The sequence below is a fragment of the Toxotes jaculatrix genome, chromosome 15 (assembly GCF_017976425.1).
Source record: "Toxotes jaculatrix isolate fToxJac2 chromosome 15, fToxJac2.pri, whole genome shotgun sequence".
Lineage (NCBI taxonomy): Eukaryota > Metazoa > Chordata > Actinopteri > Toxotidae > Toxotes > Toxotes jaculatrix.
The window spans coordinates 25,124,113-25,196,201 of NC_054408.1; the positions used below are offsets into that span (position 1 = coordinate 25,124,113).

General features: G+C 41.4%; 2 protein-coding genes across 2 annotated transcripts; one reads left to right on the plus strand and one right to left on the minus strand.

Annotated features, from left to right (window-relative positions):
- Positions 1 to 6,651: 6,651 nt before the first annotated feature.
- marco (macrophage receptor with collagenous structure) lies at positions 6,652 to 20,107 on the minus strand. Its single transcript, XM_041056393.1, has 14 exons — positions 19,957 to 20,107; positions 16,061 to 16,159; positions 15,673 to 15,839; positions 14,654 to 14,771; positions 14,301 to 14,372; positions 11,980 to 12,069; positions 11,519 to 11,563; positions 10,453 to 10,539; positions 10,077 to 10,121; positions 9,862 to 9,942; positions 9,584 to 9,619; positions 9,263 to 9,313; positions 8,825 to 8,989; positions 6,652 to 8,144 (listed from the first exon to the last, which is right to left on the minus strand). The coding sequence occupies exons 1-14, from the start codon at positions 20,063 to 20,065 to the stop codon at positions 8,014 to 8,016; spliced, it is 1,296 nt and encodes a 431-aa protein (XP_040912327.1). The 5' UTR covers positions 20,066 to 20,107; the 3' UTR covers positions 6,652 to 8,013.
- Positions 20,108 to 27,288: 7,181 nt separating this feature from the next.
- en1a (engrailed homeobox 1a) lies at positions 27,289 to 30,773 on the plus strand. The gene is made up of 3 exons (XM_041057570.1): positions 27,289 to 27,850; positions 28,809 to 28,811; positions 30,454 to 30,773. The coding sequence occupies exons 1-3, from the start codon at positions 27,289 to 27,291 to the stop codon at positions 30,771 to 30,773; spliced, it is 885 nt and encodes a 294-aa protein (XP_040913504.1).
- The last annotated feature ends 41,316 nt before the right edge of the window (positions 30,774 to 72,089 follow it).

Here is a 72,089-nt window from a genome sequence, read left to right on the forward strand (position 1 = left end):
CTCTACCTGTTGGCAGGTAGGTTATTCCAGTATCTTGAAGAACTTTCTTCCTCAAGATTCTTTCTTCTTTCACAGTTCTTCTGTGGAATTAGTTTGTCTCAGTGTTTCTGTCTCTTCATGTGATCCCAGACTGAGTCCATGATGCGGAGATCAGGGCTTTGTAGGGGGTTAGACCATTTGTTGCAGGACCCCTTGTTCCTCTGGTCTCTGAGCATGGTTCTTTGTGACTCTTACACTTAAATCAGTCTAGCACTTAAGAAATAATGATGAAATAGGTTATTTAATGCTGTAATGGTAATGCGGTAACCCTGGTTAGAATTATGTCCAGTTACCTTGATAGAGATAATTTAGTATTATATTCTCTATAAGGAGGAGCACCTCTCACACCAGCTTGTTAAGCTTATTTTGCTCTGAAGCACAATAACAACTGAAGGTGACTCATATGAAAATATAGACATTTTTATTTGCTCCTCTCATCTTCACTATCGTGGCTGGACAGTGAGAGGGCAATGTTCATAGAGAGATTTTATTTTAAGAAAAATAAGCCCGGAATAATAAAAGGAAAGCAGAAACAGGATTTTGAAATGTGAGACGGGGGGGGGGGGGGGCATGCACCCCCCATTCTCTGTAGAATGCCACTTAAAAATCTATTAGTACAGAGGGTTCATACATCACAGTGGATGCTTCTAAATTTTATATTCAATTCAATTCAATTCATTTTATATAGCTCCTTCCACAAAAATGTCTCAGGGTGCTTTACAGAGACCCAGAGCCTGACCCCAGATCAGCACTTAAGGCGACAGTGGCAAGAAAAAACTCCTTTTAATCTGCACATATAGAGATTATTTTGATTGAGGAATGTTGTCTTTCCAACTCCACACATCCACCTGCGGTGTTCCTAACCTACGACAGGGCACCTTCAGAATCAGCTGAAGCAGACAGGAAGGATAAGCTTTTTATTATCTGTTACCACCTCGTGGTTGACAGCAAAATGCAAGGCCACACAGAGTTAAAGTCCCAGTAAACCAGCAACCAACTAAAACGGAATTATGGGGTGTGTGGGAATGGCACAAGTCTGTGTTGTTTGTAATATATGGATGAGTGATAGTGTGATGCAGTGAGTGCTGTAGAGTATGGCAAACAAGCCAAACAAAGGCACTGGGTTGATGAGCATGCAGGGAGGACAGAGAGAGACAGACGGTTCTTTTTTATTCATCACAGCCTCAGCATGGATGTCATTGTGTGACAAACAAACACACACACACACACACACACACACTTCTGAAACTAAATTTATGTCTGTGACTTGTAACCTTGGCGAGAAGTTTTGATATTGAATCAATAATTATTTTTTTATTTATTTCCATAGAAAAAGACAGACAGTTGTATGAAACACCTGTTAAGTGCCAAAAAAAATCAAGGTGAACATGAGTCAGTAACCTCTTCTTAAAGGGAGCAATCCAATCAGTGAAGAAGGTAACCAACAAAGGTGTATACCCTTGGTACTACACCCAGCACACATGGCATGCCTACGGACTGCCCGTGGGTGCTGTCAGCTTTTGATGGGTCTTTGTACGTGGGTCTGACCCTGTCTTCCACTAGCAGGCCCTCAGCTGGAGATGGAGGATGATAGATGATTTGTCATTGGGACGACGCTGAGGCACGGCAGGACCATCCAGCTGGCCTCACTCCCATGGACACCGCTTTGTCATGGACGCACTGCTAAAGCTGATACCTCGACTCCCAGCTCAGGGCTGTTTCAAAGCATATTGTACTGAAAGATGAGAAAAATGTTCTTCTTTTGCCAAACAGCTAGAATTGTACAGTGATGAATACAGTGATATGCCTTTCAAGAGAAATGAAAATAAAAGTCACAGTTAATGCTGCCCTTCAGCCTCAAGAAAATCTATGAATGGAGCGCTGCCTGAGTTTAATTAGAAAAGTTAGAAGGAAGCTCAGCAGTGAAAAAGAGACTGAACACTGCTCAGTGAAACAAATTATGTACAACAAATTGTCCAATGAGCATGAATCAATCAGACAGAAAAAAAAACCAGCACTTCTAGGAACAAGAGAAGGAATAAGGGGGAACACGCTGTGAGGAAAAAAAAATGTACCAATCTGAATGGTGATGATGTTGCTTCAGGCAGCAGCAAGGGACAAAGTGCAGTGCTAGCAAGAAAAAAAAAATACACAATATGGAATAAACAAAGCCAAGAGCTGTCACCAAAGGTTACTTAGAGCTACATCAGTGAAAACGTTCCCTCAGCTGTTTCACACACTGAATCAGAAAGACCAGAAGACCAGCGTGTCAAAAACAAGCAGAAATAAAATCAGTCAAAAAAGTGAAGTGTGATGACAAAAGGTTGTGACTCACTTCAAAACGTATGAAACTCCTTAATGTCTCTCACTTGCCATGGATTGATGAACTGTTAAAGTAAGACTGCAGAGTCATTTTGTGTCTAATTGAACTATTTTCTGTTTCTTTGTAAACTGGAACCTGGAAAAGGAAAGTTGGGAGCTATTTGTAATTTGGAACTCAAATCCATCTTTACTCACTACCAAGGGCCAAATGTGGTGAAGACTAATGCTGTGAGGCCCTCAGGCACTGCCATCCCTTTCCATTAAATTGTGGTGGGATCACGTTTGCTGACAATCCAAAATGCAGCTGACGTCTTGCTTCCGCTGTTGTTGCAGTTTAAGTTAACAAATGATACAGATCAGCACAGGAGCTGGGTTTTATTTGAGCATTAACAAATACTTGTTTACCGTGGATGTGATGTGTGATTTTGCCATGTAATGATTTTCTTTGCTGTGGTGTGGAGATAAAGATTCTGCCGAGGTTTGGGCAAGAGGTTCAGTCAGACACCTGGCCAATCAGATTGGCCTGCACCCCCTCGAGTCTGCCTCCCCTCATGTCCAATAGAAGCCAGGTGTCTTACTTTGAGGACAGGATCCTAAATAATGGTACTTTGTTGTAACAAACATACAGCTTGCAGAATTTAGCTTTCCTGTAGTTTTATTGTGATAGTAAATCATGTTATAACAGTAGTAAAGGTGATACAGTCATGACACTGTAACACTTGTGTGTTCTTGTAACGGACAACATGCTGGGATGAGGAGAGGCGGTCACAGGGAGTTTTGGACTGTCTTGGGGTGAGTCTCACTGTGCGGGACGTGTAGTTGTGAAGAGGTTGTGGGTTCAGACAGTGGCCGTTTCCTCCCCAGTTCTGCCTGTCCATTCTGCTGTATACAGTTCAGTTTGGCTTTAAAAACCGAGGTTAAAGCAGGTCAGCACTGCTGGGTGACTCCGTGCCACGGCTCTGTAATGCTGTGTGCAGTTGCTTGTTCATTTGGTCTTATCTTCGGTTTCTTCCCAGAGGTCTTTGAATGTGCTCAGGGGGTCCAGGTTTGGTATGTGGTCCAGGCTGGCTGCTGGTCTCACAGTTCATTTACAGCTGTGAGAAATGACACCTCAAGCACAGGTGTCTCCTGTGTTCTGCTCAGAGATTTCCTCCACCTATTCCTGTATATATATTTATACATAATAATAAAATATATTTATTTTATTATTTATAAATAAATAATATTATATTATAAATAAATAAAGGTAAAAACATAGAAATAGCCTTTTTCATTACCCAAATGTATTTATTTTTCATTTATTTACGTATTTAATTATTTCTTTCTGCAGTTATTTATTTAATTACTTATTAATGCTTATGTCATTTTTTTTTTGTCCTTCATACATGTCCTTACACTTTATGCTCAGAAATCACAATGACTGTTGTGAGGATATTCATGATATTTACTGTTAGAAACCACAGGAAAAAGACACTCCATTAACTGCAGGCCGTGCCTGAGAATAATCATGCTCATAAGTTTTCTTTGGACCAAAATAATCCAGTGATAGTTCACGTCTGTACATCGATGTGATATGTGCTCAAATGCAAACAAATACAAACAAAAAAAATACACCTGCTTTTCATACAGAGCAGGTTTAGACTTTACTCTTTCTAATATTACTGAGCAGTACATACTGTATACTCTGCTTCTGTTCAGGTACCTAACTTCATGTCGTACTTACTGTGTGTGTTACGCCCTTTATGTTGTTTAAATTTGCCAGTTCATGTGACATGTACAAGAGAAAACTGTAAACATCAAGACAAAAGCAGAAGGAAGCCTCCCATCCATCATTCCTTTACACAATCCAACACAATACAGAGCCAAGAATGAGCCACTTACCCAGAGAGAGAGAGAGAGAGAGAGAGAGAGAGTCTTTATGGTGACTCACAGGACCCAGTAATGTGCAGTAATGCCTCATGAATATCTTCAGCTGCTCAGAGAGTCTGTAGCAGTACTGAGGTGGTTCACACAGGTGAGGAGGACAAAGAGGGCATCCTCATTACCCATTACCCATTCTGTCACCCACCCCTCCTCTTCCTGACCCCCCTCCCTCGCTCCTATCATTTATTTATCCACGTCAGGCCTCAATTACAGGCAGTGGTCTGGGGGCCAGGGAGCAGGTCTGGGTGACCTGGGGTTGGTCTAGCTAATGAACAACGGAGTGAGACCCCCCCCCCCCCCCCCCCCCCCCACCTCATGTTTATTTCCAGCTTTCACCCAGAGCAGGGGCCCCCGGGAGGAACAGAGGGACAAGGCTGCTGAATTATAATCAGCACTTTGTAGTTTTAATTTGCCTCGCCTGCAGCCATTTTACGGCTGCCCCTCTGCATAAGGAGAGGAGGATGCAGGAAAGAAAGGGAGGCGTGCCACTTACAGGGCAACACGATGGCAGTGTGACTCAGGCTGCTGTCCCCTGAGGGGGAAAGCAGGCGGACATATAGGCTGTGAATCAAGTCCTTCCTTTCAGCCTGAAAGTGAGTGTTCCAGTTGTGCTGTAATGACACTTCACTCTCTCATGGTGACCAATCCATTTACTGGACTTACTGGGTCCAGTTGCCTGGTCAAGTTGGTCGAGGAGATGTAGTTTTCTTTTATGTAGAGTACTACAGAATGATTCCTGCAGACAGCTGCTGACACAGGTGCCACAGCAGTTACTCAGGTTTGATTTATCCCCACTCTTACAAATGGGTGAAATAAGCCTCATATCTTGCGATGAGACAAAAGTGTGTGTAGCCCACTGTTGCTAGTATCATAATTAAAACGGAGATGTAAACACAGTGCTGTGCTTAAGTTAATTAAAGCCTGAACATGCAAAATACAGTATTCTGCAGATGGTGACATCAACAGGTGAAAACTTTGCTGAACGATAAATCAGAACCTACATTGGAGGCGGGAACGGCACATGTGTGTCCGACCTGGATTTACAATCAGAGACAGTTTACACACAACTCTGACCTGGAACTGCTTTACATCACTGTGCAACCACATTACCTACCAAGGGGAATTTACCAATATATTTGTGTGTATTGCGTGTGTGCCACCAAAGCAGCTAGCCAAATTGTAGACTGTGTCCATCAGCTTCTGCAAAATAAGCCTGATGTACATACGATGATCTGAAGTCATCACAATATTCAGGATTAACAATATTCTTAACAAGTGCAATGGCAATGCTAAGGATGCCTACACAGCCAGAGTTAGGCCTCCTCTTGGTAACTCTGATCATAGTCTAATTCCCAGCCACTAATCACTCCTCGAGTCCTGTAAACCACTAATTCAGCCTGTAAATATTTGTTCTAGTGACCATTTTGTTCCAGGATTCATATGTTGACATGGTCACAGAATCATTACTGCCTGTATTTCTTTTTGTTTGGACTTAATCACATCTCAGCAAATGGTTAAGAAATATCCAAATAATAAATCCTACATCCCAGAAGGAATCAAAGTGTCCTATCAAAGGAAGAAATCATGTCCTACAGATCAGGAGACACCACAGGATTGAAGGCTGAGCAGAAGGACCTTGGTCAGCTGTTGAGGGCAGCATGGAAACAGCACAAGGAACCGGCCAAGCAAAATGTGTTTAATCTGATACAAAGAAACTGTGGGATTCAGTTAGAGAAATAACCATTGTGGCTCCCTAAGAGGAAGTCCATGTTTGCTTACAGTGAAACTGCAAAAGCAAATGACAGAAAATGAACTTCACCTGTGGTTTAAAATGGACAGCTTTAAGGACTGTTGTGAAGTCTTAGTGAAAGTAATTTGTAATGCGTGTGATGTCAGAATTTTTATAGTAGCATGAACTGCTATCAGGGTTCATAAAACTCTGCTTACTAACAGAGCAATGGAGCTGAGCGGCATGTCTCCTTTTTATTTAAGAACATTTACTGAGGAACTTACAATTGGATTTCAGTTTGAAGTGAAATTCTGAGATGGTGCTCTTATTCTCCATTTACTCACAAGCAACTCCAACATTAGTAACTACAAAGCTGGAGGGATTAAGTTCATGGGCTGTTTCATTTTCTCTGAGGCTAGTGTTTGAACCCATGCTCTTATTTTGTTCTTATTTATTTATTGTGATTTTTACACTGCAGTTCCCTTTATTCAACACAGTTTTCTCCTGGGGGAGACAATAAACGTACTGCTGACTGATTGACTGCTACTGACTCTTTGCACCAAGAAAACCATAAAACTTCACAAATCAGCTTTTAGTATAAACTTTCTTTTTCATTGTGCTTTCTCTTTTTTTCTCTTCTTCTGATGCATGCTGTTGAAAAAAAGAGAAGTTGAATTTGGAGGGAAACTTTATTTCACTGCAAACTGTAAAACATGATTGGGGTTTTTTGGCCACCTGGGGGCAGCATATTAAGCATCACTATACACAACATTGACATAGCCTTATTATATTGCCAAGGTAAACTTATTAGCAAACAGTTTGCTATATTATGTACACATCCAGCAGACACAGTGAAACATCAGTTTTTATTTGGAATTATCTGTGTTTCTGGACTTCTGATGAATGTCAAACATTCACTCACTTTTTAGCTCTGGTTTTGGTCCAGTGGGACCAGTGGGACCAGTGAGACAGAAAAATATTTAGCTCTTTAGTTGTTAAATGCTCCACTATATTGTCCAGCTAGTCAGTGTCTGTCTGGTGTTTGGAGCTGGAGAGGAAGTGAACGGTGGGATTTAAGAACCTTTTCACAAAAACAGCTGCCGGATGGAGATGACCCTGATATCGTTCAGATTCATTTCCAAACCTGCAGATCCATGTTGCAGTCACATCCGTTTAACTGTGCAGTTCCATGTGCAGCTATGGTACAAGGTTGAGAGCATTGAGACTGAACCTAAACAGTAAAGTTGTGAGCCATAAAACCAAAACATTTAGCTGGAAGACACTAACGCTCCATTAAGCTGATGGTCAGGTGATTATTCTCTGTGGGCTTGTCACTACAAAGCAACACTTCTCCCATTACACGACTATTTGGCCCATCGCTAATATAAAAGATATTGATCAGTGCAGCTTCAGTAACATTAAAGAGAACCAGCCTTTCCTTGACTTGTCTGCATGGCGCTGATGATTTCAGTCAGTGTGAACACTCTCATCTACAGTGTGCTCCCTGAGGCATCTGTGAAAACGTGACTGAGCCAGCTGTGTCAGAATCCATTCCTCAGCACAACTCGTGTCCTTGAACGTGACCTCATCTCCGCTGACCTCTGCAAAGTCAGTGGCCATGTGTGACACAGACAGGAAACGATTGGGGCAGACGGACCATGAGAGTACAGAGTGGAGAAATGAGAAAATTTTTTCCAGGAAAGTTTTATTGACATGATCTTTTTTAAGCTAATGTGTTTCGTAATAGAGTCAAACTTAGCTAAATGCAATTTTATGTGCTGTGCTTTGTGTCATAAGATCCATCTGTGAACATCAGTACAGGAAGTGTTGTTCTGCAAATATCCCCGCTGAACTGTGTGCATGTGTGTGTGTGTGTGTCTGTTTCTGTGACAGTGTGTATGTGTCTGTGTCAGTCAACTTGTCATTGCATGTTAATCAAAGCTGTGTAGAAAAGTCGAGGCATAATTTTTTCTCTTGTTCATCTTCAGTGTGGTGTCAGTCTAGGAACAGGACACCCCAGCATCCTCACTGTGTTGGCAGTTGTTCACACCAATTCCACTGTTAGGGCAGTGAAAGATATTGTACTCTAATCCTGTGCATCCCAGGTCATCCAGCCAGATATTGCCTGATCCTACAGAAGGACAAAAAAAAAAAAAAAAACTGTTATAATGCTGAACTATTTGCGTGTAATAAAAGCTAGTGATAGTGAGGGAATTGTGTTCTAGTACAAAGCACATTTTCCTATAAAATGCACCAATAAAAGGGGGATATACTTACAACCCCCCTCCTTCCTATGAAAGGAATACATAAACATTTTAGGAAATAAGCTTATTAAAGTTTAAAGTTTAAGTTTAAGTTAAGTTTATTACTTTATTGATCCTTCCTTTATTGATTAGTTATTCTGTGCATTTTACCCACACCAAGTGAACCAAACACACACACAAGCATGCACATGCACTAGAGACACTGCCAACTAAGGTGCCTGGGGAGCTGGGGTGGATCGGTGCCTTGCTCCGGGGCACCACAGCCATGGTCTCAGAGGGAGGAGGGGCGCATCTCCTTCACCACCACCCATATCTGTCGGCTGCCCCCTGCTGTGCCATAGCTGCCCCAGCTTCCTTTTGAAGAGTTATGTCACACAAGCCTGACTGAAGTTTAAAAATACATATCCCACCCCCTATGAAGGTTATTAATGAACTATTTGTTTTTTTTTTTTTGTAATTATCTTGTTGATTGGTGGAAAGATTTTGTACAAGAAAGGGCTTTGGGAAAATACATATGCTGCAGAGATGGTGGCAGTGGACTTCTTACCTGCGTTGGCAGTGAAGGTAGAAGAGGCAGACTGGAAGCCCAGCATCCTACAGATCACTTTGCCGTCCACGATGTCGAAGCTGTCGTCACACACGGTGCCCCAGGCTCCATTGTACCTGACCTCCACTCGCCCCCGGGATGGCCCCGGAACAAGACGCACGTTCACTGTGACGACACAAAGTTCCAGATGCTAGGAATTTGAAAGTGGTTGAAGCTTCTTCCATTTTGAACATATTTGGCTTTTCTGGATTAACTCATTTATAAAATGCAGGTGAACATCAAACTCAACCTTCTGACATTTTAAACATCTCTTCGGGTGATGTTATCAAGCCACTGAAAGTGGCATTTAGTTTCAGTTAGCAGAAGTTTTTGAAAATCTCTATTGTTCACTATTTTTGTTGTAAGTGCTGCTCCCAGGTCAGCATTGTGCAGACTTACTGTCTCCCTGGTCTCCCTTGTTTCCTTTGGCACCTTGTGGTCCTGGGGGACCTGTATGGGAAAAAGGACAGTTTACATGCACTGGTATGAGTTTAAACAATCAACTGACTGTGTCATGCAGATTGCATTACTGTCCTAGGTCAATTTAACCAGAACTGGGTACAAACAAACTGAAAAACATTCAGTATAGGAGATAACGGCTCAGCAACACTTCAGGTGAACTCTGCTGAGTTTTTAGTTGTTATCTGATGTTTTCAGGACATGGCATATGGAAGAAACGTGATTCTCAATCAGATGTTTGTCACTTCAGTACACACTCACCTGGACGTCCATCCTGACCACTGAGTCCTCTCTCACCTGATGATAAGACAACAAAATAAAATCTTAATCTTGACAGAGATGACTGCACTGATGTGGGTTGCTAATCTTGTCAGTAAATAGTAATTTGTATTTGTGTTGTTTTGGATTTTGGATCATCACCTTTTAGTGGCAAACAGCCCTTTAAAAATAAAGGTCTCAAATCATTACTGAACAACTGAATGAAATTGGGATATGTGTATCAGTCCAACCACACTGATGTTACACAGTATGCAGCTGACCTCGAGGACCCGGTGGACCATTACTTCCAGAGTTTCCTTTAGATCCTTTGAGTCCAGGAACACCAGAAACTCCAGAAGATCCTGAAAATTCACAACAAATCCACATAAAATCCTACACACACAAGTATCCTACACACAAGCACACTTCTGCTGCTACAGATGAACACACATACAGGTAGACACATTGATATGTGCGGCATACAACATTTAAGTACCTTTCTGGCCGGGGTTCCCCGTGTCACCTTTGTCCCCACGAAGGCCTGCAGTCAGAGCACAGAGAACAGCAGTCAATAAAACATTAACAGTCCGGAGAACATTACAGCCTGGCTGCTTCTCTGTCACAGATAAATGGAATTTACTTCTTCACAAAGTAAATGAGACAAGAAAAGTCTAGGTTCAGTTTTATTTCAGTGTTAGCAGCTCTTTATGGAAGGAGGGACCCACCATGCCTATTCCAACACATTCATATGAGAAATTAAAACAGTTTTTCACAATGTTCTTGTTTCGACGTTGTGTGTTGTTGTCAGGTCCGGTTGAATAGAACCTTTAAAGTGGTGCCATGACCTTTAAAACTAATATCCAAACCCTTACCTGGGACTCCACGTTCTCCTTTCTCTCCCTTTGCAGCTGATCCTTTACTCCCTGGAACCCCTGGTGACCCAGGCGAACCCGTGGGACCTTTATTCACATGCACACACACACACACACACACACACACACACACACACACACACACACACACACACACAGAAATGTGATGGTTATGAACAGCTGTTTGTGTTTTTTTTTTGTTTTTTTTGGTGCACATTTATATTTCATCAATGCAAGCTGTGCAAATTCGTCACACTAAACAGCAGTGTGTCGACAATCTGTCGATGACCGAGCATTACATGAGGAAGAGAAACCAAACTATTTCAGCTGCAGATTGCTGATACATTTTCCATGCAGGAACTGAGTTCAGTCACTGTATGTTCCAGTTCCAGTAAACCTGCAACTTCACATGAAACCAGGGAAGGTCATGGGTCTGTTACAGCAAAGATCATTTGGGATTATTGTGAGTCAGTATGTGAGTCATAAGGTTAACTCCACACACAGTATGAGGAACATATTTTCAGGATTTTTTTTTTTCTTTAACACATATCGTCCCCTTCAACATTACCTAACTTTTAGTAAATGTCGTGGTGTAATTTCCCCATTGCGGGACTATTAAAGGTTTATCTTATCTTATCTTCAAACCCTATTTTGAAATAGAACTTTTCAAAAACAGTTTTCGATCATGTTCATCCTTCAAATATATGGTATCTGGCCTCTGGCTGCGTCAGGTTCTGGCTCTGTTGCAGCTGCTGCCGTGCAGCAGCTCAGTTGTGCAGTCGCAGCTCGAATCTCTGAGGCGTGAGAGTCGCTTGTTAATGAATAGAAATGCCCATATTTATTGGCAACTAGATTTAAAATGAATTTTAACTGTGTAATTTTGCTACAGATTTTCTCTGAGTTTATCCATCTATTCATCATTTAGCCATACAACTTAAACGTTTGAGTGTTGCGGGCAGGCTGGAGCCATGCTCATGAATAAAACAAAAAGCTAGCATAGCTAATAATGAGCCTCCTGGTTTCAGCCATTTAGGCTCATGACATTTTGACAAAACTGGAAGCTTACCAGTACGTCCAATAGGTCCAATAGGTCCAGGAGGTCCAGGTGGGCCTGAAACAGTGAAACAGTTTTGAGTTTGAGCTGAGAGGTGAGTGTTTGACTTAATGTCGAAATTTACACTGCTGTTTTCCAATCTGGCAGGTCACTGATGCCTCATAATGAAATAAATAAAGCCACCATGCTTTGCCTAAAGCTAAGACAGAGATTTAAAAGCTTCTTACATCAGTGAGTCCAGCTTTGTCTGCATGTCACAGTTTGTTTTTCATTCACTTTGTCAGCTCTGCTGAGTACTGAAGTCCCCAACAGCATTTCAGTTAGTCTGGATGGGATGTTTTTTTTTTTTTTTTATGTTGCAGCCTCATTTTGTGATTTAACCTCCAAGCAAGAGTATTTTTAATCATATCTAGTATAGCTTCAAGAATAGCAACAAGTATATTATTACATTAATAATTCTAATAAAAACCCACCGATTTGCCCAGCAACTCCTGGATCTCCGCGTTGTCCAGGAAGTCCCCTGTCACCTTTTGGTCCTTGAGGGCCGGCAACACCATTGTCACCTGGAAAGAGTCATTCAGGTATGTAATAATGTCCATTTTCTTCTACGTCACTGAAGGATGCTGAATTTAGTATTCAGATCACATACAGGAGGCACGTGACTAATTCATATATTTCAATCACAACTACTTGTAAGTCCAGCTGAATAAACGCAATGCCCATTACATCTCACTATACTAAAGCGCTCAGGTGTATCCCGAGATCAGGATCAAGGAAAGGTCAATAAAGTCAAGGGGAGTTATCCCTCTGGAAGCATGTTCAGCAAATCTAATGCATAAAGGTGTTCAGTAAATCTCACGGCAATCTGCCATGTTTTGTACGAATGCTTTGGCCTTTTGAAGGCACTGTGAGAAAGGTCAGGAGGATCATGAATATCCACTGCAAACTGCATGGCAATCTGACCACTGGCTGTCAAGATATGGGCAACACATTAAGTCCCCCTATTATCATCATATCATTTACAAGCAGTATATAAACACTGATTAAATGGAAAATGCCTTGAGATGATCCTACAGATCATATTTTTAAAAAATATAAGTATCAGTTCATAATCCAGCCTGTGATTTACAGTGTATATGTGGCATACTTTGGTTTCCTGCTGATACTTAAATGATGGCACAGAGGAGGAAAAGAAGACCATGGGAGGAAAAAGGAGCAACAACTTTTAGACCATTTTAGAGGAAAGGATGAAAAAATGTAATTCTTAAGTATTTTTGGAAACACTGTACCCACGAGGTTCAGTACTGGGAAACAAGGTTTGAGAAATACGATGAATATGATGACGCTGGACTCCATCAGCAGGAGGGTCCCCCATATGAACCAAGTTCTGCTCAAGGTTTCTTCCTGTTAAAAGGGAGCTTTTCCTTGTCTTGTCGCCTTAAGTGCTTGCTCTGGGGTCAGGCAATTCAAAGCAAATTAAATGCTATTATTATTATTGTGATTGGCCCCAAGCACCTCAGAGCACATCATCTAGTTGCTTTAGATGGCATTGCTCATGAATCGTCTTCAAGAACCTGTGTGTTTTTGGATTTTGCCTCATGCCTGGTTTATCAGTCTGCATGTTACTGACCATTGCCCACGCCCAAACTTTGCCTACTGTTTGCCTTTGCCTGATTCTGTCTGCTGAGCCTAATAAAAGTGAACTGTTTTGAACTTTTACCAGTGTCACTGAGACTAGTGCTACTGAGTCCTCCTAAACCTGAGTCATGACACTTACTGTTTTGTCCACTGTAGCTGTTAGTGTTGCACCGTGGACTTTACAACAGTGGGTCTCCATGTTGATGTGTGAGTAAAGATCAGAGAGTGAGAATGTTAAAAATGAATTGGGTGCATCAGTAACTGACTGGGTTCAGATGGAGAGGTCAGCAGAATGAATGGGTTCACTAAGCTACAATGCAAATTTTAGCAAAGAGAAGTGTATAAAACATTCAAGTGGTTAAATTTAAATAAACTGACCCAAAATAATGGAATCAGTCCACTGAAAAAAAAAAAAACCTAAACACTATGGTGTAAATAAGTGTTCAATAGAGAGAACATGACTTAAGTGGCCTCTGTGTTTGCAAGGGCCATGTCTGGAGCAAAGTGTTGGGTAGTTGTTTGTTTTTAGTCATTTGCTCCTGTGCACCGACAAAGTTTGTTTGTTTGTTTGCTTGCTTGCTTGCTTGCTTGTTTGTTTGTTTGTTTGTTCTGTGGGGGTGTGTGGGGCATTGGCCTACTGGGAAAAAACTTGCCTCAGAGTAATTTGTTGCCTTGAGTATGATTCCAGCCCTGATAGAGATTTCATAAAGGAAATGTCAGTGCACTGACGAAGTTGCAAGGGTATGTGAAATAATGGCTGCAGTCCATCCATCAGCCAGGTTTCATCAGCCGTCTGACAAGACGTGACAGGTCATCAGCATCGGCATCATCACCAGACCAACAGCTGAAAGCTAATACCTCCTGCTGCACGCACACGCACTTTCACAAAATCAATTGTAACTTTTTACACTGAGAAATTCTCTAACGCTGATAGCAAGTTACTTCATTTAGTAAATATTAAGGTGCTTTTGAGAGAAATGTAGCGACTTCTATTCCTTTACTCACTCAGGTTGTTTGTGTAATTCATCAGTGTCATCCCACTCACCCAGTGATAACAGCAGCAGGAAAGCTGTGGTTGCACTCCTCATGTTTAACTAATTCAAACCCCAGCTTGTATCTTATACCTTCATTTTGTAACTACTTAGGGTTGACTCACCTTTGAGGCCTCTGTCTCCAGGTGTCCCTGGACGTCCTGGCTGCCCATCTGTACCCGGAGGACCAGGAGGTCCTGAGCAAACACACACACACAAAAAAAAAAAAAAATTCAGAGGTTAAGGGTTGATAAAGTCTGCACTTTCTGATCACGTTGTTACAGTTTTTACAATTTGCAACAGTCACTGAGCTCAAACCCTGAACTTATTTCTAACTAAACCTTGAACCTAAAATCCTCAGAGGAACCAAAGAGGAAATTCTCTCTCTGTGCATCATTTGTGAGAAATGTTCATTTTGCTCACATGACACCTTCAAATATACAAATATACCTGAAATACATACACAGGTGCATCCTACCTGGTTTGCGGCTAATGGTTGTCAGTTTGTCCTCCAGGTTGTGGGTGCTGGTGTTGAGCAGGTTCAGGTCAGTCCTCAGCCTGTCCAGCTGACCATCCTCTCCACACAGACCACTCACCTGTTGTCAAGGCAACAACAGCAATTTGACTGTAATGTTAAGGCACTTCTGTAAGTCATGACCTTATTAAATGAATGAAAATTAGTTTTCAAGTGAGACTTTGCAATTTATGAATAAAAACTTTTTCCTCTGACAAATCACAAGGTGAATTCATAAGCAACACAACACAGGCCTGGCCTATTCAACAACTCTGGGATTTTGCTGCTACAGCCTCACTTGATTCGGTGTGACCAGTCACGTATTGTTGCTTATATAAAATGATGCTTGTAGTCTTGATTTCTATTAACAAACAATACCATTATGGACAGACTGTCACTCTCAAATTAATCTCAGTCACAGGACTGCTTGGTGTGGAGCACTAGTCTGGATGCGGTTAGCGTAGCTTAGCATAAAACCTGAAAACAGGGAGAAAGCTAGCCTGGCTCTGTCCAAATTTTAACAATAACACAGTGGCTCTGTGAGGCTCTGCATCGAGTGCTCAGTGACGATGCTAAAATGCTGATGCTTAGCCTATATTATAGCTACCATTTTTGCTATTTCAGATAGCGGGCTAACATTTGCTAATTAGCAAAAGAAAAGTGCTAATTAAATTTAATCTTGCGTCATTGGCCTACAGACTGAGCAAAAGAAATACAACATGTTCAACAGGGAGTTATTATAGTTAAACTTTGAACAGAGCCACACTTGCTGTTTCCCTCTTCTTCCAGTCTTTATGCTAAGCTAAGCTAACCACATCCTCGCTCACGCTGGGTTCTCAGACATAAGACTGACATGGATCTAAGTAGGTATTGGTAATGATCATGACCATATACTGGATAAGCACAGCTTCAGTAAATTAAAGACTAAGCTGAACTGAAGCTATACACAAAGTATTCAGGAAAACACTACATATAAACAGGACCTGGCTCTGCAGGGTCTGTAGGTGGCTGCTCAGGGTCTTGGTTTCTTGACTGTTGTTGTAGATGAGAGTTTGGAGCCTGTCCTCACCCAGTTCTCCACCCAGAGGAATGTGATTGGACATCAGCTTTTCTGTCCTGGAGTTATGCAGTGAAGACTCAAGCGTGAAAACTGGGACAGAAAGGGAAAGAATACTAAGTATGTTTAATCAGTAACTGTACTCATTTTGATTTTTCAGTACACAATCACATCAATATGATGTGTAATTTGTCCACAGTCCACTATACCAAGTAACATAAAAATATTCTTAATATTCTTCATTAGGCCATTTTTATCACTTGTATTATGATCATAAACATGTCATAATAAATACTGTCTGTATGCAGCTGTACCTTTGTAAAGGAGAAAGGCATTGAGAGCGGTCTGTAGGATAAGGTAAACTACAACCACATGCATACACCTCTGTCTTCTGGGCCTTGCTGGCTTCAGATCTGAAACACAAACAGGAAAATGCATTTAAAAGAGTGGGATCGGTGTCCTGGAGCACAATGTTGGTAAAGTGATTTCAGGAGACAGAAAGTATCCTGCTTAACCCAGCTGATACAAATGCTTTTATGAATTTGCAAAGCTCTGAGCGTGAAGCATTTGGACAACCAGCGGAAAATGTCAGCTGTCAGTCACAGTGAAAAGCTGGGGGGATGTGGAGATAGATTTCTTTTTGTTGGCAGAAAAGTCAAGAAAATGACACTAGACCAAACTGGCTATGACTGAATGGAATAAGTACTGTCCCCTCTGAAGGTTTCAGAGGTGCTTTTGTGAGTTGGCAGTTTTTTTTTTATCTCAGAATGCATTTCATCTTAGATCAGCACTTACAGCGGATAAGATGCATCCATGTTTTAAGCAGTTGCTAGAACTCTGTCTCGTGGAAATTATGTTTAAATTAATTAAGTTGTAACACCAAAAATGTTTTGTAAAAATGACATCACCTGTGGTGAGTCAAGCATCATGAAACTATATTCTGGTTCTGTTCAGACTCTCACAGCACCTGGTTCAGGTCAGGGAAAGATCCTGGTCTGGTTTAAATACAGAAAAAGTTCACAGTGATTTCTCAACCAAAGAGCTTTAATTGTCTAAACCTAACCACAGACAGGACTCTGGGTGTGAACCTGGTCTCTGGTGTGACAGCCACCTCCTAGTGACTCCACTGTTTCAGTTTCTGTTCCTCCCTGCAACATTTCAGAACTAATCTGCTGACCACACAGAGCAGAATATGTCTCTATCGGTTTGATTTGACCTTTCTTAAAAATCTCACTGCTAATAAAGCTTCATTAACTTGGTGACAAATACATTGCGTTTCCTATAACTTATTCACATTAAAGTGGTTTGCCAGTTGAAAGCTTTGAATGCAACAACAGCAGGAAAGGTTCGGTTTGCATCGGCAGGAACCTGACACAGGTGAAAGCGATCAACAAATCTGAAAGTGCCTGAAGAGGCAAACTGAACTCCCTCTCAAACTAAACTCTCTCTGTTCTCACAATAGCAGTGCAGACGTGGCGGGGACTGCTACGAGTTAGCTGTGATAGACCCTGATACCTAGCAGGATCACAGCAGCGTGGCTTGGTGTGACTTTCACAGCTGTCAGACAGTAATGGAAACCATGGCACATGGAAAAATTCTTGATGAGGACATTACTGAACTGGACTGTGGCACTGCCCCTCAGTAAATCATTCATGTAGTAAAATGTGTAATGTATCAATATTTTATCACACCCTATGTGGCAACATAGTGTGTATTTATTTTGCATCACCCCACCCTTCTTAAACAAGACTGTCCTCCCTAAAAACGACCTTATAGGTCGTCTGTGCAGCAGCTAATCATGACCCATCACAGGGACAAAGCAGGAAGTCAGGTGACCTTGAACAAAGAGAGAAAATCCACACATGGAGAAGTTCAAGGTGGATAGAAGGAACTGAACACAGGACACTGAAGTTCACTGTTTATTTCCTGTTTGAAACCAGTGTTGTTTCTTATGACCACGACTCTTCCTCAGCCTTAACTGCAACTACAACAGAGGTCATCAAACCTTAATGAAATACTTATTTTAACCCAAACCACAATTTTTACCTAAACCTAACAAAGTAGTCTTTGTGTCTAAACCAAACCACAACATGATCAATCCATGAGCTTAACCATGTGTTTATACTGTAACCATAACAACTAAGGTCTGATACACCTGCCGCAAATGGGGCTCTGTTTCATGAGACGCTCTTACCGGTCACCTCAGAGGGTAGGAACCTGCAATCTCTATGGTCGTTCTGGATGGAGGTCTTTCATTTTTCTCATGCATTTGTATTGTGCATTATGATTTTATATGATCTCACGTATGCAGAGCCATGTTTTCTGTTCACCTACCTGTTTCAAACTCAACTAAAATGGTCTCTGATTTTTTTTTTCATCGTGCTGTAGTCACTTTCATTCCAGAGAGAGACATTTACAGCAGAAGCCTCCTGTTGTTCTCACAGAGCCTGCTGTATTTGACAGGTAAGATGAAACACTGCTGCCTCCTGCTGGTCATGGCTGCCATTTCATTCAGTCTCATTCAGGTTGAACGGCAGCAGCTGATGGGCTTGAAAAGAAAAGGGGACTAAGCAGACGATGCTGGCTTAATTAACCGACCTGAGAACTGGCACACGCAGCCTTACTCCTACAGCCTCTTTTATTATCTAGTTTTAGGTATCAGAACTTGCTTGTTTGCTCACAGTGCAAATACTTTCCATGAAATAATTGTTTTGTCGGGTGTTATGTGAAAGCATTTCTACATGCACCCACTCTTTTCCACATAAGCCTGATAGACAAGCTTTTCCTTTTTGGTTATTAAACATAAAAAATAACTCAATTTAAATGTGTAAATTTTGATGTTGTTGATGGGCTCCAATCCAGACATGAAATGGGGTGAATGAGCGTGAATACTGAACATCAGTTAGAAGCTGTGCAGAAGTTTAAAGCTTTGGGTTAATGTATTGGATTAATACATATTGTGTTTAAAAAGTCAAAGCTTCAGACTGAAGGATAGACCTGAGAGAGGAAAGAAAAGAGTCATAACGGTCAGAAATTCTGTCGTTTTCCATTCCTTTTCAGTTTTTCATTTATTGTCTGGTTCTTAGATAAAAGGCACTGAGATCATTTGCTATATCTTTACTTCCTCTGTATGGCTGGAAAAACTTTCAATAGACAATTTATTGACTCTCAGAAGAAGCTCTGATTGGCCAACTGCCCAGCTGGAGCTCCAGCTGTTCTGTAGTTTGGACTTTAATTAAAAAAAAAAAAAAAAAAAAAAAAGTGGCATCAGTGAGAGCTAAAACATGAAAACAGAAAACAGAAACTCTAAATTTTAAAGGAGGAAGCAAATGACTTGTGAAACAGAGTAAGAAATAGTGAAATTTTTCACATTCATTTAGCAAATCCATCTGAATATTCAGTGATTTATTGGCAGGATAATGAAATACAATTACATTAATTACAATTATTAATCTGCACATTTAAGTCTATTTATTTATTTTTTATTCTATTTTTATTTATTTATTTTTTCCTGATTTATTCTCCTGTTTGTTTTGATACATCTTTCGACTTTCGTGGAAACTGTACATTTCAAACATGGCTGAGGCTGAGTGTCTGGCAGTCTGTCCTTCAGTGCTCAAGCAGCCAAGCAGTTAAGGTGCAAATTATATTCAATTCAATTCAATTCAATTTTATTTATATAGCTCCTTCCACAATCAAAATTGTCTCAAAGCACTTTACAGAGACCCAGAGCCTGACCCCAGAGCAAGCACTTAAGGCGACAGTGGCAAGAAAAAACTCCCTTTTAACAGGAAGAAACCTTGAGCAGAACCTGGCTCAGATGGGGGACCCTCCTGCTGATGGCCGGGCTGTATAACCACAACATCCTCGGTTTGATACCAGCCAGTGGCCTTTGTTGCATATTATATCCCTCTGATTCCTCATGTTTCTTTTCTATATCTACACTAAATATCTGGATCACTGGCTGGAGCTCATCTGCAAACAACTCATAAGTTGCAGCCTATCAAGTACCACACAGTGAGGAAGGATGAGAACACCTGGATTGTTATGACCATATGCTAACTTCTCTAATTCAGTTAATACTAAGATCTCCAGTGTTAACTGAATGTTCTCTGTAATAAAACACAAAACTGAATGTGTTTGTTCTGTTTTCTTTCACAAGTAGAAACTCAGTCTCTTCTCTCTGATTTCTTTCTGCAGTAGCACTCACCAACTGGCTGGAAACTGGAGGGGATGCTTCTGCTGAGTGACATGTCGAACAGCGGGTTACTCTGGGTGTACGAGACTCGGTCCATTGTCCTGTCTGCTGATGTCTCCATGCTTTCAGGAATCCAGAATTACCTTCACTTCCCAATTCAGGAACCCTTATAAGCCAGCGCACAGGAAAACACGATTCTCCCCAGATTGCATAAGAGCATCTCCAAAACTCACATGGACATGGACTGCACAAGAGGAAGGAAGTGTATCTGGTTTGTGGCTGAGGTGGCCAAACTTCAACAGCAAAATACCCAGACAGTGGATCTGGTTAGAATGAAGAAGCTGGCACTCTAACCACAAATCCAAGAAGAATTTGCAAAACAACAGAAATAAATGTATACAAGATTCAGGGTCCTGGTGTTACACAAGACTCACTGTAAGAATGCCTGGTAAATTTATTATGGACAGTTATAGTATAATATTGCAGTTACAGTTATAATATTGCTTGAACATTATGTCCACTGGTTTAACCTGGGCCGAGGCCAGTAGTCAGCAGCACATAAACTGCAGTCAGGGAGAAAGGGATGAGTCCAGACCTTGTCTGTCACATTAAAAAATGAGTAGTTAAATTTAGCATCATTACCGCATCCTCATCCAAAATGCTGTAGTGCTCAGTACACAAGGTTTTCGACAAGTCCTCTAACATACATGACAGAGCAGACTGTAAATTGCTGTGACTACTACAAAACCTGTTTATGTGAGTGTTCTACATTTAGGGAACAAAGGTTTGTTGTCATGGTGAAAAGCTGCTGAGACAAGATGAAAACTGTACTCTCCAGTATCAAAGTTACACACTTCATACATCCAGTCATTCACCCCAACTTCAGATGATAAGTACCAAAGAAAGACCACAGACCGCACACACAAGCTCCACCTCAAGGGTCCTCAGGCTAGATTTCATGCCACATACTGTACTTGCGTCCAGTTCTACTCCAGCCAGAGTGTGTAGTGATGCACCGTGACATTGTTTTGTAACTCTCAAAAACCCCAACATGAATAACTTCTTGACCTCCTCTTCCAGATGTTTTTGCCCTGATAAGAATGTCATGCCACTTCTGCTTTTGTCCCTGCAGGTCAAGTTACAATTATCACTGCCACAGTGGGTCCCCAGAGAAATGTGGCATAATGACACAGAAAACTAATTTAACAAGTTTCCTCTTATGTGACTCAGTGTTACACGTCTTTGCATTTACCTCACAGAGGTGTCTGATCGTGACTGTACATGTCAGACAACCCTGAACTTTCTACACGTTTCCTAAAAAAGCACAAGCAAGTGCACATGCAGCTCCAGATGATGTAATAGATAGACAGATAACTGTGAGTGAGCCATGCTGCATGTTAGAAATACATACATCACAAATTAGAAGTACACAGAGAAATGTTTTATAGTTGAAATCATTCAGTATGAAAATGACAAGTTGTGATGGCTAGATTTCATGTTAGAGCAATTCTGCAAAACAAATGTGCACTAATTTTGTGTGTGTGTGTGTAGGTGTGTGTATCAGTGGTACTGATGAGTGTACAGCCTTAACGGTGACCAATAAAATCTGAACAGGATCATTTCGAAGACACTGAGACTCTGAAGATTTTGGGAAACGCCTCTCAAGTTTAAAGCTCTCTTTCATTCCCACACTGCTCTCGAATGTTCTGTTCTTGCACTGTGTAACTTGGGCTGAGTCCTACATCACACACTGCTAACTATGGGTCTTCAGCTAGCTATAAGAAGAAGGCAGCTTGGTATTCTCAGTACAGACATCATGGCAGAGGTGAGGAGATTAGCTCCTAGCATCGACACTTTAGCAACACAACAACTGCTGTGGGTTCAGATGTTTCCAGTCAATCAGATGAGCTGAAAGCTGACTTGACAGGAGTGGACAGTGCGACTGCTAGTTTGTATTGAGATGATGATTTTGTGTTTGTTGCCTGAGTGATTGACAGGCTGCGTTTTCTGTACATGAGCTGTCAGCCTCCGGGGGCACTTTGCTTCCTGTACCCTTAACCGCTCAGATCATTAAGTACCAGTTGTGGCTGCAGAGGCCCCCTGTTGGACCTGCTCAGCAAAAGTTACACAGTCCTGCTTTAAGCTCTCCATGTACATCGCTTTAATGAAAGTTCATACAATATATTTTACAATCATCTGCTCTTTAGATGCTTTTGGGAAATAAATTTGATTCAAGGTGCAATTAGAAAACAACAACCAGTGATTTCACATTCTACACTCGTCTGATCACAGAAGCTCACACACTGCTTATTCAGACAAATCAGCCTGAGTTCCTGTAAATCTTTCTTGAGAAAGAAAATGTACCTCACCTCCAGCAGCCACCAGTTTGGGGAAACTAATGAGCCAGAAGTCAGAAAGTGCAATGTAAATAAAATTTATTGTTAGATTGTTAAGAATAATAATTATTATTATTAGTACCAGTAGTAGTAGTAGTTCAGCTTTGGATTCTTAGAGTTTTAAATCCCTTGCAAAACTGATAACTGACAGTGTGGACATCAAGGAAATGCACATGTTGAGAGAAACTGTAAATTGTGAAATGAACTGAATGACTAAGATGAAATCAAAGCATAAATAGATGAACTCAAATATCTTAGATGATGCAGACAAACTAGGAAACAGAACATGAAGCTAGAAAAAAGTAAATAAGCAGATGGAAAAAAAATGCAGATGAAAGCAAAAAAGAAGCAAAGTCAGATGATTTCTTCCTTCTTTTTCCTCTTCTAAATTATTACGCCTCTAAATTTCCACTTGTCTTAGCTTTCATTTCTGATTTTATGTTTCTGTTTTCTTGTCCTGCTCTCACCTTTGACCTTTCTGTTTTCAACCCTCCTGTCGTTTCTTTGTTAAAGGACAATTTAAACTTAGACATGAGGAACAAAATGAATGGGGGGAAGTTGAAGTTGAGGAGGTTGAAGATAAAATCCAGTGAACTATAGGAAAGGGAGGGGACAGCTCTGTGCCACTGCAGCGATGAAGCTGTAAACTTCACTGTTCCCAAAGTGCAGATGTTCTTCTGCAGTGGTTTCAGGGTCTGCAGTAAAGGTGAAATAAACAAACAGGTTGCAATGTCTCTTGCATGTCTAACAGGGAGAACCTTCACCAATCACGCACCCAGCATCTGTCACAGTCTAACTACGTTCACTGGTGATGTCTGATGTGTAACAGTAGTTTTACAGTATGTTCAACAAAGAGAGGAAAAACTGCATGCTGGGAGGGTTCCCAACACACCTGCCTCATGTAACTGTTGTAATATTGCAAATGCTGATCATGGTTTCAAAACACTACACACATAAAGGCAAAATGTGTAGAGTTGGAAGCACAATCAGCATTCACATGATTGGTTGTGCTGATCATGTGATGACTGCAGGTGAACGGGTAGGTGTGCTGGGAAGCCTCCCAGCATGAACTGAGGTAAGAGACTCATGAACATCAGCCTCATGGTGTGATTCTGCACTGTCATTACTGCTGCAAATACTGATAATGTCAAACACTGACATTATAATGTCAAACACTGACATTATCAGTGAGTGTAACTGGACTACAAGTGATGGTATGCTGGTGTGTGATTGGTTATGATTGCTTTGCATTTGAGTTGATGTACATGTAAACTACAGTTGGACTGTTTCTGTTTCAGTGTACAAAATGGTATTTCCTTGTTCATTCATTCATGTCATTCTTTCAAACTTTATTTCATAATATAAGTCCATGTCAGTATGAACGTAAAATACCATAATGACTCAGAAATAAAAACAATCAGTCCTGAGTAATCTGCATGTTCTCATCTGTAAAAATAATTACGGTTCACCCTTTGACTTCTTGGTCTCAGTCTGGCTAGCTACCTTTAAGCTGGACCTTTGCTGGTTAGTAGCTCCAGTCCAGATACAGTCCTGATGGGGTCAGAGTCCCTCTGTGTGTCAACAGACTCTCTTCCTAATCCTTTTTCTTCCAGGTGCTGCTCTTGTTGACCATTAGATGTCGCTCTAATATCATTTTCTCTCAGTGTGTGCTCACTGGGGTTTTGGGCTGTTTCACTGTATGTGGGCTGTGGAAGTGCATTTTGTTGTCACGTGAGTGTGTGGTAATAAAAGTTGAAGCTAATTCCAGCAGTGACATCACCACCAGCTCCTCAGGAGGAGCCCTGATGATCACTGGTATTTTCCTGCTGCAGACAGACTTCTGTTTGTTTCTTCTTCCACCCAGGTTAACACCTTAAATCCACTTCAGACACAGAGGCATCCTCTATTGTGAGGTCAACAATAAATATCATAGATAGATAGATAGATAGATAGATAGAAAACAGACTCCACCAATAAGGACAAGAACTTAGCAACATCTGTTGTCTTATTAAACAGATACCTGTCTCTGTCTCTCTGCTGTGTCCCCATGTTAGACACAGAAGAGTCTTACAGCCTCAAAGCTTCTGCAAAGTGTCAGTTATCACATTTCATATAAGAAATAAATAACGCTTCATTACGTTAAATGATCATTTCGCGTTGTGAAAAGGAGCAGTCAGTATCACCGTTATTAAGGAAATAACATTAATTTAATCCAGAGATTTTTATTATGCATTATTTAAATGCGTTTATCTTTAACATTTATAATAATGAAGCGTTTTTTTTTAAATGTGTAAAATGTTGATTTGCAGTTGGATCCCATGCAAACGGGACAGTCTGCGCCTGAGTCTGTGGGTTTTTATTTTTAAGAACTAATTCATGTTATTAAAATATTTAAAAAATATTATCCATCGATTTGTCTGTTACGTTTTCTACATCTTCGTATCCTTTAGGTGCATCTTCCCTGCAGCGACACCAGAGATGATCTGAAGAAGATTGAGACTAAGGCTGAATCCTAATCTTCTGTAGAAACAGTGAACTAAATCTCAATGCTTCCAGGAGAAGAGCTGACTGACTGGCAGAGATGAACAAATCAAAACAGGCTCTTATCAGCGTCAGTTTACACTGTGTGTGTGTGTGTGTGTGTGTGTGTGTGTGTGTGTGTGTGTGGCCTGTTGTAAGGTGGATAATTTCAGGACCGGTCTGACTGCCTTTATGTAGAAAATTGTTTTTTTTAAAGTGAAGCCAGCAGAAGGAAAAATCCGTTTCCGGTTTATTAATAACTAACAGTTTGCTGTTAGGTTGTGTGGAATCTTGGCGGCTTATAGTCCTACAGACTTCACTTTTAACTGATGATGATGATTATGTTGACAAATAACAGAGTGGAGGGGCAGAGTCCGGTCCTCATCTTGGCCTATTTGTCCGGTGGCAGCACAACAGAAAAAAAATCCCATAATTCCACAGTAAACACAAATAAATAGCATTAAGTGGTTTCACCTATTCTACTACTGCACATCCCCAAAGCATTCACACAACAGAGTCTGATGAACACGCTGTGAGATCGGAATGACACAGGTGCAAAAAAAAACAAACAAATAAATAAACAAAACAAAATGGCCTTCTAAGACTTCTGCACTGTAAAATAATAATAATAGTACATTTTTAAAAATCACAGACATGTTGAGTCCGCGGATGAATATTTTAGATTTATTTCAGGAATATTACAGTGACATTAAAGGCCATGGCAGCATCTTGGTATTTACAGAGAAATCGTTAATCACAGATGTGAATTGATCATTACACAACGCGCTGGTGAATGTCTCTGTACAGGCTGTACACAGCTCAGGTATTTGTCCGGTCTTGGTGCAGGAGGCGCGCTCAGGCCTTTGGCTTTACATCCAATTCCATATCAAACAAAGGCCTTGATATGGATTACACCAATTAAGTTGTCCCTTAATGCGGTCTCTCTGTATTCCAGGCTGCACAGCAGCATTTCTATTAACAGCATGAAAACGCTCCTCTGCGGCGTGCCTGTCTATTATGCTGCATTATATTATTCTATCGCCCCACTTTGCGCGCACTTTGATGAAGTGTTGGCGCTGTGACGGTGACAGAGGCTTTGAGACGCTTTTCTCTCTCAGCCAGGTGATGAACGTCCGGTTGATCAGGCGGAATAAGGAGTAATTAAAACCCATAAATTATCCGCCGGCAGTCCTCTCTCTCTCACGGAGAGATAAGAGCGCGCTTTTCCAGAGCTCGGCCTGGAAAACAATACCGACTGACAATGGGGGCTATACCTCAGAAGGGAGGGCAAAACGCTGGAGGTGGGGTGTGTATCAAATGGACACATATGAAGATGCAGGAGGGGTGCAGCTGAGTTTGGGTAAAACATCAGAATAAGGAGCTGGTTTAAGGTGCAGACTTGTGCGCTGCTGTAGGCCTCTCCATAATTATTCTGTGTGTGTGTGTGTGTGTGTGTGTGTGTGTGTGTGTGTTGTGTGAGCGTGATTATGTCTGAGAGAAAAAGATTTTAAAAATGCTCTGTACACAAAGCTTGGACTGAGGGCTACATACAAACGCCACTCTGAGGACTTCTGGATGCAGAGCGCTGAGGCTGGTGAGATGTTTGACCAGAAAATTGTCAAATTAGGGAATCAGCGTGTAAATCTGTCAAACGGCGTCTGTCCAGTTAAACTAAACTATTTGGAGATAAGCAGTTGAATTTTATCCAAACCCACCATCAGACATCCACGGCGGTGTGTGTGTGTGTGTGTGTGTGTGTGTGTGTGTTTGTTTGTGCAGTTCTTCTCTCCCTCAGCTGTGTAAGATGTAACAGATACGCCGTAACAAGGCTGAAGGCGCGGAGCAGTGATAATCTCTTGTTTGGTTTCTCTGTGAAGCCTGCTCGCTGCTCCACAGCTCCCCTCTTGGCTCAGAGACGCCTGACATTATTGGACGTCGTCACCCCATGTCCAAAAGTGTCCCGGCCGATGATTGGCCCTGTGCGCTTTGGATGTTACTCATGCGCCTCCGGTTGGATGTGTGTGTGTGTGTGTGTGTGTGTGTGTGTGTGTGTGTGTGTGTGTGTGTGTGTGTGTGTATATGTGTGTGTGTGAGTGTGAATGTGTGTATGTCCGCATGGTGATGTGATGTGAGGACTTTGTGAAGATCCGACTGTCATACAGCGGTGAAAAGCTCTGGGTGTGTGAGAGCAGTGCGCAATAGCAACTATAGCCAGTCTCATAGTAAGTCGCCGAACATGACGCGCAGGAGCGCCTTTACGCAAGCAGGATGTCCTCAGTTTGCGAATAATTACACCAACCAGCAATATTCCGGAGAGAAAATAACTATGTTTTAGTGCTTCCCGTGGTCATATTTTGGATACAAGCGCAGGCCCACAAAGTGGAAGTGGATTGAGAGAACAGAAGCCACGTTCTTCAGAGAAGCAGCGATGGAGGAGCAGCGGGATCTGAACAGCACGGATAGCAGCGAGGGAGAGAGCGTCTCCCCGTCTCCCAGCCTGCCCTCGCCTCCCATTCTCCCTCTGCAGGTCGCGCAGCAGGCCCACAGAACCACCAACTTTTTCATCGACAACATTCTGCGACCGGACTTCGGCTGCAAGAAGGACCACGTTCTGGGATCGCGGGAGAGGGCGCAGACCTCCGGCCGGGAGCGCGTTCACTCGTTGGTCAGCAGGCCAAGTCTTCCCGGGACGCCGTCCCAGGATTCCAACTGCAGCAGTGACAGCACTTCGTCCTCCACGTCCTCAACCTCTTTGGCGAGTCCCAAAAAGAGCAACGGCAGCGGCGGAGGAGCCGCAGCCGCCGCCGCTCCCGGTGGAGACGGCGGCGGCGGCGTGAAAGCCGAGGAAAGGACTGGCGGCGGAGCCGGGGAGAACACCTCCTCGTCGCTTGTGGTGCTGAACGGCACCGGGGCGCCCACACCCGAGAGCCAGCCGCTGCTCTGGCCTGCCTGGGTCTACTGCACCCGGTACTCGGACAGGCCTTCATCTGGTAAGGCAATAGTTTCATGAAGAAAAAAAAAATCAGATCTTCCGATTCCTTTTACAGTGGAGGGAGAATTCCGCCTCATGTTTGAGACATTAGTTTAATGTTATATTTTCTCACACACAAGAAAAAATGATCCTACATGAAGCAATTTCATTCAGCACATCCTGAGACATTTCTAAGAAAGTAAGGAGAAAATAATGTTTTAAGAAAATCTGAAGACCACAAACTGAAGGTCAGACAAAACTAATGTTTTAATTTTCTCTCTTTTATATGATAAGTTAACTTAAAGCCATCATTAGTTCATAATAACCCTTCTATCATGCATGTAGGCCTGAGTAAGATGTTTTTAAAGAGTGTCAAATGTATTTAACATTTATTTCTTTATGTTGTCCGGTCAGAGTTAACCTTTCTTTTGGTTGAAATTCCAAATTTAGAACGTCATTTAGCAAATATTAGACTTCAAGCCATTAAATAAATCGCACGCTCTGTTATCAACGACGAAACTGCAAACTAAAAAAAAAAAAAAAAAAAAAATTTATAGTTTAGAATCAACAAAACATATGTAACAAGTGTCTCTTAATAATAAGCTGAGCTGTCTGGAGTAAAAACAGCTACAGTGTTTTCTCTGTAAATTCCTTTGTGAATGTCTTTTTAACTGCATTTGCAAAAATACTACTGCTACTACTACTACTCCAAATAATAATAATAATAATAATAATAATAATAATAATAATAATATAAAATACATAATAATAAAAAAACTGCTGTTATATTGATCATGTTTGCAGTTGCAGATAGAAAAGACCCAGCTGAGATTCTGAATGATAAAAAGCTGAACTCCAGTGTGAGTGACCTGAAGCTGAAAGAGGAGTGTGTTCTTCAGCCCCTGCTTTTCTCAGTAACTTCACTCTCTCTCTGAGACACAGCAGTGGTCTCGGTCGTGTTAAACCTACATTAGCAGCTGGTCTGCACTGATCCCGGGATTATGGTTGTACAGATGACAGCGTTAGCAGCCTCGGAGCTTTTGGTGGTGTATGTGTGTGTGTGTGTTTGACCGCAGCAGACATTTCCCATCGATCTGAGATCGTTTTGTGCCTGTGATCGCTCTGTGATACCGCGTGCCCGTCCAGCCTCCGACCTGTCGTCCTCCACGAGCCCTCTGAGGTGGAATATAGCCGCTGTCATGTTAAAGCATGGCCGAATAAAACACAATGGAATTAAAGGTAAATAATGGCCATCGGCCCTCCCTGTCTCACTACAGGAGACATTTTGAATTCATTAGCCGCCTGTTTGACTTGGCTCTGACTTCAGCCGACATCACTTTAAATTTCACCAAAACACAAACATTCCTTTGTGTGAAACACACACAGGACGTGAAGCTTCAGTCCTGGAAAAACTTCATTTATCCACCTATTTTATATCTATATTATACCTGTATTATACCTAAATTAACTGATTTTCTTTTATTAGATGATCCTGCATGTTTGTATTTTGTTCAAAGACACGTGCCTACAGATAAGCATACTGTATTTTATTGTTTTATATTTTAATTTGACATATTTCATTTGTCATTCAAATTTCAAAATTCATTTTTGATAGTCTACAAATAAATCTGTGCAGAATTGTAAACAACAGACTCGGATATAAATTCTAACCGAATAACCGACGCATTTTATTCTGAAATCCAGACACAAACTTATCTCTGGGAAATTTTCAGGAATCATTAGACTACACCGTGGAGAGCTGTGTGGTGGCGTGTTTACTCCTCAAAACCTCGTTCGGTCTGGCTGATCCACAAATTTGAGTTTTATTATTATTCTCATTATTTATCCAGAATAGGACGGAAGTTTGTTTTCTTTTTTTAAATTAGAAAATGTAAGTCTTTATGAAAAGGCAGTGAATGTGCGCCTTTCAGTCTTTATCAGTGTCTTCTCCATTCTTGGCCCCTCTGTGTGTTCCGTCCCACATGCAGAATAATCTGATTTACGTGACTACACCACCGCTTCTTTAATATAAACTCATTGTGTATCGGGAACTATTGTGTGACAAACACCTGTGCGCTGTGTGTGTGTGTGTCTGTGTATCAAGCCGCTGTATTCATCCACGCAGTCACAACAAAGTTCAGTGTGTTAATGGGCTGATGCTCAGCTGGAGCTCGCAGCCTGTAGCATCTCTGTGCTCAGGAGCTCATCTCTGCTGCTGCACTGACACACACGGAGCACGGTGTATGTAGGAGTTCACATACTCCTTGGAGGTCATTATAATTATTATTAATATCATTATTATTTACATTTTTTATAATGATTTAATATATATTAGAAGTATATTAATAATTGCAGTACACTGTTATATATAAATAGGTATATAAAAATATGTATTCATTAATGTATATCAGTAAATTGTTATTATTCATACACAAATGATATAGATAAATATAAATATCGTATAACGACATGAAGGTGTAGTATCCAGACAGGCTGATGTTGACTGATAATCACTTCCGATTTTTTTTCTTTCTTTCTTTTTCTTTTTTTTTTGTTATTCCTTGTTGGATATGCGCTGGATATTTATATTTCCGCTCTCCTGTCCTTTCGCCCTTACTGCAGGCCCAAGGACACGGAAACTGAAAAAGTCGAAAAGCGGCAAAGAGGACAAGCGGCCGCGCACGGCCTTCACAGCCGAGCAGCTGCAGAGACTGAAGACGGAGTTTCAGGTGAACCGCTACATCACGGAACAGCGGCGGCAGTCTCTGGCCCAGGAGCTCAACCTCAACGAGTCCCAGATCAAAATCTGGTTTCAGAACAAGCGGGCCAAAATCAAAAAGGCCAGCGGCTTCAAGAACGGGCTTGCGCTGCAGCTGATGGCGCAGGGACTGTACAACCATTCCACCACTACCATCCAGGAAGACAAGGAGGACAGCGACTGAGGATCCAGTCGCGAATCCGGCGCCAGGGGGACTGGACGGTGCGCTTTTCACCGCTGTCCTCCGCACACGCTCTGTACATTGTAAATATATAGTATCTAATTTAATGATGGAGATGGGGAGGGGGAGCTGAGCGGTCCCTCAAAGGTTTTTTTTTCCGCAGCTCTCCTCTTCGGATGAGACTAAACAGAAGAACAGACTTCAGACTCTCGGACTGACCCGCCACTGCAAAACCAAAGATTTTATTGGAAAACAGAGCCTGGACTGTTTCACAAACAATAAAGAAAAAAAACACACACACATACATACACATACACACACACACACATACACACACACCATCCTCCTTTCAGTGTTTGCTCCTGAGCAGAGATGGAAATGGGCCACCACCCCCCCACGCTCCACCCTCCCCCCACACATAGCCATAATAAGCCCACACCGGCTGATGTTTCTGGGCAGTTTCACTTCGCTTCCCCGCAGCTCATGTTGCTTTGGTTCTGGACGGCGCTGCTGCTGCTGCACACACACACCGGCCACCGCCCCCCCCCAACAGCCCCCCACCCCCTCAATAGCCCCCCCAACACAAACACCACCAAACACCGCGAGAACAAACTTCATTAGACTTTTTGTTTCCTAGCTTTTCTGGACCAACTGAGCTCTAAGAACTGTAATAATCCTATGGTCAGTTAAACAGAGATGCTGCAAAAAAAAAAAAAAAAAGAAAAAAGAAAGAAAGAAAGAAAAAGGTTGTAATAATGATGCAAGGGGATCACAGAATATTTCTGTCACCTTAAATGACTTCAGCGTGAATCCCTTCAGGAATATTATAGGAATATTTTAGAAATAATGTAAGGTCAAGGCTTTAGATACCACGAACACAAGACTTTTTTCTTATTATTTTAATTTTTAAATTTTAAATTTTAATAACCTGGGAATTTAAGAGAGAATCGTTTTTTTTGTTTGTTTTTTTTTTTTTTGCTTGTCCTCTGTCAGTTCGGGCTCCGACGCTTCTCTGCTGACTAACCTCTAAGCCCCCCGCCCCCTGACTGAACCGGCCTGGAAGGACGCGCGAAAAGCGTAAAAGAGTGGCGTGGAATTTCCACACAGTCTCCCCCGATATCACGGAGAACATATGCATTAAATCAGAATTGTACAGTATAGACCGATTCTACTATTTTTAAATACAAAATGTTTCAATTTGATCGTTTTGAGACCAAGAAATAAATGAAAAAACAAATCTGTATTCTCCCACCTGAATCTTATATATATTATTCTATAATGTTCAATATTATTTGAATAATTAAAAATAAATAAATAAATTATGACAGACATAAATATTTAGAGAGATAATTGGAGAACTTGGGGGACTCAGTATTTCTAAAATCCTCCACCACAAACTCACTTTATGTCCCCATAATTAGTCTAAAGGGAATTTGTTAGTGTTACTGCAGCACACTGATTTACTGAGACTGGATCTATAGACTGTTTTACTACTGTAAGACATTACAGCATTATTATGGTCTGTATTACAGCATTAATGTAGTGAGGCTGGAGTGTTCCAATTCCCCTCACTAACAGACATATCTATCATATTCCTATAATTTCCTGTTTGTATCACACTAAACTTAGATGGTGATTTTATAGTGATTGTTTATCTCGTGACATCTTTAGAATGTTGCTGTGATGCTTCCTGTTGGAGCCAGAGTGTGTGTGTGTACAGTTACTCTGAACCTTGGATGACTATAGAATTACTGCAGTTCTTACAGAGGGGATACATGTACACACACACACACACACACACACACACACTACTCATACTGTGCACACCGATTCACACACGGAGCATTTGGCCCCTCTGAGCGTCATTTCCTCTAACGTTGCCTTTATGTTGGCAGGTAAAGCTGCAGAGGCCTGCAGGCCTGCAGACACACGTCAAACAGCATCAGACTGATATACAGTATGTGAGCTACTCCTCGGAATGAGAGCGGATGGAACATATTATGTACATTTAAACCATGTTTCCAAATAAACACTTTTATATTGGAAAAAGAAAAAAAAAACTCAGGAAACACACTGACCCTTTTTTTTTCTGGTGGATGAGACCGATTATTCAATTAAAAAAAAAATACAGATATGTGTCTGAGTTTGTGCGCGCGGACGTGTGTGTGTGTGTGTGTGTGTGTGTGTGTGTGTGTGTGTGGTGGTTGTGGGGTTTGCAGTTCATTGATTCAAGTGAGTGGGACAACTGAATCCATATTCATAGCTCTTTGGAAAGTAGGTGAATTTACACTGCGAGACGCGCCGCTATCAGCGCTGTTCAAAGCGTTGCAGAGCATGAAATTGCCTCTCTCGTCTCTCTGTGTTCACTCATTTCATCAGCCAGCCCTCTGTAGGCCTCAAACAAAAAAAAAAAAATATATATATATATAGAAGTGTTGGAGCTACAGGAGCGGGAATCTCCCCTTTGTGTGCGTGTGTTTGTGAGACAGACGCAAGGAAGCGACAAACAGCGGCTCAGCTGGGTCAAGGCCACGTCCACGGCCTGAAACCTCATCCTCAACTGGAGGAGAAAAGTCAGCAGCCTAAAAGAAGGCCTGAGTTTTACAGAGTGATGTGTATTTAAAAGGTAATATTACAAATATTAAGACAAAAATTGTGCGATTATTTCGATCCTATTTCTATTGCCTATTTATAATTAAAGCTGCCTCATTTATGATAATGCTGAGTAAAACTGATCAATACAATATCTGTTACGCAGTCACTATTATTAATCAGTAATTCAACAATTCAAACTGTTTTAAACACGTACTTTTATTTTTAAATCTTACAGTTAAAACATGACAAATAACCTGCGCTTATTTCAAATCCTTTAAAACAGATTCCGATAAATCCGACTTTTATTTACTCTTTTTTTTTTTTTTTTTTTTTTTTTTTAATTTTATTTTATTTTTTTAATTGGGGCCGATTTTACAGGAAATGATTTGCCATTTAAAGCAGAGAATGTTTGCAGCAGCTGATGTTTTACAAAGATGCGCCTAAAATCTACGTTAGAAACACGCTTTTAATGGTCTAAATTCAAATAATTTGTCCGGCTAAAATTGTATTTGACGTGTAAAACTGTTCACTGTGAGCTTCTGTCAATTTAAAAAAAAATGCGTGGTGCGTTTTTAAAAACGCTTTAAAAAATGAACCTAAAGCAAAAGCCTCCTGATAAAATAATCTCCTGCTTTTCTTTTTTTTTTTTTTTTTAAACATTTCTATTTATCAGCTGTTTTCCTCCGAATACATTTATTCGTCTTGTCCTGTTTCTCTAAATTCCAGGAGAAAGCTTTAGCTTTAGTAAATATCTTTACTTTTGGTTAGATCATTGTTCGCTGAGGGACAGGGAGAGATGAACACGTGTGAATTTTAAACTGGCAGTAAGGAAAAGATATAGGTGGAATAGTGAAATGCCCTCCGGTTACTCTGAGAGGTGAAATGAATCATCACTTCATCTTCCTCCAACTATTTGCCTATCAAAGCCATCAGGCTGATGCCATGCAGTGGACTGTGGAACTGAAGGGACGTGGAGGAGGTTTTCCTAGTTTCAGAAACTTTATTTATTCTGCAGGAAAGACTCTTCAAAAAATAAAACTGCTTTTATCATTGAATAGATAGATAGATAGATAGATAGATAGATAGATAGATAGATAGATAGATAAGATAGATAAGATAGAATCTGAAACTGAATTTGGTTGTATAGCTGCTCAGAGCGTCTCAGCTGCTGGTGCTGACAGCAGTCCACTGTGTAATTATTTTGGACCAAATTACTTATCGAGTGAGCATCTTCCTGATGAAACCTAGCTATTTCCTCCAGCCTGCAGGTCATCTGTCATCCGGTGCTTCATGCTTCCCTTATAGGAAGAGTTTGTCTCTTCTATAATCGCTCTGGAGCCTTTCCAAAGAAAGTATCCCCCCCCCCCCCCCCCCCCCCCCCGCCCCTCTTAAAATAAGAAAGAAAACAGAGGCTAACAGTAGGCAGAGATCAATTTGTCAAATTCAAAGGTAAATGTTGTGACAGGCTGACTGGATCTTTGCCTCTACCTGTTTTCTTCTATTTTGCTGCTGGCCTCAGATCAGTGGGGAAGAGCAGGGGAGGTTTGCTTTCATATGCAGGGCCTCTGTGATTATCCAGTAGAAACAGAGTGATAGGAGAATATAATTTATTCCCATACTTCAGTCCTGCTTTTTCATTCCATGCATGCATAATTGCATAATAAAAGCATAGCGTGTGCATGTGTGTGAAATCACAGAGTGTGATGCAAATTTCAAAACAATTAGACAAATTAACATTTCCCCACCAATTATGCAGGACTGTATGTATGGTTGTTGTTGGTGTGTGTGTGTGTGTGTGTGTGTGTGTGGACCATGTTTGTACATGTGAAGCAGGGGGACTGCAAAGTATAGACAGTGGCCACGCAACCCAGCCTGCGGCTGTAAAGCAGCTTTAATTTACATGCAAATGAAGGTAATAAACAGAGAAGCAACACGGAGTCACTGCTTCTGTCCTCCCTGCTGATGAAGAACTATATGGATGCACTGATATTTTCATGAGACATTTAAAAGAATTAAAAAAAAAAAAAAAAGAAACTTTGAAAATGCTCTGAAAAAAGTCTTTGCTGTGTCTCTGGATCAGTGAGCTTTAGGTTTACAGGATAGGAAGGCTGACCCAGGATCAGTAACAGGAGGACGGCTATGGGATTCAAACAGGACTGAAGTAAGACTGAAGATTTCAAACCAAAACCAAGAGGTAAACACACGACACCTGATCAGTCTGATGATTGGTGTTTTTTACAGGAGCTAAAAAGACAAAAAAAGACAATGAAGAACACACAGACAAAAATGGAAACAAAATATATATATATATATATATATATATATATATATATATATATATATATATATATATATATATATATATATATATATATTTACACACACACACACACACGGCTAGGATTATATAATAATACTACTACCAATAATTATATTATATGATATTATACTAATAATATAAGATTTTACATACGTGTGTGTGAAAAAAATGGAAGAGCAGTGTTGTGGCTCAGGCTCAGACAAACTGTACAGCACTGATTACTTCCAGGATGAATATGATCAATCAAACTGCAGCATACACAATATATCACATCATATATCATAAAGTGGATGACACTGCTTTCTGCCAACAGACTCCACATACAGGTCTGACCTGACTTCCGTCAGGGTCCAGTTCATTTCGGGCCATTTCTGAGCAGTCTGGCGTCACGTCAAGGGAGCCCCAAACCAAGAAACAGAAACCCCCTCCTTCACAGTCTTCACCCAATAACTCATCCGTCCTCGCTGTTTGATCCCCAGCAACATACACACACTCTTAGGCATGAACTGTGGGACGGGCAATGGAACAAGCAGGTACACAAATACACAGGCAAAGGCTTTACATGCATACGGGCTTGTGTACATGTGTTCCATGTGCATGCGCACACACACACACACACACACACACACACACACACACACTGTGGCTGACAGTGGTGGGTGGTGCGGGAGGAGGCAGACTAAAACTCCACATGCCTCCCTCTGTCTACCAGCCTGTCAACAAGTGAGCTGTGAGGGCCGGCAGAGCAGTTGTGGCACACATGGCCGCCGTTGTTTTATCATGGGTGAGTAACAAAAGTGGCATTGAGATGTACAGGCCTCCCACACTGCTGCTAAACACCGTGTGTGTGTGTGTCACTAAGCTGTGTAAATCATACATGGATTAACCAGTAGATGGTTTCATATGTGCGTATGCGCTTCTGTGTGTGTCCATCTGTCGGCCTGTCTGCTGGGCAGTGTGCATTCAAAAAGGATTCCACTGATAAATATGTTGACCAGTCCTCTTTTATATATATGTTAGTAACAGGCTGATAACAGTAGCAGAATATTCACTGGGTGTGAGTGTCCTATGATGGTGTCAAAGTTTCCTCAAAGGCTTTAACTGAGGAGTTAAACCCAGAATCACTGAGGCAGAGAAATGACCAAAGTTAGAGATAAAAGCAGCTTCAAGCTGCAGAGTTTGCTGTAACTGTATCAGTCTCCACAGAGGAACACAGATCGAACCCCGGTACAAAGCCACACAGTTCTAAGGCCCACCTCCTCTCAGCCCCCCGTTTCCTCCCAGACATACCAAGCAAACAGGATTAGCTCATCCTCTGACTGGAGTGTCTCAAGAAGCCCCACGTTCTGCGGTTCAGTTCCGCTGCTCTTCGTCAGGACCGCCATTCAAAGGGGCCCGAGCTGGGCATCCCCCCCCCCCCACCTCTCCACTGAGGCGACGCCATTTTGATTCAAGTCAGCAGGTAGGTGAGCGCCGCCCGATGCTCCAAGTGTCTCTGATTCGGGTTTTTTTGGATCACGTCACACGTGAAAGTGGTTTCAGAGTCTGAGGTGGTGCTGACTGCAGATGATCTAACAAAGCTGAATTTATCACAATGATGAGAGAGGACACGCGTAACAGCTGAAGTGTCACTGTGCTGGAGGGTTTCCCTGTAAATTTCTTAAAATGATGGAAGTGCACTGTTGAGATTTAAAAAAAGACTTCTTGTAGCTTTAATTGTCAGAGTAAAAATTAATTTAAAACAGATCGGTTTGTGTGTCACTGATGTTTCTACAAGCTTTAATAACAAGGCTCCACGCTCAGTACATCCCATCATCCAAAATACTCTCCAACTTCAAACCATATCTCAGTATGATCATACATGTGAAAAAAAATCATTTGAGAAAATCTGCTCCTTATCATATCAGACCCCATGTGAGAGACATGTTTTTTAAGACAACAGCTAACAGTTTTTTTTTTTCCCTCCTCTCTGTGGGGACACATGCTAAAAATGTCCCACATTGAAAGACACTTAAGATAAAATCAATCACTTAACATTTACAATAATTTGCTCTTGAAATCAGACAGAAAAAGCTTTGATTTAGAAACTTTTTTTTGCCTAACAGAGTTTAATTACACATTTTTGTGTTTCAGTCATTGTAAGGTAGAAAAGCAAATAGACATGCATTTCTAAATTTACACATGTAGCAAGAAAGGAAAATGAATCTATTTAAAAATGAATTTTAATCTCATACTGACGCACCATTTGAATGTGTAAGAATAAGCTTAAATTTGAGTTCAAAAACACACTCTGCCTTTTATGTATACGAGCCTTAATGATTATATTTGTCTTCACGTGGATCATTTCTTATTTGTGTGAAAGCCCCGCGCTCCTGTATCACATGCTGCATAAATATGTATGAGTGGGGAGGTTTTTCCAGCGCCGCAGCAGAGCAGACAGTCATAGAGGTGTCAGAGACAGATAATCGAGGCGAGAAATGAAATGAAAATACTGTTGCAGGAGCCTCTGTGCACCTCCTCTGGGCAATAATAGACTCACACCGTGTTGTGATATTGAATCTTATCATATTCTCGGGCTGATAAAAGGTTACATAGTTTTTACAGTGGAGGAGAAATGGACAGTAGCACTACTATTGTAGTAATTACCGAGCAACAGAGGACAGGACACAGGGTTTCTATCAGCAGCATGTAAATTGCAATGCTTCATTCAAGCACAAGCACACACACACACAAACACTGTATTAATTGTTTTATTTTAACCATGAAAGGTAACATATCAATACACAGTATGGACTATAGTATTTTTCACAAAACAGCACTTTACTTATATTATATCACATATTTTCTATTTTTATAATTTGCATTTAAACTTTTTTTTTTTAAATGACAAAAACGTTTTCCTTTCTTTTTACTGCTGCTTTTAATGTTTTACTAAACGGTACAGGAATAAAATGTCTTACTAAAATGTTCAAAATTCCCACTGGTGAATGGAGATGATATTTGAAATCAGCCCAATCTTACTTTTTTGCTGCCAAAATTTAGAACACACAGAAACATTGTGTATCATGTGTTAATAATGCATTATAAACAAACTTACATCAGGGGTGTGGAGGGATGTTAATCATAATTTACATGATTTACATGAAGAGTCCAGCCATGCATGTTGATAACAACAATGACCTAATGAATGAAACAGTCTGCAATGGCCTTAAAAGCTGCTTTAATCATTAATCAATCAATCTTCATATTAAAAATCTCAACGCATCGTAAAAGCAGTCTCTCATAGCGACTCAGCGGTCTGATACTGTGCAGGTCCCTTCACCTACAGAGAGCTTTTTAGTGTGTTTTAGCTGCTTGTTTTGGTTTTACTGCCCACAGCTTCATTGTTTGGGTTCAGTCTCGCTGCTCTCATCGACCTCCAGAGGCAGCAGGCAGCTCAGTGACAAAACACTGAGATACAAAAACCCTCTTCACAACCTGCCCAGCAACAAACAGCAGACAGGCACAGCTAGCAACAGTGGAGCGGAGCATGTAGCAGCGAAAAAGACCAAAACAGGGCAAAAAAAAAAAAAAAAAAGGTGTGTGAACACTGGACTTCCTTTGATCAGGGAGCCAGAGGCACGGCTCTGACATGTTATCAACATGACAACATGCAAACATGTCTGCCACAGCAACTTTAAAAGCTGACAATATGTCAGTGCTGTGTTTACAGCGTGTTCACCAAAACAATGTTGCAGAATTGTCCAGCATTAAGGTAAAAGAATACTGGACTGCTGCAACCTGTCCGGGCTCTGAGGGCCCCCCCCCCCCCCAGGCTACTGACAGATTCAAGCCTACTTTGTGAGCAATTTTCACACTTGTAGATCAAGCTTGGTTAATAATCAATAGTTTGGGCAAGGTGCATGGTAAGATAGGATGTTGATGTTTTAAATGAGCGTGATAGTGTATAAGTACAGAGAGACAGAGATGGAGAGGTGGAGTGTCTGTGCTCATCCCATGTGTTCCTCAAAGAGTTCAAGTTACAACTGGGAGGCATTTTGGGAATGGACCTCAGCACAGACCGTGGCTAACAGCTTTAACACCAGCAAGCGTTATATGTGGTCCCTATGGAATTCTGTGTGTGTGTGTGTGTGTGTGTGTGTGTGGACTTCACATGTGTCTGAACCTGTACCTGTGTGTTTAATCAATAGTGTCTGTGTTTAGTGGTGAGACGTGTCAGTGGTGTACAGTGAGTACTCATATCCAGAATCAAAATGAACACAAGCATTTGCAGTAACTGTCAATATTAGACCGATACAAGCTCAGTGGACATCAGATGCTAACAGCTGCAGTGTTTTTTGCAGTCAGAAGAAACGTGGTGAAAGAACAGGAAGGTGGCTGAGTTTAATTTCTTACAGTCGGCGCTGAGCTGACAGGTACGGTGTAGATCACCGTACCTGTGTTTCATTAAAATGAAAAATGACAAGAAGCAACATTATATTTATTTTATTGATTACACCATGTTATATCATCTGCATAGTTTAATCAGATAAAGTCAATTATGAGAAATTGAGTATTTCAGGATATTTTTCTCTTTTTTTGAGAGAGTTTACAAAACGTTTGAAAAGAACGTTTTAGTCTACAGTCACCATTATGCTCTTAAAATCCTAAAGCCCAAAAAACACAGGTACTGTCCTTTAAGAGAAGGTATCGTCACTTGCTGGGATATAATTGAGGTAGCGCTGCCTTAATTAACTGGGCAGTGTGTGTGTAATCATCTGAGGGCGGAGTCAAGAAATAAAAACGGCAAATTAATTACCTATAGCTGTCGTTGCAACACGTCACAGAGGCACCAATTAGTTACAGGACATGCAACAATTAATGAGAAGAATTAGATAGAATGACCTTGATGCATGAGTTGCAATCTCATGAAATATCATATTTATTCAAGAGGATGCTGTAAAATCCAGATCCAGGTGAGTCCAAATTCAGGTCAGGTTCATTTTGAGCTGAGCAGCAGAAAATCTGGCATCGTCGCGGGCGATTCTGCTGTAGGCGGAGAGCGAGGAATACGTAAAATTGAGGGGCATAATTCTTGCTCATCGCTCATCCACAAGCAATTGGTTATATGCTTTTTAGCGAGACTGAATGGCCGCCTTTGTTGGATCCCAATTTATCATCTGCCTGATTCCAGCATGGGGTGGGGGGGGGGGGATGTGCTGCTTTTCCAGGGGACCCTCCGGAGCGCAGAACTGCACAGCTGGTCTGTATAAGCTGCCTGAGACACTGACTGATTAACTTACTGCAGGTGCATTTGCCAGACTGCACAAGCTCCAATTCAGCAGCAGTTGCTCTTCATCACCAGTGTGTCTGAGAGCCTCGGGAAAGTGTTAACCATTGACTTTATGCTCGTATATGCAGCAGCACATTGTCTGTAAGAGATATAGAATATGAAAAGTGGGAATGTCAAGGGTATTTGTTGCAGACTTGCGATATTAACCTGGTATCATGTTTTCATGTCTTTGATTCTAGGTGCACCTTTTTCCTGTGGGTGAGGAAGCTTGCGTGTGCGCCTGCTCCCACTGCTTATCTGCGTGTCTGTGTGTGTGCTGTGTTCAAGTTCATATCTGACAGCGCTTCCTAATTCCAGCCACCCATGCTTTCTCTCGCCTGCCAAATCATAATCTTCCAAGAAGTTGGATAAACTAGCCCATAAAAGCTCTGTCATTGTCTCACGATCCCCACTCGTTCCCAGGGCTGAACTCTGGAAACCGCTGCATGTGCACCTCAAAGGTTTGTAGACTCCCTTTAGTGGTAGACTTGGAGTTGAGGACTCCCATATGGAAACCATTGCACAGTTGCAAGAAACAGATTTGCTTTCAGCTCCCCGTTTGGAGAGAAAACGAAGGGAGAGGTCAGGCCCGTGTTTTGGTGCGTGAATAAAGAAAACGCGTGGTAAATGAGTGCATCCAGAGGTTTGTGGAGCACACCTAAATCCTGGAGGCTTCGCGACAGTGTCTGCAGATGAGATGATGTGTGTAGTGTCAGTAAATGAAGCGCTGACCCTGGAAAGGCCGAGATGAGCTCCTGTGTGGTCTGTTTCCAACACCTTACATCTGGATTGTATGAGACGCTTCGCGCGCGCACACACACACAAATACAAACTAAAAATACCACACATGCTCCTTGTGAGAACATACACTTGGTCCTTCTGACCTGAAAGAGCTGACTTTTAATGATCAACAGATTTTGTCTTTTAAATGAAAGCTCACTTTGTTGTTTTATATCACATGGGAATGTAAGGTAGAGGACGCTGACTCACTGTACCGTACTTTCATGTCTTTGAGGGTGTAGCAGCAGACCTGTGCATGCAGACCTCTGGGCAGGAGAATTTACTGTACCTACCCAATCAGAACCCATCTTGCAGAGTCAGTATAGGGGTATGCTTGAAAAGAACTGGTGTGTATGACCTGTCGTCTGACCATGTCTGACAGCAGCAGTGATTATAGTTGTTTTGAATGGCCATGCTCAAAGGTGAGGCAGTAAGACTGCAAATATGGAGAGGGGTGAGTGATAACGTTACACAAATTCACTTACTAAAGACACTCATAGTGTTACACTTGTACATTAAAAGAAAAATGGAAGTAGTGAAGGCTGACAGCTGATTTCAGAAGGTTATAGAAAGTGTTGGCTGCAGCTCCCCAGTCCTCTGCAATTACACACTTGGGCTGGTTTGCAGACCTGATGTGTGCCTCACAAACATTACAGACTGTGACTCCACATTGATGATCTGTTGCACCCTTCTACCTCCGTCACAAACACAGCAACCAGAGAACCAATGTATTTTTAAAGAAGAAGAAAGTTGTGATGCCAACGTACCTAACATAACTTTCTTGCTAAATTTGGTGACTTTTAAGACCTCTGTATTTTCAAAATATGTCTAGCCACAAATCTAGCCACCGTTTGGGTAGACTTTAACTCCTCTTCCTTGTACAATCATAAATGTTTCTCAGTGAACCATCTCTCATGTGGCTATGACTCTGTTCACTCTTTGACCTCCTTGACTTCAGAATCTTTAAACATTTTGTGCAGGCTTTACCTACCTACTACAGCAACTACAAGAGCATCCTCCGCGTGCACCACTGTGCAAATAACATTGTTGTCGAACAATGGCAGCTTCCAACCAGAGTGAGATTCACGCGAGTTAGTACACATGAATTGTTTCAGCAGTTTGCTGAGACCCCTTACTGTGCAAAGGGGACTTTTGGTCTCTGATTTAAGCCTTTAATGCAATGCTTGCTTCCTCATTGCATGAGCTGCTCTAAAGAGCATTAAGCCTGGAGAAAATCACAGACTTAGAAATATATATCTTCATTTCTAAAAGTGTAAAAGACTATCTTGCACAGACAACATAAAAATCATACTCCTTTCATTACCCCTGATGTTTTTTGTTTTTTTTTAAACATCAGGGGTAGATAGAATTTTGACTCCAACATGCACAAAAGTAGAAAAAAAAATGTAGCTGTTCACAGGTGAGGTTCTGTTAATTCTCTCAAGATGAAAGTTTATCACCCTGCCAGTTGCTGCAAGGTATAGTAACCGTATGCTACCTGCCAAACACACAGAGGTCCATATGTGCTGCCATGCTGTTAGCAACGTGCAGCTGAGAGCTCTCAGCTCCCACAGGTAAATCTGGGTGAGTCACAAATCTAAAATATATTTTCATTGTTACATGTATTAGCTTTGTTAGATAAATCCTGTTTACATGAGATAATATGAATGTAATTTTGGAATTTGGAATTTGAAAGAAGTGTTAATATTTATGCAGTAAGTTTATTATTGTCCTGTTTGTAGTTAATTATCACAAAGAGTTAATGGGCATTAAAAGGGAAAACCCACACACACACACACACACACACACACACACACACACACACACACACACACACACACACACACACACACACTTTGCCAGTACAGCCCTCACTGACTGAATGGACACTATGGTTGGATGTCCTGTGCTGTGGTGTAGTGAAGAGGTGACTTCTCTCTTCACACTACAACAACAATAATAGTAATAATAATAATAATAATAATAATAATACAATTATTCAGTAATAATTGAATGATATCAGCCAGTCAAATGGTGAGGTGAACCTAACCTTAAAAAGAGTGGATATTCAGGGTGAGAGTTTTTGAATGGCTTTAGCTGATTTTTGTTATGTTTTATTTTTTTCCTTTTCTCTTTCTGATTTTCTTCATACATGCTGTCTTTGCTTTGCAGCACCATCTCCTGGGTTTTCTTTACATGCTGTTCTCAGTGAAATCTCTCCTTATTTCAGACTCCTCTGATCATTCTAATCCATAAGATAATAAGTTATCACACTCGCTGAGTACAGTAATGTTGGGCTGCACTAGTCTTCACAAGACTTTACACCTCAACCTTAACAATCGACCTTAACCTTCTGCTAACGTTGTGATAGTGGCAAAGGTCACGCAGAGATGGAATGAGTTTTAGGCTTTAGACTCAGGGCACGTCTGACCATGTCTAATATCGTTCAGGCCAGGGGCAATGGCCTTTACCTGTCTGCCCAGCCGGCGCTGCAGCACGCAGACAGAAGATGAGACGCCATCCTCCTCTTCCCCACCTTGAACACCAGCAGACACCACACATACTCATCACTGATACACAAACACACACTGCACAGTATCTTCTTATATCCTCACACATGTTCTAAATAAACACTCACACTAACCCATATGTATGCGGAGAAGCAAACAGTATACATGTATATCTGTTTATTCACATACACACACCTGCCACTCACAGTACACACACAAATACTACAGCTTACACACATTTACACTTGTATTTCACACGGGTTAGATATCACTACACATTCATATGTAACATACACAAATGTACAAACGCGTATAAATATAAATACTTGCAATCGGACAATATACAGACATGTCAACAGACACACAAACAAACACAAATATTAAAAATATTCACACATACACATGTGCATGCACACTTAAAGCTGCCAGCCCAACAAAACCAGACAATGCCAGTTAATGGGCACAAATCCATACTCTCAGCCTGGTGTGCGGTGGTGACCAACCAAGATGTGTCAGTGGAAAGACAGGGAGAGAGGAAAGTAAAATCCTTAGCTGAACAAAAAGAGCCATATTTTTCTCTGGAATTTAGTCATTTATTCAGTATATTCTGGGTGTGGTATTTTGAGAATTGTAAGTATTCCAGTATTTGTTGTTGCGTATTAACTGTATTTTTACTGTATTTTTACAGTAAATAAACAAAACTCTATCCACTCATATATTGTTATATAGACATAAATGTGTGTGTGTGTGTTATTTCAGGTTGTAATTCTTTCATGTATATAGATGGCAGTTAGTTTGGTCACATATAAAGGTCAAGTAGGCAGAAGAAGGCAAAAGCTTTTGGCGGTCAGACTTAGAGTGCAAGCACGTGGCTACTTCCTGCAGGCAGTACATACCAGTGTAAACTCGATTAGTATCAAACTCACAAGAATACCAGCAGAAAATTCTCTGTGGTTTAGTTTGGGCCAGCACTAAAGAGGACCTGGTTTACAATAAACTGTAGTGTATCTTTGAAAAAAATAAAAATCTGGAAAATTTAGACAAAAACTTACTCAAAATAAAAATAAATGAATAAATAAATAAAAACAGACACATACGTACTTTGGTATGTAATATTCCTTTACCCACACACATTCACAACACACATCAACACGCAACAAGTACCAGCACGCCTAGCTACCAGTGCTGCAGCCGCTGAGCTACAGCTGGTGAAGAGGATCCCGGCCTGGTTCAAGCTCTGACTTCACCTGCAGGCACTGAACATTCCTGCACCATCAGTCACAGTGAGGCAGGACCTCAGTTACCTGTATGTCTCAATCCAGCCACTCTGACAAAAACACATCACAGACCTCACCGTCTCATAATTAATCACACAGAAGTGGAAGCTTGAGGCAACCACCATGCAGTGACAGATGAGTACACACTGTTTACAAAGATAACATCTGCAAACATATCTCTCTTTTGTCTTTTTAATTTCTCCGAAGTTGTGGGTACGTTTTCATGAACACCATCTTTTGATAACGCTCTAAATGTTGATGGACAGCTTCCTCCGTGCACTTTAACATACTGTGTGTGGAGTAACAGCTTCAACAGCATCAGAATAAATTCCTGTGTGTGGAGCTAAGCTAATGGCTCTCTGTGTCTTTTCCAGGTCATTTAAAGCTCAACACACTGCAGACACCCTGTTCTATGTCTTTGTGTTCACTCACATCCTCAGACACTGGACACATTAACTGTTTTACAAATTGTAGAATATCATTAAAAAGAAGATTACGGATGCTAGCAGTAGGAATTTTTCAGTTTTACTGTTTAACAGAATGTTTTTCTGTCTCTGTAACTCCTTCAGTAATTCCATTTTTACTATCACTCATATTTCTTTGTTTTACTATTAGTAAAATACTACTATTTAGACTGATATATGAAGTGTTTTGTTTTGGGTATTTTTGTAATTGTTATACAATTGTGTAAAAAAAGTTTCACTTAAGGTCTATGTTTGAAACTGTGTGTAGACCGTACTTTATGAACAATCACGACTTTAGCAACTTTCAGTTGGCTCAAAGTTTATTTCAGAAATTGTTTCCATTTGAATTTTTTTTTTCTAAACAATGTTGTTTTCTCTGAAACCATGTTTTATGACTGCTTATTCACATTCCTTTATAGTGACAGAATTCTTCACACAGTTCTCTGTGCCATCACGCAACTCGGCACAGCTCAACAATTAATCTCACATCCAAGACGCACTACTGCAACAGGCAGCATTACAACATTACAACATGGATCACTATGGTCCTTAAAGTATCTTATATTTTACTTGTGTACAAAATGAAACTAAAGTAATTCCAGTGATGCGCTACAAAATTGCACATATTCACTATACATGCAGTACAAATGTCCAGCTACAGATATAGAAATACAGCGGTGTTCATCCACATCACACCTTATATCCTCCTTCAATACACCTGACAAAGGATCTTTCTGCAGCCTGATCCATCCCTGACAATGTTCTGCAGATATGTTCAATGTGTCCAAGAAGGGCATCTGATCATGGGAGGGTGGGGGGGGGGGCGGGTTTGGGACCTAAATATAACAGTTAACTGAAAATGGTATGAGTCTGAGTGAGAAAACGGCTGATGAATGCTGAAAGGTGTGGTCACTCTGCATTTTTCACTGTTTGAAGAGTTTTGAAAAAGTTAAAAAAAAAACTGCAATACAACTGTTCAGCTGTCTGAGATTTACAGTTTCTAGAGGCTGTTAAATAAAATGAGAACATTATTTTAACACACACACACACACACACACAGAAAGTTTTCTCCTTAAAACTATGAAAATGTATTTTTTGACATACACCTCCAAAGAATGAATATCTGCTACACTATAGAAAGCAAGCTATGTGTGTACTGTATAAGAATGAATGAATATAGATTAGATTAGATTAGATTAGATTAGATTAGATAAACTTTTCCCAGAGGGAAATTAGTTTGTCACAGCAGCACACATTTACTTCACATATAACACAATACAGTTATAAATCGACAGATTAAAAGCCTAAGTAAAATTCAAATAAAATTCAGTGCACAGTGATCAGCTTTCATGTGAGGAATCTATGAGAATGGTGGATATTTAAATTGGGAATGCATTCTCCATCATTCTCCTCTGAACATAATCCTATGGATGGACAGTATGTGTGTGTTCTGTGAGCCCATACATTCGTGTCAGGCCTGATCCAATGGAGGCCGTCAGAGGCTGAGGTTCAGCCAGAGTTCACCGGGCTACTGCCACCACAAACACCCAGGGAGCCTCGTTTCCATGTGTCACTCTAATGTGGTGGAGAGATGAAAAGCTGCTCACATCCAACCTTCTGTCTGCTGGGGCCAGGCGCCAGTCTGACAAGGACTTGAGGGGTGAATGTGTGTGTGTGTGTGTGTGTGCGCGCATCTGGAAGCATCCCAGTTTCTTTTTTTTTTCTTTCACGTGAAACAGATCTGATGTTTGATAAGCACTGTAAACACCTAGAAACTGTGGAGTCACATGCTGCTTCTCTATACTAAAACTTACAGTCAGTAACTACACTGACTGATCACTTTATTAGGAACACCAGTTAGTTCCTCCCTTGACACAGATTGATGAAGACGTTGGAAACCTTCCTCTGAGTTTCTTCTCCGTGTTGACTTGATTCATCACATTATTCATGAAGTAAGGTGGCGGACATGGTATAACATTGCCTGTCGTTAGCATGTTAGCATTGTCACTGGATATGGTAACATGCTAGCATTAGCATTCAGCACTGAGGACTTCAGTACAGCCTCACTGAGCAGCTAGAATGGCTGTAGACTCTCTCTTGCAGCTTGGGTCTTGTTTTTGTAGCTTTGTTCACCGTCTATTATTTATCATTATAATGTACACAACAAAGTAACTGATCAGATCTGGGAACACAGCAAAATACTAGGAAGTCAATGAAGAAAGCACAAGTAGTCAGACAATCAGATTTAATAGTAAATATGTCAGAGCTGAAGCAGAAAATGGGTCTGTAAGCTGTGATGGATGTTTTCAGCCAACAGTCTGGATAAAAATTTTGCCATTCACCTTTATTTCCTCTTTAAAATGAGTCTGTCATCAATATATTTATGCTGCGGAGTTTGTTGTGAAGAGCCTTGTTCTCCAGATTCTGCGAGCTGGAATCTGACTCTCAGCTTACAGCAACTTCTCCAGATATAACCTCTACTGCCAGATCAAAGCCTGATCAAAAAAATATCATAATGGATGAGGATGACATATATTTACAAAAACTCATTTAGAAAACAGCAGCAGACTCACTTTTTTTTTTTTAAATTTTGTTTGGAGCATTTGTCCACAGCTCATTGATGCAGCCTCTCTAATCTTCATTGTAGCTATGTATTGAAGCCAAAGCTTGATGGATACATTACAGGGGACATTTTCCTCCAGCGTATTACCAGATTATCCTTGAACACTACATTCCACAGCTAAAAATCGCAGTTCCTGTGTCACTGTGGTCTGCCAGCCGGCCCAGCATACCACACCTCATTGCTCAATCTCAAAAGCTGTGTTCCATTTTCTCCAAAATCAAATGCACACAGTTCCTTCAGAGGAGAAAAAAAACCATATCAAAGGAGAGAAAAAAGAGCTAAGAATGTCCAAATACACTGAAGAGTTGGGTGTGCAAAGCATAGGAGTCTGACACTGGAGAACAGGGTTGATGTGCTGTGTTCAACATGTTTAGTTAAACTGATACTATGAGGACTACATTTAATTAGACACTACTACTAAACTACTACTTTAACTACTAAAGGATGACACAAGTAATAAAGATTAAAGATGCAGGAGTCTGAATGAGATAACATCACAGTGCCAAAAAACTAATAACTTATGTAAAAGACTACAATGTTGTAAAGGAATTCCATCCAAGACAAACGGCAAAAGGTAGTTTATCATAGTTTATCATAGTCTACCTTAAGCCACAGTCTAATTTGCTTTTTAAAACTGAGGTGATCATGGAATCTATAGGAACCGTGGTTTGATTCTAATTGTTGAATATCACATCCATACTGGTCAAGAAAAAAAAACAAACTTTCCAAGTCATTAAGTTTAGACCACTAAAATATTTGGCCTGCAAAATACCTGGCTAAAAGAAATGTGAGTAGCGTACAGCAGAGCTACAGACTTGAGACCTGGAACTGAGTCGGCCTCAGGTCACAAAAATGAGGACTTGGAAATGGTCTGCTGTAAGATACAGTCATGGCTAGTTGAGAAATGGACACACGAAGACTTGAATTGAGACTTGAAAGCTGAGGAAACTTGACCTGATGACCCAAAAAATACAGAAAAATGCTCCACTGAATGTAGTTTTGCATTTTCTATCAAAATACCATGAATAATTCATGAGTGGGATGTGTGCAATACACACTTTCAGATGCACTTGCTGGCACCAGAATAACAAGGATAAAATTAGCTTTTTGTTAAATGTGCCAGTTTCTGCTTCTAATTATTAAAATAGCTCATTTTGGTTTTTGTTAAACATCTAATATTATTACCAATATTCTATAATTTGTGTATGGTATTAATTATGTAAAAAAAAAATAAATTATGCCTCCCAGTGTGACAGTGTAAGAATTAGAGGCAAAAATACTAAAATATCTAATGATCTAATGTGTGAGTGCACAAAGAGAAAATACATGGTCTGGATTTTCAATATCATTTTCACAAAGTAAACACATATTCTCATCAATATGAAAACGTTATTCTTAGCCAAGTAATTGAATTTTTGGCAAATTCATGTGAGATGTCAAATTTTTTGTGTGTGTTCAAGAGAATATTTTTTCAGTGAGACAGTGCCTTATAAAATACTTTGGACATTTCTTGTCCAGGATTAAAAACCCCTGAATTGATAGTGGAGCCTGTTGTGGCTGTACAGGCTGATGTGCTATTATATATAGATAGTTACTCCATCTTTCTGGGATCACAGCTCAGGCTGTTCCTCTTAGAGCTCCCCCTAGAGGCCAAGAGAACACCCACTGTGTTGACTGGATACGCACAGTTTTTTCTGTTGCATGTTTTTTCAGGGTTTGTGTGTTTTTGGTTTTGCATTGTTTCTGTATTTGGGGTGTGTTTGCTGTTTCCTGCAGCACATGTTTTCATTTGCACCACTTTCCATTTCTGTTGTTGTAAATGTTTTATGGTTTTGTACATGTTTGTGAATTAGCATCTTTTCTGAATTTGTTTCTCATAATGCAAAAATGTTTTGGGTTGTTGCAGCGAATTTACCCTTGTCTCATGCACTATACTTACTTATTTTAACTTTTGCTGAAATGCGACGGATCCTGGTTTTGATGTTACCGTGCAGATGTGTTAAGATCTGAGACGTGACTTGAGACTAGAGGTCTAAAGGCTTGACTTGATCCAAAAGACTTGAGGCTTGAGTTGGACCTAATTAAAACACCTCCAGCACCAGTTTCAATAAATGGTATATATAAGAATATCATGATAAGACTGAAGAAGGTCTAGGTCCCCCAAAGTCTGCAACTTTTCCCCATCTGGAAGCACAGGCAGTACAGCCTTAAACATTTGTCTCATGCACTATACTTACTTATTTTAACTTTTGCTGAAATGCGACGGATCCTGGTTTTGATGTTACCGTGCAGATGTGTTAAGATCTGAGACGTGACTTGAGACTAGAGGTCTAAAGGCTTGACTTGATCCAAAAGACTTGAGGCTTGAGTTGGACCTAATTAAAACACCTCCAGCACCAGTTTCAATAAATGGTATATATAAGAATATCATGATAAGACTGAAGAAGGTCTAGGTCCCCCAAAGTCTGCAACTTTTCCCCATCTGGAAGCACAGGCAGTACAGCCTTAAACATTTGTGGGCATTTGTGTCATTTTTTTTCATGGCAGCACAGTCTGCATTCCACAGTACATTCCTTAGATGGTAAAGAAGCTTTCAGACAGCAAGTGCTCACCACTGCAGCTCTGAACCAGCAACATCAGTGTTTGCTGTTTAGAATCGACATCAGGATGGTGCAGCTGCACCGTAGGGGCTCCTGGCTACTTCCAATCCTACCAGCCCGTATCCTGCAGACTGCTGCTATTTTACCTTAAACCAGGGGAATGTTTAGCAATATGACATGATTAATATAGCAAGTAGTGTTTCTCTTTTCGTTGATCTGTGTATGTGCTGGTGAAGAGGCAGATTTAGCTCCTGACTGTGCCTCCATGCTCCCACATCTTAAAGGAAAGAGTGTAAATCTAAAACCACAAAAACAGTCATTAACCTGTTAATGAACAATGTCCATTAAAGGTTAAAGTGTGGGTAGAAAAACGGTTGCTGCGTTATCAGCCGTTGTCTTTACAAACTACAATTACCCGAGCATTTGCCCTCTAATCATGAAACTACGTTTAGCTGTGCGCGTTCACTGGAATCAGCAAGCTCTGGAAATATTCGGCCTGTTTCCATCTCAGACCCTGCTGAGGCCTGAATTCCACACCCTGGCTGGTTCTCATAGAGTCTGTTCAAAGTTATCTGGCACCTTAATGGCTTGTCATGTACTACACAGAGGATCAGGCACCGACATATGTTAACCACAACACATTCTTTGACCAATGCCGTGTTAAAGTTACAAAGACTTTCTGCATACTCAGACCTCATTGACAAACTAATCCATCACTAGAATTGACTGTTTTGCCCAGTTAGAGATGAATGAAAAAAAGTTTGGAGCAGTAGGAGACATTTTTATTCAGACTGTCAGCCTTGCTCAGGGTTTTCAGATGGGGCGGGGGAGCAGATCATATGCAAATCCTTATTTCTGGAACCACATTATAGCTTTCCTGGCACAAGTCTGAGCCTAGATCAGGTCATCTCCGCTCTCCATCCATAGCTGTACTGCATCTTTATCCGCTGCCTTGATGAAGATTGATAGAGCTCCCACTCTGATGTCCTATATCCTTATTTATACCAGAGCTGAAGCAGCATGAGACACGAGTAGCTTTCCAAATCACTTAGCTTAAATCTTTTAAGGAAGACTTATACATACACTGTTGAAGCTAAGATTACTGAATATGATCCTGCAGAAAAGTTACAAGTCCATCTGATTCTCAGCCTCAGCGTTATGGAAACTCCACAATGCAAATAAACTTTAAAACAAGTGTGCAAAATGGGTGCGTGTACAAAGAATAATTCATCTGAGATGGTTCTTCTTGTATATTAGATAATATGTTTTGCTGTCTTTTGGGTGCGTTTCCTTGTTCCACTTTCTCTTTCACATAATTGTAAATGTACAAAGATACTAGTTCATAGCATAATTACTGGCCGGGCACTTATTTTTGGAAGTTAGTCTGTAATGTTGTCAAAGTGATTTCCAGTTCATATAGTTGTTCTTGACTGGACAATGCTACAACTATTTCTCAGTGATTGATTTACACATTATTGAAGTCTTTACTAGCTGAGGCATTTCTGAAGTTTTCGTAATGCTGCAGCCCGGTTCAGTAATTCAGTAAATTGACAGCATGATGCTACATTACACATTGCTCTGTTACATTGAGATTTAGCATTCGAGTTTAACTCCTTTGACTGTACCTGTAAACTGTGAATGTGTGTATCATCTGTTTGATATATCATTAATCTTTGGATCCCGGCCAGTCCTGTCCCCTTGTCAGGAGTGACTAATAATTATAAATAATGAATGAACTTACTGCTGTAATTCCACCTGTGTGAATGACAACAGCTCTCTCTCTTTGGAAGATGCACATATTGATCCTGCTGCTAAGTAATGGCTTCAGGTATTTAATAAACTCAGAGGACAGAATCCAACAAACAGCTGGAAGCAACACCCAAAACTTCAGATTCAGTGAAATGAGGAGACATTATTGTTAAGCCTCATTAATCTGACCTGTTACAGATAAGCCCAAGTTTGCAGTAGTGCCATATATATTGCTGCGTTATCTAAAATCTGTGGAGGGTCTGTCATCAATTTCATTCTTGCTTTCCATTCTGTGAGTTCTTCAGAAATGCTTTCAAAGTGTGGTTTTGAGGCCCTTTCTTCACCCCCACAGTCAGGCCCATAGCAGCAGAATTTCTCAATCACATCTACATTTCACCTAATGAAAAACTGCAGTGCCTGTGTTAGTTCATATGTGCTCAATGTTAAGAGAAGCAGGGGCTCTGGAGGACCGTGCTCAGGATCAATAAACGCTCTGGCATAGGATTCCCATGCCCCTGGCTCATGGGGAGAGAAAATATATGAAAAAAAAAAAAAAAAACGCTTTGCCAGCAAGCCTTTGGGGACTGTGTGTGTATTTAGTCTAGCTCCCGATGTCCTTCAGCGGTTTTCGGTTCAAAGCGTGTGGAGTCTGAGCCAAAAGCAACTGTGAAACCAGGCCCTTGATCACAATGGCATTGCCTTTGATTGAATTTAGCATTCAGTGGTGGGTCGGCATCCCGGCAAGAAGGTGTGTGTGAGGTAGAACACGCAGAGGTTGAAGTAGTCATGTCCAATTTTCCACTTATGTGAGTTAAGGGTGAGAGTGGCAAAGCGAGAGTGAAAGAAAAGGCGAGAGGGAAAACATGTCAGAGCAGAGAGGTGCACAGACGAGCTGAGATGAAGTACTGAAGGATGCACATTCAGGGCCGGTGCTGCATTAAAGATAAAATTCATCCTCAAACATCATCACAGCACATATAAATCATTTCCTAATCCTCACCCAAGCAGAGTCATTTCTCTGTGGAGGTCAATTTTAATGTTAGATGCACTGGTCAGTGATTTTAACCCCCAGTTTTTGGGTGAATTCAGTGATTTTGACACCATCATTTGATCCCAACTGCAACAATGAAACTGAAAAGCTGAAAACTGGTAAAAAAAAAAAAATATGTGTGGGTATCAGCAGGTCTTGAAAAGTTTTGGAATTTAAAAAGTGTTAAATTTACATTTTTTTCTATGACTGTTAAGGGGGAATTATACACAAGGTGTGAGTAGGTGCAGAGCTTCAGTTTGCACCATTACACCTGTACTGTCACTAGTGCTGGCTGCATTTTCTGGTATGCTCATTGTCACTGTCATACATCCATGGGAAGTGCTGAAAAAGTGATGTAATAATAAACACCTCTGGCCAAATTGTCCCTAGTGGTTTTCCATCCAACTTTAAAACCCGGTATTAAATTGCCTTCTAGTCTTAAGTCTTAATTTAACTTGGTGAACCTGTAGAAACCTAGTTTGAATTCTGCGCTAAAGCTGAAAAAGAAGAAAAGGATACTGAACAATGTGTTACTCTAAAATAATTACTTTTTCAGTAAAGGATTATCATATGAAACAGAGTAATATATAAGAATAAGAAAGCAGCCTCTGGTAACTCTAAAGATGTCTTATTTACATGTCATGTCTTGTTGTCTGGAGATGGAGGATGTATGAACCCTGTGGCTGCTGGAACTGGGCTGAGGAACAGAAAATAATGGAATGAGTGATTGAATTTATTGCTTCAGCTGAAAAGAAATTAACTAATGACTGTAATTATTTGAAATTGCCTGACATGGCCTAATATATGCCAGCATTCAGTCAGCTCTCCATGAGAAAAGAAAACCGTTATAAGAGCTTGGACCCCCCAACAATCTCCTCCAAAGGGCTGCTGTACTGTCATGGTACATGTCATTCTGCAACATATGTCACTAAGTGCATTTCCATCCAAATGGTTTCATGCACAAAAACGTGCATGGAAACAGAAAATAAATAAATAAAATAAAATAAAATACTGGTAATACATTATGTCTAAGAAGTCTTTATGCCCAGCTGAGATAAAAAAGTTGGTGCACTGATAATGAGATGGAAAGAGATGGAAGCAGACTTCGAGGTTTGACTGGCTGTCATCTCTTTGCTTTCTCTGTGATGGTTTAATAGCATCTAACTGGAGAATCATTTCCACCTATGGTTTATTTCAATATGCCCAACTCCTAATGCTCACTCAACAGTAGTGGATGGAAATGTGCACATTGACTGGCATTTTCTTTATACAATATTTCTGGAAATGAAAAATCTAATATGCTCTACATTTGGATGGAAACTAATGTCTGGCTAATGTCTGTTTGTGGGCACCAGAGCCATTTAACTGTCTGAGTAAATCATGAACTTACTGATAAATAATTTTGATTATGAATATATTAGATCAAATCACTGTATTAACATGCTCGTGGTTAAGATGACATGGTTTTCCCCCAAGATATCGTTGTGTACAGAAGCAGCTCTAAATGCTCACTGGAAAGTTTATTCACTTTAAACACAGGTACAGGGAAAGGATTTATTACCCACCTGCCCCTATGATATTAGACATGTCTGAATAGGGTTTGGGGGTTTTGGTCTGTTTAGTTGTTTGGTGAATTTTTCTACAATCATTCAGGAAGAAATGCATCAAAGAGAAAAGAAACCTTGTTTTATTAGGGCTTTCTACACCTCCACCGAGAACCCAGAACCTTCAGTTATATTGAAGAGTGAATCTGGAATTCTGGCAGGTGTTTTGGGGGATCACTCATAACACAGCCACGTTAAGAAAAGAAGATACATCACAACATGTCATTACATAACAGTTTCTGAAATGTACTGAGCATCATGAGCAGTGATCAACACAAAGATGAGGTGGCATTTTAATAAAACCTCCTCAGGTGCAGACACAATAGACTTCTGAGCTCACTAATGTCTCTCCCTCTGTCTCTCTCTCTCCTACCTGACTAATGACTAATTATCCTCAGGAAGCCTCATCAGGATTGAGGTGGGGGAGAGGACGAGCGACGGAGCATTCAGACATAGAGAAGAGGCAGACGGTGGGTGTCTGTCTCCTCCCTGGGCGTGAATGAGGCACCGCCGCCTGGCTGCTCACAGCACACTAGCCAGCCAGAGAGGAGGCACTCACTAAGGCAGGCATCAGAAGCCATTGGATAGTATGATTATAGTGTACCCCAACCATCACCACCCCACCCCACCCGCCTTGCCGTCGCCACCACAGCCCCTCCCCAACATTCTCCATGTTGGCCTGGTTGTCTTGCATCACTTCTCTGATGCGTCAGATACATCTGTCGCTACTGAGTGTAGGTGTTGTGTGAGCCACTGATGCAAGGCTCAAGCTTATTCCCACAGATGAGACACAGTGCACGATTTACTGTGACTGAAATACCCAACAAACATAACTTTTTCAAGTCTGTATGAAAACAATACTCACATGCCTTCTTGTATATTGAATGGGTTACTGTAATTGTTTCTGCTGTCCATACATCCATCCATCAGGGCCTGTTATACAGTCATGGAATTAAAATTTGGGTTCTTCTGTCTATGGTAGATACTGAGACCCAAAGCCAGTCCTGACCTCCCTAAGCACAGTTCTCCTAAGGACCCCTCCTACCTGACCCCTGATTTTATATATATTAAATATACAATGCTATTTATTGTGTGGCTTGGCTTGAATACTTACTGATTATTACTTCATGGCAGATGTGCATCCATGTTGCCCAGTATGCTCAGCGAATAAGAACTTTAAATTCAGTATTTAATAAATAGTCAATACCAATCCATTGCTTTCCATGCTTTGCATTAGACCAGAGTTGTAAATAAACCTTGACTAAGAGACAAGATAATCACTGTTGCTTAAGGTACTCAATAGTTTGAAAATACTGAAACATAACTGTGCTGTCAGATAAGTGAGACTTTAACAACATGAGTACACAGGCCTGGAACTGACAAGCAAGAAAGACGCAGACACACCAAGAGACACACTGCCCAGCAAGGTACGCGAGACACATAGCTGCACTGCGAACTAGCACACAAACTTAACGTTACCATTATTTGAGGACAGAAGAGAAGAGAGAACTCAAGTTTTATCCTCTCATTGAAGTTGTAAAGACTGAAACACGTATTGATACGAAGAGGGAGGTGGGGCCCTTACGTAATTTGAGTGGCCCAATGCAATTTGCATATAGAGAGTATAGGAGTGCAGAGCACCTGTCGGCTGCTGAGAAAGGTGAAGAAAGCAAACTTGTGATTTGTGACGTTGGACTATTGCAATAAAGTTTGACTTGACTTCATCTGACAGACAGGAGAGGCCACAGTCAGCTGATAGATGAAGAGATGCAGGTGACAGGCTCTTAAGCAAGGTAAACCACTGCTGAACTCAAGTCATATTTGCAAATATTACCGACTGACTTCTTTATTTAAAAAAATGTCTTTGTTAAAATATGTTTATTATGTTTAGTTGCACTGAAAACGCTAGCTGCTCTTCTGTTGTATTACTAACAAAGTGGCTGCTCCACAAGTGTTCGCTGCATTTATACATTTTCATGCAGACAGGAAATATGCTGAACCAAGACACCTTAGAAATCGCACCCTGTTGTGATGTTAGACACAATACCAAAACAACACCTATAACAAATGTGCCTAGAATTGCTTCATGAGGAAATAAAAGTCTGCTCCAAGTGGAATCATGGTTAAACACAGAGGCGAAAGAAAAGAAGAAAAATGCAGCAGGTCAGAGAAGACACTCTTTATCCTGCTGAAGCTTCCAGGGACATAGCAGCGATTCTTCATGCCTTATCTGAACAGTATCTGTGTAGGTCATAGAGGTGGGGTAATGTCTTCCTGGTACCTTGCTAATGACAGGCCTTCCACTCCTCCTCCTTAAAGGTCATGACTAATTCCCTCTATCAGCCACCTTGACACTGTGCAGGCAGAAAGAGGCAATAAAGCAGTAGAATATGAAACTCTAAAACTTTATGAGGAAGGGCTATGGGGTGCACGCTGGTTTTAAATGGATAATTGCAAAGCAGCAGCCAAAAAATGACACGTCTAATTAAAAAAAAAAAAAAAGCTTCCAGTGCTCCTCTCCAAAGGTCAGGACTAACAGGTTCCTCCAGACCAGCATGGTGCCTCAGAGGTGGATGCACACTTACAATGTTTAATACCTTGGCAGAGGCACGTAGAGCCAAGAATGTTGGTAAATATCTCCCTGCAGAAGTGTCTATGAGCATGGCACTGATTCTACCAGCTCCTGACACTGACCTTTTCATGGGAGGAAGCTTCAACAGCCCCCCCGCCACCCCCGGGGTGTTCATTTATGGGGAATGTTACTGCTTGAGGAAGGATTTACTTTATTTCTCACCATGCCCACAGCAAATACTAGTTTCTGATTGGCTGTCTCTCTTCCGTAACACAATCCCGTTAACAGTTTAAAAGACAGACCACATTTGAACATGGCTTCTCTTTCCACCTGTGGATGTAGAATGGATGCAGCAGAGGAAACATCATTCCTCCACGTGCGGCAGCATTCTTTGGCAGTGTCTAGTTGCTTATGTATTATCTGTGACTCAGCACTTTCTGTACCTTAAGAGGTACACAGACAAAAGTAGCAAGTCAGCAGAAACCACTGATGCAACAGCATACTCTCACCGCTGTTTTTGTAACTCCTCTCTACCAGCATGCCTGTTGGGATGGCAGAGTCTCTGGATATATTGACATTTTGTGCAGATGTTCAGGGTCCCCAGAGGATGAACCCTACTGGCTTTGGTGATCCTCAAAATTTTCCTTTGCCAAAAACTTTAGTTTATGACCAAATACCTACTAAAACTCCCTACTACCTGTTAAATCCATGATATTCCCAACATCATCAGCTCTACTCTGAGTTTAATGCTAATAAGCTAACATCCACATGCTATAATGTTTAATTACAGTGCTGGATATCAGCATATTAGCAATTAGCTCAAAGCAATCACAAGGCTGCTAGCTTGAATCCAGAATTTTGGTCTGTTTGAAACAGTAAGCTAATCTGAATCAGGCTGTGGTCTTTAAAGAAAGGAAATAGGAAGGTTTTTATGAGAGGAGTTTTCACATCAAACACAATCAGCCACAAAGGGAACTGTAATCAAAAGAGCTGCACTAAATACAGAAAACATTCATGCTCCTTGTTCTTTGGAGTAAAGCAAGATAAGCCTGTGGTGTGACGCATCTTGAGGTCTGGCTTTGGCCCGAGCAGGCCTCAGGGACACATCTAACAGGTTATCAGGCAGGCAGGGGGATATTAGAGGACACCACACCGGACGGTCACAGCGGGGCTCTGCGTTCTCCTCTTTCCATCCAGACAGCAGCAGACGCCTGTTGCTGTCTGCGGGCAGGCGACACCACATCCTCTGTTTTCCATAAATCACCCGGAGAAGATCAGCTGTGTCAGGAAGCCGATTCTATCAGTGAGCCGACTTCTGTACAGGTGATGACGTGACGCTAAGTACGCATGATGACCCCAGTTTATGACAGCAGTTCACAATTAGTCACCCCCATTCAACACTGAGACAGGGAGTGATGGAATAATAGCTGTGACTGTCATTGTAATTTATTGCCATTATAATGCCACTGCCAATATAATGTATGTATGCAACAGACGGCTGTCCAGTCAGCTGCATCAGTACGTTACTCCTCTGATCTTTTCTTATCTGCACCGTGAACTGAGTATTTATTTAAAGAGGCCTCTCTGCTTCTGTTGATTCATTACAGCCTTCCGTCTTCATGTAGCTGTGCGCCACTTATCTGACACACCGCAACCAGGCTGATTTACAATGACACTATCATCAGTATGTCAATACTTGGCCTGGCAGTGGCAGGCAGGCTGCGACAATAGCCTCAGGCTGCTTTTATTTTCTCCCTGTTGAGCTTGAACAGACATAGTTACAGTCACATGTCGTCAGCCTTCTGAAAGAAAACACACGGAACAGATGTCAGCCATGGAAGATGGCAGTATGCAAAGCCATGTCTATTCCTTTAGCCTTTTAAACCCTCTGCCACAACCTTACCAAGAAATAAAGGGGATATGGGAGGTAAGTGTTTAGCAGGAATGTCAGACAGCGGCAAGGTCACAGGTTCAATCCCATCAACAGCCAAATACACTGAACCTGCCCAATCTCTTGCTGTAGGCCACTCAGAATGAAAGAAGAAGCTAAATGCCATGTGCCACATATGTTTATCAGATGGATTTAGATTCTGGCTGCTATGATCATCATAGGAATGATGTACAATGCCTGTTTTTTCTGTGTTGTTCGTTTGTTTTAAGTGGTACGTTCTTGTTTGGGTTTTTTCCTATTGCTAAATTTCAACCTATCAAACACTTCTGGACTGAACCTATCAGAACACACTGTCCTGAAAAAGCTGAAAAACAGCAACACAAGTGGGAGATTAGTTGGTTAAAGGTTAGTTAACACTAACATTATTCATCTGAAAATACCACAGTTAATTAGCTTTATAGAAGTCTGAATAAAACCTATTAACTAATCGTAATAATCATTAGACTATCACCTGACTAGATTATTCACTAGAATTTAGAGTTTAAACAGTTCAACTTTTTCTTTCAGTCTGTGTTTATTATCTGCCCACACATCAACAGTCTCACTGTTAGAGTCAAACAGGTTGATTAAAAATGATGAACTGCTCCTTTAAACCAAGAGTTTGTTTTTCTATTGGTTGTCTGACACTAGAGGTAACTGTACAGAACCAACATCTTGTAAAATACCCCACTGGACTAATTAGAACATCAAGTGTGTCAACCAACCTCCATCGTGTGAAAACAGTGGTTTTAATTGGCCGACATGTTGTCTCCTGTCACCTCAACAACAACAACATGTACAGTACACTGAGAAACAATAAACAAAAGCGCAAAAGATTATACAAGGTACATTGTGCTGTATGCATGACAGTACATGCAGCCTGTGTGGAAGTTTTTTTGCTTTTCCTGTTTTACAAATATTCCTGTATGTATATATATGTATGTACAGTATATAAACCAAGAATTATGAGCCCCTGATACTCTTCACCTGACATACTGGTTACCAAACAGAATTTTAAAAACAGTGAAGGCTTCACTGACAAGTCACAATTTATCCACCTTACTTTTGTACATATTTTGTATATATTGTGGGGTTTTTTTTTCTCTATTTTTAGTGTCTTGTTTTCCACTTCATGCTGATAAATGTACCTTAAATTGCCCCCAAACAAATAAAGTTCTCTGAATCTAAATCTGAAAAATGAGTCCTACTTCTGAGTTTTAAAATGTGGATCAGTGTGTGTTCCTGTTACCTACCGTTCTGTGAATTTATTTTAGAGGATGACACAAAATTACATAACTAATTGAGTACCTGTAATTGGGATACATCAATGCATCTTATTGCCGCCTCCCACTAAAATACCATAAGAATTTTTTAATGAATGAATTTGCCTCTTCTGATCCACGTATACCCTGGGGCATTATCAGCCACCATGGTGAGCATGAGGGGGGCTGATATGCAACTGGGTCCCCCATCTGGAATCAAACTGATGACGTTTCATTTCCAGCATGTATACACCCACTCTGTTTATCCTTCTTGGGGGAGAGGCTCTGCGGCTGGAGAGGAGCAGGTGGTGCAGAAGGAAAGATGTCAGGTAAAAATACAGAGTGAAGTGAAAGGGACATGTGCACGCCATTTCTTTTTTTCCCGCTGATCTCACCTGGCTCATCAACATGGCCAGCAGTTTGTAGCAGAAGCAGAGACAGTGACACGCAACTCCAGGAAGCCATGAAGGCACTAAAGTAAAAACTTTAGTGTCCATGTGCCCAAATTCACAACTGAGTCAGATCTGAACACACAGACTTGATACACATTTTTAGCCCTTAGAAACCATACAGGAAAGAGTCTGTATAACTCTAAAACTGAGAAACAGCACTTAAGTTTTCTTTAGTATCAAAGCAATACAGTGACAAATGTCTGAGCGTCCATGAACACATCTCATACAGGAGCTCCTAATAGTTCACTGATGTTATAGAAAGGGCAGTTGCATCAGAAGCAGATGCCTCAGCATCATGGTGTGTAGTTTATCTTTTCATTTCTTCTCTTTTTTTAGCATTTCACCAAAGTCATGTGTAAAACATTTTTGATAGTGGCTTTTTTCAGATTTATCGCATATTTTTCAAAGCGTATATTTAAGATTTAAAAAATTGTGATGGAAACATTCCTTGTGTAACTAAGCAACTAAAAAAAGAAGATGCTGACAGTAAATGTGACTGAAGGCTGGAACTTGCATCTCTTGGTCTGTGTCCATGGAGGCAAATGTACAAGGAGGTTCTTCAGGGACCTGTTTGTTTATCCATTTGAAGTTACACCAGCAGCTGAATAAGACCTCACTTAATGAGTGTCATAGATTTCTGATGACAATATTTTGAGAGTGACAGTCCCGGTGCGACTTTCTTGAAGACATAAATGAGCAAGAGTTTGGAGAAATTGGTAAGTTTGGAGAGTCTGGTGAATTTGGTGAGTTCGGAGAGTTTTGTCAGGCAGCAAGTGCAGCAAAAAAGCAGACAGTAGTAAGCAATGTGTGAACTGAAGTTGTACACGTTTACATGCATGTTTTTGTCTCCACCAGTTTGCCCTCAGTGAAACACGAGGCCTGAATCTTAAACCCTCCTGCTTTGGGTCAAAGAAAGGTTCAGATCAGCGGGTCTGTAAACAGCCATGGACTCTCCTCCTGGGTGTGAGCAGGCAGGAAGATGCTATCAGCTGGCAGGACAAGAAGACTTGTCAGTTCCACAAGGACTCACAGCCAGGGCCAGTGATTGAGCTCCTGCAGGTCTAGACTTCCAGGCTGCACTTCATCACCGAAGGCAAGTCTGCATAAAGAGAGTGCCTGCACCCCAATCAGCCATGTTTTGTCGCTGCGTGTTCTGTGTCACCTTGTACAAATGTTTTGATTCCGAATTGATTTCTTTCTTGCTGAGGCTGTGCACATTTTGGGGCGTGAGACAGACAGAGAGAGATGGGAACAGACACGAGGATAGAAAGAGGAGTACCTTTTTACGAGCTCACTACATGCTCTAATGAATACAAATGGGCCCTCATCTGCTCCACTTTGCATGGCTGGTGGAGGGCGGTGTGTGACACCAGCAGGCCCGACTCCATGGATACTAAAGGAGCTAATCATTACCCTTTCAGTGGCTATCTATCACCAGGCTAGCCCTACTAATCTGCCTGTGTCTGCACATGATGGATGTTTTGCTACCTCTAATGCCAGCTTGCTCGTGCATGCACAGATAATCAGAAAGGGAAGTGAAAGCATATCTCATAATTACGATTATGATCCATACCAAGGAATTACTACAGAGGGGTTCTGGCGCTCTGCAGCTCGCTCTGTGATGACATTCATAATCATTGATCACTGCAGAGATCCCGGTGGTGATAACAAATGAGTTATGGCAAAGGGTTGAAAGACTGATGGGAGGTGTCCGACTGAGGGTCTTTAGGTGAAACCAGAGGACCACAGGTTTCCCCAAAAATCATTCACCCCACTGTGATGGGGTTGGCTTCGCTCAGACATGTATGTGTTTGATGCCAACATTAGACTAAATGCTGATTTCCAGAAGCTCTTTCACCATCCTCTGAAGACAATAAGCCTTCAGACTGCAAACAAAATGTATTCATCTAGCATAGAGAGAAAACTACAAGGAGGGAGGGTAAACAAGCCAAACAAACCCCTTCCTGAGGCTAATTTCCACCTCAGTGTTAAGTGCTGTTGATTCCAGGAGACTCTCTCTCTCTGACTCCGACTGAGTGTTCGAGGGCTGGGGGAGGGGGGCACTGGTGGGAGTGTAATCCTTGGCCTTTTCATTGGCCTGTAATGATTCCGGAGCTCGGCAGCTAATAGGGCATTATCGGGGGCCCCCCGCCTCGTCGGACAGCTGATTAATGCCAGAGGAGATGACACGGGGCCCGGCGGGGGCCTGATAAAAGGGCGTTGGGATTGGAGGGAGCAGGATGATGAACGAGCTGCAGAGCCCACGCCCGTGTCTCATTAGCGCGCCCCTGCTCTTTGGCGTTGAGCTAATGTAGCGCATCGGCGCTGCAGCCGGCATGGCCAGCTCAGGGAAAGAACACTGTGGGCTCTGAAGAGCAAGGCGAGCCCGAGGACAAAGCAGGGGGGACGTGGACAAGAGAGAGAGCGGGAGGATGACCGGTCTGATAACAGGGGCTAATTGACAACAGTTTTCATACTCTCATACCACCCCCATCACCACCTCAGTCACAGATACACACTATGCACACTTCCATGATAACTAACAGTGTCACAGTGTCTTATATAAGAAAGATAGAGTGGGGTCCATTTTTATTTGTCCCAATTTTTTGCTGCTTGTTCCAATATAAACACACACACATATACAGGTATACCTGTACGTGTGTGTGTGTGTGTGTGTGTGTGTGTGTATGATTTTCAGAAATCCAAAGGGGAACAGTGCTGTGGAGGTAAAACACACTGATTTACTTATATTCATACTAGACACACATGACCAGTGCACATTTTGTGATGTTTATCACATGATTTTTTAAAAATATTAAATTCAAAGCTAAATGAATGAAGAGCATTTTTGGTCCTAAGTCAATACATCTAAAGTTCATGTACTTAAGTTTTATCAGCGTTTAAAACAGGCGAGTGGCCTACATCTACATCTACATCTGTATCTACATTATGAAAATTTGTGAGCATGCTGGTGTTTGTAAGCTTGGATGCATGTCATGCGTGTGTCTGCAGTACATACTAAACATTTATAAGGATGTATGCTGTCTCATTTACTGCCACCAGCTGTATGCCCACTCCCCCCCCCCCCCCCCCCCCCCCCCCCCCCCCCACCGCCCCCCCCCGACTCCACATTTCACCCGCCCATAAAAAGCCAATTACATCCAGGGCTATGAAGCTCATTGATACCTAATTAGATTATTGTTAAGGGTGCTGTTGCCCTCGTGGTTGAGGGGGCAATGTCACATCATCTGAGTGACACCAGAAGTGATAGGGGGGCGTTGTCCCGGGCTGAACCCCTGACCCCGGCCCGCATTGGAGGGGTCACAGAGCCAAGCAGGACAGATTGAAAACACGCTGCGCCGGGGGGAGATAGGGCACCTAAAGACCTAAAGAATACTTTCACATTCAAATGAGGAGGAACACCCCCGTCTGCTGCTGGTCCTTGTGCATCACACACCCCTACCCCCACCCCGACCTCACTAACACAAACACCAACATACGTGTGCACATGAAATCATGCTGCTGTGTGAGATCAATATAGAGGCAGAAAAAGGGCAACAACAAATGCTCATGATGTGAGATATAAGAGTGAACACATGAGAAAAAATCAAACATTTTCATATACAACTCACATGTTGTTCTAAACATTTAGAAACAAAGTACATTTTCTTTGCTTCTGTATTATTGTACTATTTCATGCTACCTTCCACTTCTACTCCACTATATTTTAGAGGGAAATATGATACTTTTTATTCTCAACACATTTTGTAATAGCTATAAATGTCAAATGTCTTAGTGCTTTAATAATCAGGAAGACACTACCGGCACAGAATGTTGCACTTCAGTAGTAAAGTGCTGTGGTTGAAATTGGTTGAAAACTGTATTTGACCTTTAGTATATTTGTTCAAGCTGCAACAGTAGATCAACACAACATGCTGTTGTGATATAGGACAATGCAACAATGCAAATATAAATAAATGTCAGGGACTGAACAAGTCAGGTCAACTGTCAACTGTACCTGACTCACCCTAATGTCCACAGTCTGGACACTGTCACACTTGTGGTGCTCACACAAATTAAAAGACAAAGAGTCTGATAAGAAAATGAGAGAAAGTGAAGTGATACAAGGGGTTTGAAATTTCCAGCAGCAGATTGTTTGGAGTACACCAAGAGATACCATGCCTGAACAAATTCGAGGAAACTCAACACAGTTCTGCAGAACTGATAAGGGATCTTGGCAAATTACCAAGCAGTACAGAGTATCTGTAATATATTTAATGTAAAGAGAATTGAGTGCCACCTCACAGCCCTTACTGTCCAGCTTATCAATTCGTCAATTCCTTTAAGCTTGTGAGGACTGCATGGGTCCTCAGTGGTCATCACTGTGCCTACTTCCTATAAATGTATTCAGTTCATCAGTGTGTAGAGTGAGCGGGATGCTGTGGGATTATTTCTTGGCCAGGAGATTTGCAGAATAGCGACTGTGGTGTTATGATGTAACGTTTGACTGAAATGACAGTTAGTACAGTGATATTAACAGCAGCAGTTAAACCTTGTAAAAAAGACATCATGATCAAGTAACTGTGTACAGGATAATAATGAGCCAAAGACTGAACACACACGCCCCACAAGGGACGTCATGATCTAAAAATATGAATTATATTTGGATTAGTCAGTGGATGAAGGAGATATTTGAAAAACAAGGTATTAGAAAAGGAGGACATGCTGCTACCAGTCTGGGTGAGGTGTGTTTGAAGGGTAAATGTGTACAGTGTAGTGTCTTTTGAGAACCCCCCCCAACAGCAGCTCAGCAGCTCAGCAGCTAGTCACTGTGGGTGGTAGAGCGGCACAGTTGTTTGTGGATATATGACCCCAGTGGAGGTGGGGGGGGGGGGGGGGGGGGGGGGGGGGTCAAAGGTTTATTAAAGAACCAGTGCGTACTTGTTCAAAATAGAGCCCTGACCCATTACCCTCACTCCCCACCCCCCACCTGTTCTGTACACACACATACACACACACACCACACACAACCTACATATACATATACACAGTAGGACCACCAACACACATTCACTACATTCACATGCACTCAATGCACCTTTTCAGGAAATGGTAGTAGTTGAGTGATGGTACAGAGATATATACATATACATATATATGTATATGTATATGTATATGTATATATGCATATGACAACAAAACATTTCACCACAGGATTCATGAGGTTTGCCTGTGTGATGTATACTGTACTGTAATGCAACCGTTTAATTTATGTAAAATGAATATCAGACTGCAGAGTGAGCTTGGTGCTGTTACAGTCTTACACCAGTTGAAATTTAGATTATGTTAAACTAGAACTGAGAACTTTATTGCCATTTCATAATTACCTTACCAGTACAATAAAATATGCTGTGCATCAAGACTGCGATCTGAGGCAAAGGTGCGTAAAGATGTATCAAAACATGAGCACGTGTACAGAATAAATAACAAACCGATGGGGGTAGTCAAGATCTGAATAGGAGTGACTGGGTGCTGTGACATGTAAACCCTGGTACATACTGTTGTGACCAGATCACTGACATCAAATTGTATTAGCCAGGTCAAGCTCTAGTTCTGCCTTGGATCATTGAATCTGACCCCCCCACCCCACCCCTACCCCCTCCAACACACAGCCCAGCCTTCTTTTCCCATCCTAAAAGGGGTAACAAGAGTTTCTTAAAGTCATATTAAAAGAGGCTCAGGCTCTCCTGTGAAGTATTGATGTCTAGACAGCTCCTCTCCCATGAAAGGCTCAGAGGCCTCGTCCCTCACACTCATCCTCTCCTCCCTTTGTCTTGTCCCCGAGTCCCGCCACCTTCCCTGCTGGCACAGGACAATTACCAGCCAGCGCTACTTCCTAAACGTGTCGTCAGAGGCCAAGCGATTCCCCGTCGCCATCAGCCATGATCGACCATGCAGAGCCACAATACAAGAGAACGGCTGGCTGCTCTCCAAGGCCTGGCGGATGCAGGTGTCAATCATGGCAGGAGAGGGGGACAGTGGGAAAAAAAAATGACCCTGATGATGACAGTAGGCTGAATTTTTATCTATCACTATTACGGACAGCAGTCATGATATTACCACATTATGCGCTCAGGAAATCTGAGGTCCCAGTGCTGCACTGAGAGGTGAAATAATACATTTTGATCTGGAGTTGAAATCTTTCTTCATGTAAGAGCAACACAGGTTTGCAGCGTACACTGTCTGCCATCATTTTTCCTTCCCAAATTGGATCCTGCACTCTATCTCTTCGTGCCTCCTCCCTGGGCTTATCACTAGCTAATGACTACATCGCCACACCAGTGAGGGGGAGGTTCAACAGTGTGTCTAGGTCTTTTCATGCCAGAGGGGCCTCTGCCACAAAAGACTGTCCACAAAAGACCCCTCTTATTCTCTCATTATTGACACCCTTAATTGTTTGCGCTGTCTGATAATGGCCCTCAAAGCTTCACCATATCAGCAATAACCTTCTGTCTCAGTTGTGGGGTGGGGTTTGGGGGGTACTGTAGCCTCGCTCTGATTCTGAGCCATACCCTGAAGCTTGGGGAACTGAAATAAATGTTGAACTATCAACAAGGGTTTTGAGGGGGTTTCTCTCTGCCACTTTCACAAGGATGAAGCACTCTGTATGCATAACCGCTGCCCAAATTTTGCACAAGTGTGTGTGAATTCTCAAACCCTCCAGAGGTCATCAGGGAATCCCATTTCCATTTTGTTTATTAGCAGCTTTGTGTGTGTTTGATAGCGCTGCCATTTGAATTCACAACCACGGGCACTGTGTGATATTGTTGTCTTATTAATTACATGCAGGGGTGTAAGTACAAATCTCTTGATACGTCAGCCACAGTCTTCAAACGCTCTGCTTTATTATGAGAGGAAACGTTAGCCTTAATTAAACGACACACTTTTATTAGTGCAGCATGTAATGGCGGCTTCCATTCTTGTCAGCGCTGAATGCCTGATGCTGGTGGTTATGCCAGTCAATGGCCTTTAAGAAATAAAAACTGTCTAATCCCATTTCAACTTGTGTAATTAGAGGGAATGCTCTTGTCATTAGTCAAGCACAAATTGCCCACTTACCCCTGGCTTATGAATATTTGAGAGACACTCTTATAAATTGTTAGGGTATTGAAAGGAATTTTGCCTGAAAGCAAATTAATAAGTTATTTATGAGGAGTGTTAATCAGTTATCTTTTGCATTCTTAGCAGTGGCACAGGGTTTATTTGAGTAGGTCTTGAGACAAGACGAGCATCTGACAATAACAGGCATGTGCAGTCAGCTTCAGCTCAGCTGAAAATTTTCGCCACTGGAAAATTAAAAGTACTGTATCTGGTCACACAAAACCTACACACACACACAACACAGTACTCATGTTGACAGGCACACTCACACTTGTTACACTTGAGCACACAAACCCATCACTCTTGAAGAGTGTATCTGAACAGCTGATTGGGTCTTTAAACCTTTGGTTTTTGTGCAGTTGCTAACATATCAAACAGTGTAAACCTTAGCTGCTTTGCTATGTGAACCAAAACTCAGCCAACGCTTCTCACTGTGTAAATACAAGTTGAGATAAATGAGAAGGTTTATCCAGTTAAAGTAACCATTACATCTGGACCAAATCTACCTTATAGATTTGTACAATTTGAGGAACTTTCTCAGTGTAAACTAGCATTAGAGTGGTTTCCTTTGATTAATTGTCCTTCCATTTCATTGGATTTTGTCAGTTATTTGTCCTTCCTGAACTGTAGTAATTATCAATGTATCTGTCCAGTCAACATCATTGTCAGTTCACATGAAAGCAGTTAGCAGTAGCACTTGCTAGGAGCAGTTAGCTGAACGCTGAATGTCTCATCAGTTAGAGAAAAACAAGAACTGACGGGTTTCTCTAAGTTAATGTAGAACAAATGAAATAGCTGTGTCAGTCTCATTCATATATACATACATATATACAGAGAACACACGTGAACAGGGCCCAGTTCAGAGCTTGATCCAAGTAAAAGTAGTGATATTAGACAGGAAAACTGATTTATTACAAATAAATGTTCTGCATTCAGAATATTAACTAAGTACAAGTATTTACATACTCGCCTATCAGCAAAATCTTCAAGTCACATTGAAACGGAAGTCATCTTTCATTTCAGTAATGTGACAAATTGCTGAGTAAAAAAGATGTGGATGGGGTTTAGTTACAAGTGGGTTGTAAATCAAATCCTTAACATGTGATTGGATGGTTAAAAGTGGGTATGGATTAGAGATTTAGAGCAATACAGACATGGAAGCATGTGGATGAGCTGTGTATGGAGCAGTAGAGGAGGATGTTGTTAAATCAGGAGGAGGAGGATTGATAACAATAATTGATAAACAGACTTCAGCCGTGTGTGCGTGTGTGTGTGCGTGTGTGTTTGTGCGTATACATACATATATGGCGAACACAGTGGCATGGTGATACACCTGCAGCAGGTGTGAGCAAGACTGGGAGTCAGTATTCCACATTGTGTTGTTCTATGAACATGCGGACCATTGCACATGTACCATATATGTATATGACTATAGTTATTAATCAGATAATCAGTCCAGCAGTACAGTCACTTTGGTCAGCCAACTCTTGTCTAGACAGAGGAAGAACTCATGTTGCCCCTAGATTATCTCCACTGATTGGGAGTGCTGAAAACCCTCTCTGCAGCACAGCCTCTGCAAATAGACCTGTTCAGTTTTTCCCACTGTCACCTCAGCAACCTCTCTCCCTGCTCAGTGCCTATCACCACCCCTGCCACCGCCGAGTGACCAACAATATTTAGAGTGACAACAGCCACACTGGAACAGTTATGTTATCACCGTGGCCCCAATGCAGCTGCATCACAGTTCGGATACTAAAAATGTCTGCTGTCATAAATAGTATCAGCCGCATGTAGATAATAATGTAAAACTGCTAAAATAAAAAAAAAAAAGATGTAAAAAACTGGTGGTGCATGTAGGTGCAGGTGGTGGTGGCTTGCATACTTTTTAAAATGCTGATGTACTTGTACTTCTTTTGACTTGTATTGACTTCAGTCTTTCTTCACTATATTTCAGAGGCAATGAGAAGAGAAACTAAAAACTAATACAATGCTGCACTGAACAATACTTTCTGTATGCTGTGCGCACCAAGAGTTTACGGATGCAATAGATAATGGGACAGAAAAAAATCCTGGCTCTATAACATTTGGGCCCAGAGATGAAACTCACAAAACGTGAACTCTTGTGTACCCTCTTATTTACCTATTATTTACTGGCAAATACTTGTGTCAGATCCTGACCCTGCAACATCTCAATTAGTCCAGAGTTGATGCTACATCATTCGCTGCTGCAGCCCCACAGTGGGATTTAGGTGGCTGAATTCTTAAGGTGTGTGCTTGCTTTAATATCTTACTTACAGCAGCTGTTTATTATGGCAGTAATGGAATATATGGTGCAGGTATCCTGTAGTAAACATCTCTCACTGGGTTGAACAAGAGTCCTCAACCTGCAGCCCACCCACATTTACAGAATTTGATAGCTCTGACCAAGTCCCTGACCTTCTCCGCATTCTTCACTCTCTCTATTGCAACTCCCCTTGAACACACACATTCACACTCACAGTGGGTTCATTGCCCCTGCTTTTTGATGTGTTTAGTGAGCAAATGCATGTGACAGACTACTATATGTGAACAAGACAGAAACACAGTGTCATATTAATCATGTGGTCATGCAGTTGTATTTATTGGCATGTTTCAGTCACTAACAGCTCTCAAACCACATGCAGCACACACACACACACACACACACACACACACACCCTGTCACCTCTGTCTTCACAAGTGTCAGCAGCAGTTGGCCAACCAGTGCTGTCTGAGTAAAGCCAGTAAACCTATAACCGTCCTTATACACATCAACTAGAAACTTTCCCCATGCATCTGACGGCACTTCAAACTGAGCCACGGCGGAGCGGCTGGATCCTCTTACACGTCCTCTTGGTCTGTAACACATTCAGGGTGTTGACGATGATGAAACCAGCTTCTTTTCCCCTGACTCGCACCCCTGCTGCCAGTTACCCCGCACAGCCAAGAACAACCCCCACTTCCACCCCCTCAACACTTCCAAAACTGAAAAAGCTGTTCAAACTGCTCCTTTTCTCACTGTGACACTGGTCTTATACCAATTTATCATAAGTTGTGTTTT

Excerpts from the sequence above, each read along its gene's own strand:
- marco (XM_041056393.1), bottom strand. The coding sequence starts at position 20,065 with ATGGAGACATCAGCAGACAGGACAATGGACCGAGTCTCGTACACCCAG. Across the intron at positions 16,160-19,956 it reads CTCCAGTTTCCAGCCAGTTG|ATCTGAAGCCAGCAAGGCCC; the intron begins GTGAGTGCTACT and ends TTTGTGTTTCAG. Across the intron at positions 11,564-11,979 it reads AGGAGTTGCTGGGCAAATCG|GCCCACCTGGACCTCCTGGA; the intron begins GTGGGTTTTTAT and ends TCACTGTTTCAG.
- en1a (XM_041057570.1), top strand. The coding sequence starts at position 27,289 with ATGGAGGAGCAGCGGGATCTGAACAGCACGGATAGCAGCGAGGGAGAG.